General features: G+C 32.9%; 2 protein-coding genes and 1 long non-coding RNA gene across 6 annotated transcripts; 2 read left to right on the top strand and 1 right to left on the bottom strand.

Moving 5' to 3' along the window:
• Positions 1 to 24,138: 24,138 nt before the first annotated feature.
• Positions 24,139 to 29,378, top strand: LOC120087566 (BAG family molecular chaperone regulator 4-like). The gene is made up of 4 exons (XM_039044371.2): positions 24,139 to 24,483; positions 24,563 to 24,816; positions 25,830 to 25,976; positions 28,938 to 29,378. Exons 1-4 carry the CDS (start codon positions 24,273 to 24,275, stop codon positions 29,145 to 29,147), a joined length of 822 nt encoding a protein of 273 aa, XP_038900299.2. The 5' UTR covers positions 24,139 to 24,272; the 3' UTR covers positions 29,148 to 29,378.
• Positions 29,379 to 33,275: 3,897 nt separating this feature from the next.
• On the top strand, positions 33,276 to 35,172 carry LOC150033135 (uncharacterized). The gene is made up of 2 exons (XR_016524014.1): positions 33,276 to 34,714; positions 34,873 to 35,172. It is a non-coding gene; the product is annotated as an uncharacterized LOC150033135 (long non-coding RNA).
• Positions 35,173 to 44,984: 9,812 nt separating this feature from the next.
• LOC120087749 (uncharacterized) lies at positions 44,985 to 67,627 on the bottom strand. 4 transcript variants are annotated; one of them, XM_090305536.1, is made up of 5 exons: positions 67,435 to 67,627; positions 48,317 to 48,599; positions 45,760 to 46,239; positions 45,326 to 45,651; positions 44,985 to 45,221 (listed from the first exon to the last, which is right to left on the bottom strand). In XM_090305536.1, the coding sequence occupies exons 3-4, from the start codon at positions 45,958 to 45,960 to the stop codon at positions 45,343 to 45,345; spliced, it is 510 nt and encodes a 169-aa protein (XP_090161662.1). In that variant the 5' UTR covers positions 45,961 to 46,239; positions 48,317 to 48,599; positions 67,435 to 67,627; the 3' UTR covers positions 44,985 to 45,221; positions 45,326 to 45,342. The 4 variants fall into 4 exon arrangements, 3 of the variants coding, with proteins under 3 accessions (XP_090161662.1, XP_090161663.1, XP_090161661.1); XM_090305537.1 differs by having other exon boundaries at positions 48,317 to 48,414; XM_090305535.1 differs by lacking the exon at positions 67,435 to 67,627 and having other exon boundaries at positions 48,317 to 51,505.
• Positions 67,628 to 72,089: the final 4,462 nt, after the last annotated feature.

Raw genomic sequence — 72,089 nt, 5'->3', positions numbered from 1 at the left:
AAACTTCAAACCACCACAAAGATCTTCTCTACTAATCTCTAGCAAGGATTGTGTGGTGGAATCACTAAATTGAGTTGATTTAGAAGGACTTGAGAAAGATGTTGGGGTTGATGCCCTAAACTCTTGTCGGGTCCTGTAGTTTGTAAACACATGTATTGAACAAACGCTTGTAATGTAATAATATGAGATATTTTCTTCACTGTTATCTATGAAACATGAGATGTTTTATTTGCTTTACCACAAACCAATAAACTAAGATCCCTGGTTGTCGTTGTAACGTAAGCATGTATGGGAAGACATACAAGTGGATCATGCCTTAAGTGATAACTAAAATGGTCTGTAGTATATGGATATAGGAGGGAAACCTTATCTTGGTGAAACTACGGATGCAACCCACTTTGTAGATAATTATAAATGTTATGACGTTCTACAGATGGTCTGATCTTGATCATTTATATGGAGACATGCGAGTGGAGGTGTCCTATACAAAGGAGTTTGTATAAGACTGAACCACGAAGTGTATAGTCTTGTTATATAACGTCGTTCATGACAGAGACTTCACTTCACTAAGATGATCATAGGTAACATGACCTTAATCCTGAGTGAATTGGGAACTCCTACCTTTGAGGACAGTTCTTTGATTTGCATGGGTGCGAGTGGCCAGATTGCCAACTCAAACCTACCACTTTGGAGATTGTCTGATTGAGGAGTTGGGAACTCAACTATACAAGATGGAATTCACTCCTTCCCCAAAGCAGGGGTAAGTAGATAGATTGCTTCCTTAAGGACTGATTCCGAGGCTTGAACGATACGGCGCCATACACCTTCTCATGGCTCGAGAGGTGTCTATTCATAGTAGGACTATGATATATTCTTCATTAGAAGGATCAGTGGAACTTAAGGAGTTAGATGTAACTATAGGGGCAAAATGGTAAATTGGCCCAGTTGTACTTATGAGCATCTGTGATACGTTATCGTACTGTTGACTGGTTATATCCGATGGACACAGAAATATATCTATAGTGAGAAGAGTGCAACTGTCAGTCATTAGTGAAGTGCCTGACAGTTAACGGATGGTGGATCTCGTGGCTAAAGAGTTTAGTCAGCTATTCCCGTACCGTTGAAGCTTTGAGCTACAGGTCCATAAGATTCCCTTGGTAGCTCAATGGATTCAAGTTGAGAATTAGTTTTTGAATCAGTTTAAAGTGTTCAAATTGACAAGAGGGAGTTTGATTATATATGATATGATTAAACCGGTTCAATTATATATGATATAGTTGACATGATGTATGAGATACATTAATTGGAGAAAAATGATATAAATGTGATTTATATCAAGTAAAGGAGAAAAGAACTATGGTTTCAAACTATAGGTTATAAATATAATATGATAAGTTAGTTATTATATTTATTTATAATTAAACAATTATGAGATAATTGTTGGTGGTTTTCTCCATAACCGTGCGTGAAAGTAGGAGGTTGTATTCAATTATCATAACTGAAAGGATAAAATGAAAATTGTTTTCATTTTTGAAGAGTCGTAGTATCGCTTCATTGGTTGTACACTGCCTCGTTTAGCTCACGAGAACCTACACTATAGCTTCAAGTGTTAACTAAACAATCGTGTACACACACATTTGTCTAAACGGTCGTATAGCTTTTACTAAGCGATTGTGCGCCTGAGCGAGATCACTAAACGATCAACTTGATTTACTAAACGATTGTATACCTTTTTCTAAACGATCAAGCATAAGTCTATACGATAGACACAAACCTCTCCCATTTGCTTGGTCGTTAAGTGCGATCGTTCTTTCCTTCTTCCCTCTACAAAATCCAACAGAGCCCACACCTCCTAGATTCTTACTCTGAGAATAGGAAGGTCATTGAATGGTGGTGTCCCAGTTGCTGCCAGTTCGTGGATAAGACTGTTCGTTTGTTAGGCGACAGCTAAAGATTTGGGTTGACAATTGCAGCGATAGCGAGAGGTGCTGGTCCCAGTTCTTGACGAGAGCGAGAGAAAGAAAGAAAGAAGAAGAGTTCTTCAAAGGTGAGCCTCTCGTTCCTTTGTATTTATTTGTTGAAAACATGTCATAATTTGTTCTGAAATGCATAACTTGTTTGTATGTTTGTGAATACTTGTTTTCTATTACAATGAATTTGGAACGATCTTGCTTTTACTCATAGGTCGTCTTTGATAAGAGTTCCTTCATAAGGTATTTTGAGGGCATCTAATTCTGTAGAGTTTTGGAAAGAACTCTGAATGCATGGCCCATAATTTAGCCTAAACCTTCAATTTATAAAGCCTTTATCATGCAACCAATATGCTTGCATGAAGGTCACTCCTACTTCATGAAATTAATGAAGATTGAGTGGAATTAGGTGATTAAGGTGCTTTACACCTTAGTAGAATTTTCCAACATTTGGAAATTCCTTTTTATTTTCTAATTCAATTCAAAAATTGATTTCAAAAATCAATAATCTGAATAAACTAAATTATTTGTTTATTAGTTTTTTTTACAAAAATTAATTCAATCAATTAATTTTTAGATAAAACTAATATATATTAGTTAATTAAACTATTTAATTAATTTTTTAATTTAATATATAATATTAAATTAATAAAAAACCAATTTCACTACAATGAATTTAATTTCATGTAATTAATATTTAAATCACAATTTAAACATTAATTGATTCTCTAATTTTGTTTAATTTCGATAAAATTAAACATTTCAATTGTATCGAATATAATTAATAGAAACCCTAATTGAATTTGAACATTTCAAATTCTAAACCATAATTTCAAATCTCATCAAAATTACTCAATTTACTAATCCAATTTACGAGCTAGTAGAGGGACCTTATGAACCTACAGGTCATGAGCTCCAACGATTTATAATTAATCGGTTAAACTATTTAAGCTGAATTAATCATTATTCGTTAACTATCAAGACATACCACTATAGCTCGATAGTTGCACTCTCCTCACTATAGATGTATTTCTGTCCATTTTAATCATAATCGGTAAGTCGATCCTGTTGGGGATGATGCTTAAAGTCCCGTGTCCTGTAGTTTGTAAACACAGTTTGTACGAACGCTTGTGATGTATAATATAACGCTTGTGATGTATAATATATGATATTTTCTTCACTATTTGATTTTGCACATTGGATGTTTTAATTGCTTTACCACAAACCAATAAACTAAAATCCCTGATTGTCATTATGTAACTTAAGCATGTATATGGTGATATACAAGTGGATCATGTCTTAAGTGACAACCAAAATGGTTTGTAGTATATGGATATAGGAGGGAAACCTTATCCTGGTAACACTACGGATGCGGTCCGCTTTGTGGAATAGTTACAAGTGTTGTGACTTGCTACAGATGGTCTAATCCTGATCATTCGTGTGGGGACATGTGAGGGGGAGCGTCCTATACAAAAAGTTTGTATAAGACCTGACCACGAACTGTTAACGTCTTGTTATATAACATCGTTCATGATAGAGACTTCATTTCACTAGGATGACCATAGGTAACATGACCTCAATCTTGAGTAAGTTGGGAACTCCTGCCATTAAGGGCGGTTCTTTGATTTGCATGGGTGCAAGTGGCCAGGTCGCTGACTCAAACCTACCACTTTGGGGATTCGTCTGATTTGGGAGCTAGGAACTCAGCTACACAAACTGAAACTCACTTCTTCCTTGAAGTAGGGGTAAGTAGACATATTGCTCCCTTAAGGGCTGATCCCGGAGCTTGAACGATGTGGGCCACACACCTTCTCATGGCCTGAGTGGTGTCCACACATAGTAGGACTATGTTTTATTATTCATTAGAGGAATCAATGGTACTTAAGGAGTTAGATGTAACTATAGAGGAAAAAGGATAAATTGGCCCAGCTGTACTTACGTATCTAGGAAGGGTTATCGTACTGATGATTGGTTATATCCGATGGACATAGAAATAAATATGTGGTAAGAAGAGTTTAGTTGTCGGTCTTTAGTGGAATGTCTGGTAATTAACGGATGGTGGATCTCTTGGCTAAAGAGTTTAGTCAGCTATTCACGTACCGTTGGAGCTTCGAGCCATAGGTCCATAAGGTCCCTTTGGTAGCTTAGATTCAAGTTGAGAATTAGTTTTTGGGTTAGTTTGAAATGTTCAATTGACAAGAGGGAGTTCGATTATATATGATATGATTGAACAGGTTAATTATACATGATATGATTAACTTTATGTATGAGATGTATTGATTGGAGGAAATTGGATATAAATATTATTTATATCTATTAGAAGAGAAAATACTATGGCTAATATATGATATTAAACTATAGGTTAATGAATATAATATGATTATATTTATTAATTATTAATTGGACAGTTATAGGATAATTGGCCGCCGTTTTCTCCGAAACCATGCGTTAGTGGGAAGTTCCATTCGGTTTTCGTAACTGAAGAATAAAATGAAAATTGTTTTCATTTTGCAAAGAACACGGTTATTAGCTCACGAAGTATTTGCATCCTATTGCTTAGTGAATTGAGAGCCTATACGACAACTCGAGTTTACTAGACGATCACTTACACGTGCACGTTGCTTTCAAAACGATCACCCACATTTTACTAAACGATCGCTTAGCGTCGAGCTTTTACTAAACGATCGTATAGACAATCGTTTACCTTTTCCTACACGATTGTATACCTCACCTAAACGATCAAGCATCTTGTCTATATGATGCACTCGCTTTTCTCCCACTTGTTTGATCGTTGTATACGATCTCTTTTCCTCCTCCCCTCTACCAAATCCGAACAAAGCCCACTCTTTGGATTCTCACTCCGAGAATACTAAGGGTTCAAAGTAGTGGTGTCATCCCCATTCTTCGTCTGTTCGTGTGGAGTCCGTCGTGGTAGACGATCGAGTGTTGCTGAATGAAAGCTTGCTGTTCTAGCGAGAGCACAAGGAGTCTGTTCACTTGGAGAGAACGAGCTTTGCCGAGAAGAAAGTCTTCAACTGGTAAGTTTCCTTGTTCTCATGTTTATTTGTTTCTTAGCATGCCGATAATTTAGCAGTTTGATGCATATCTGTATGTGTGAATGTAAATGTGGTAATTCTGTCACAATGCTTTTGGAAAGATCCACTTCCGCTTAGAGGTACTATTGTATAAGAGTTCCTTCAGATCCTTCACAAGTCGTTCGTATTTATAGCTTGGTGTCAAAATTACTGTTTTACCCTTATAAATACATCTTGCTCCTTAAGCTCCCACTGATCTTCTATTGAACAATTGATTTATAGTACATCTTATAAATCATGACTCTCTCAACCATGAGAGAGCGGAGCTATTGTTCAAGACTAGGCATCAGCGCTTAAGAGAACAACCTATCTCTTGACCCTAAGTCGGGTAGGAGTGAATTCCATCTTGCAAAGCTATATCCCCAACTATCTATATGGTCTTATCCCCAAAATGGGAAGTTTATTGAGTAGTGTTGTTGGACTACGCTCACCTCATCAGATCAAAGGATAGTCCCGAATAAATAGGAGTTCATAGTTAGCTCAAGATTAAGATCGAGTTACCCTAGGTCATTAAATTTGAAAAAGTAAGTTTTAACAGTAAACGGTTGTTATAAAGAAAAGTGACTATTTCGAGGTCTGATCTTATGCAAACTCATTGCATAGGATGCCCCCACTCACATGTCTCTACATGAATAATTTTTGGATCACATCATTTGTATTAGGATACAAAATAGGCCGCATCCAATAGTGTCACCAGGATGAGATACACAATCTCATCCATATACTTATAGGCCATTTTGGCTATATACTATAACTTGATCCTATTTCACGTTACCACATAAGGTTAAAGTATTCATATTATAGTCATGGATTTTTTTATTGGATTTTCATAATAGAGTACAATATCAACAACTTATTGAATAAAATATTTCAATAATACTTTTATTGATAAATAAAATATGTTAACATTATTTACAAACTGTGAGTTTAGGACATTCCCAACAATCTCCCACTAGGACTAATACTCTAGTAAGAATAAACAGATAAATGTATATAATGTTTACAATGTTGAGAAATATAAAGGAAAAATACAATAAATCAGGGCATCTAAAATACCATTTGACATTCTTCCACTTGCCCTAGATTATGATGCTCGTAGTCCTAGTCTGACCAGGTGGCCATCAAACACTTTAGCCAAGAGGGCATTAGTAAAAGGATTAGCTTGGTTGTCTTCTGAGGCAATCATCGTGACTATCATGTCTTCTTGGTGTACGATCTCCCTGATGAGATGGAACTTTCTTTCGATACGTTTTCCACATTTGTGATTTCTAGGTTTCTTGGAGTTGGCAACTGCACCACTATTGTCGCAATACAAAGTAATGGGTAGGTGCATATTTAGAACCACTTCCAAATATGCTAGGAAATTGTGCAACCACACTGCTTCTTTAGCTGCTTCACATGCAATTACGTATTTTGCTTCCATCATGGAGTCAGCTATACAACTTTGTTTAATGCTTCTCCAAACTATAGCTCCTCCGTTAAGAGTGAAAACTAATCCCGAAGTAGATTTTCTAGAATCTACGTCAGTCTGAAAATCAGAATCAATGTATCCTATAAGGATCAAATCCTTATGTCCATACACAAGCGTATAGTCCCTCGTTCTCCTGAGATACTTGAGAATATTTTTTACAGTTGTCTGATGACTGTGTCCTGGGTTAGATTGGAACCTGTTGACGATTCCGATTGCAAAGCATATGTCAGGACGTGTACACAACATAGCGTACATCAGACTCCCAACAACCGATGCATATGAAATTTTTTTCATTTCCTCAATTTCTTGAGGCGTTTTAGGAAATTGTTCATTCGAAAAATGAATTCCATGTCAAAAGGCAACACACCGTTTTTGGAATTTTACGTATTATATCTCGACAACATTTTGTCAATATAAGATGCTTGAGATAGTGCTAGGGTTCTGTTCTTTCGATTTTGAAAAATTTGAATTCCTAGAACATAGAGCAACTCTCAAATCTTTCATTTGAAACTATGATGCTAACGATCTCTTTACGTCAGCAAATAAACTTGTCTCATTCCCAATAAGCAAGATATCATCAACATAAAGTACTAAGAATGATATAGTTTTGTTGACTATTTTCTTGTATACACAAGGTTTGTCAACATTTTATTCAAAGCCATAAGATTTGATCGTAGTGTCAATCTTATATTCTAGGATCTAGAAGCTTGCTTCAACTTGTAAATGGATCTTTTAAGCTTATAAACCTTTTGTTTTTTACCCTGTTCAATGAACCCTTCTAGTTGAGACATAAAAATACTTTCATCAAAATGGCCCTTCAAGAAAGTCGTCTTGACATCCATTTGCCATATTTCATATCCATAATATGCGGCAATGAATAGAAGTATTCTTATTGATTTTATCATGGCAATAGGGGAGAAAATTTCTTCATAGTCAATCCCCTCTCTTTGGGTAAAACCTTTTACCACGAGTCTGCCTTTATAGGTTTGCACCTTGCCAGTTTGGTCTTTTTTTCTCTTGTAGATCCATTTACAACCTATAAGTTTAACCCCATGTGGTTGATCTACAAGTTCCCAGACAGAATTAAAGTATATTCTACTTGACATTTTGCCTATAAACAGTGGCATTTGGTGAATCTCAAAATAACACACATTGGACAAATTCCATACAAATTGGAGAAAGTGGAGAAATTTGAGAATTTTCTCATTTCTTTTTTTTAATTTAATTAATTTAATTTATTATTATATTATATTTATTTTAATATTATATTTTATACTATCCGTGTTCCCATTGTGCTTCTCAAATTCACAATAATAATGGTATTTTTTAATTAAAAAATAAGGTCCATGGATATATTTTTTTTATGATTGATCATTTTAATTATACTAGTCAATAAACATGTGTATACATAAGGTTGGGAAAAATCCCCGCGGAGTCGGGTCCCCAAGAGTACCGGCCTCGATCGGGGCAAAGAATCCCCGGTTTGACCAGAGACGAGGTCAAACCGAGGACCTAAAATGGGTCCTCGAACCGGAGACGGGGCGAGGACGGGGAGTATATCCCCGACCCCAACCCCGCCCTTAATATATATATAGTAGCTTTAAGTTTAAGCTATTGTTTTTATTATTTATTATTTTTTTAATTTTATTTCATGATATTGTGTTATATATATATAGATATATATAAAACAGTAGCTTTAAGCGTTATTTTTTAAAAAAAATTTCATAATATAATTAACTTTAACTTTTTATTAAATTTTAAAATAAACAAATGTTAAAATATTTTTATTATTAAATTAAATAAATAAAACAATAATAATACTAACTTGTTACCTAACAAGTGTATCATTTCAATAGAAATACAAAAAATTATTGATTTTAAATTTAAAAAAAATGAAAAGAAAAACTAATAGCCGGGGAATTTTTCTCCACGAGAATTCCCCGACCCCGACTCCTCAAAATGGGGAATGGGACGGGGACGAGGATTAAAAATCTCTGTGGGGATAGAGATGGGGAGTATATCCCCAGTTGTATCCCGTCCCATTGCCAATCCTATATATACAATTTTACGTATAGTTTAAATAAAAGAAAATAAATTATAGTGATTTTTAGCTTGTAATAAATAAAATATCATACAGTTTTCTTTTAATTACCACACACTTTTAAAAGTCTTGACAAAATCAAATGTATATGATAAATATTTGACATTAAAAAATATAGATATATTTTAAGCTGGTATAAACGATTTGTCCAACTTTTTTGATCTAATAATATATCTATAGGATAAACTATAAATGAAATAATGTGCCCATATTATTATATAAGAGTTTTTTAAGTCAATATACATTTCTCAAATTATGTTAATTGACATTCATCAGAGGTTCAACAAACCATTTAGGACTAAAAATATAAAGATAATTGTTTTAAATGGTAAAATTTCAATGTCTATCTACGATAGATGTCTATCGCAGTCTATCGTGATATATCATCGATAGATAGTGACATTTTACTATATTTATAAATAAGTTGGTTCATTTTTCTTTATTTGAAAACATCCTAAAATATAATGATTAAATGTGGAGATAATTGAAGTAGTACTTTTCAAATATTTTTTAGATTCTGTATCAAATTATGCAAAATTTTAATTTCTTGAAAAAAGATATAAATATTCAAATCTTTATTTTCGTAAAAATATATTATACTATAATTTAAAATTTAAAATTGTAAAATAGATATTTTACATACAATTTTTTTAGTTAAAAAAACAAAAATTAATTTGTCTTCTCTATAGTTATGAAATCTTGAATTTATAAATTTATGCCAATATCTATTTTTTCTAAAAAGTGCGATTCTTTTTTAGTAAACCTTTCCTGAATTAGATTTTGAAATAAAGTTTTGGCTATGGTGTAAATCTAAAAATAAATTGAAGGAATTTATTTGTTAAAAGAAGCTTCAAATAAATCAACTACTTAAAATATTATGTTTTTTTCAAACATGTTTTACTATTTATCTTTAACTTTTTTTAACTTAAACTAGGAAGAATATATATATAATTGTAGACTAAATACGTAGACAATCGAAGAATTATGTGGATATTACATAAAAGATTTTCTTAATAAAAAAAAAAAGGAATGTAACAATAGAATATAAGTATTACATTAAGGATAATTGAAATGATTAGTTGATTCTTAACTAAATTTTAGATTCTTAAAAAAATATAGGTATTATCATATATCAATCATATCTTTTTGAAATAGTTAAATTTCTTTCCAAATGTTGTTTAGATTTTCCGTTTAAAATTTTGTAAAGTTACTTCTCTTTAATGAAAAAATAAGGATATTATTATGAATATTATAGTAATAAATAGATGTCTATTACTTAGTGTCCCAAAGCCATGTGTCACCCTTCATGTTATGCATGTGCCTCGTAGTAATTCATGCTTGGTGTGTATATAAGTCCACATCCTCCTTACCACTTTGTTTATAAATAGTGGCATTTGGTAGATGTTAAAATCATACATACATTAGTGAGAATTCCACTTCCACTAATTTTCATATTATCTAATTTTATAATTTTTGTTATTTTATTTTATATTATATATATTTAATATTATTATATTATATTTTCTCCATATCTATGTTCCCATTGTGCTCATCAAATTTACAACAGGTTATTAGCACGAGCTCTTGTCGTTTTTCCCACTAAAGGTAGGTCCTAAAGTTATGTCGATTTTTCCTCTTCGTAATAATTAATAAATTTAATGTTATTTTGCATATTCAATATCTATTAAATTTCAAACATAAGTACAATATTTTATGATAGTGTTACATGAAAAATCTCACAAAATCATAAATTTCCACCCTAGATATTAACGACAATAATTATTTGTCATGGGTACTTGATGCCGAAATCTACCTAGATGCTATGAATCTTGAGGAGACTAATAAAGGAAATACGGCATCCAGTCAAGACAAAGCAAAAGTTATGATTTTCCTTCGTCATCATCTCCACGAGGTATGAAAATGGAGTAATTTACAATAAAAGATCCCCGTATCTTGTGGAAAAATTTAAAAGAGAGGTATGATCATAAAAAAAAAAAAAAAAAAAAAACAGTTATTTTTCCTAAAGCTTGTTATGAGTGGATGTATTTGAGGCTACAAGATTTCAAATTAGTAAGTGATTACAACTCCACATTATTCAAAATCAGTTCGAAATTTTCACTATGCGGAGAGAAAATTATTGATGCCGATATGTTAGAGAAGACGTTTACTACATTTCATGTCTCAAATATACTATTGCAGCAGCAATATCGAGAAAAAGGTTTTAAATAGTATTCTAAATTAATTTCATATCTTCTCATAGTCGAACAAAATAACGAGTTATTGATGAAAAATCATGAAACTTGACCCATCGAAACGACATCATTCCCGGAAGTGAATGCTGTGAATTTTAATAATAATCGTGGTCGAGGTCGTGGAACGACACCATTTCCTGAAGTGAATGCTGTGAATTTTAATAATAATCGTGGTCGAGGTCGAGGTCGTGATCATGGCAGAGAAAGAAATAATTATTATTTTCGTGGTGATCGTTTTAATCATTCAAATTTCAAAGGACCACATAAAATGATGATCACAAAGGAAAAACTCTACAAGATCAGAGTTCAAAAGGTATTGAAAATAAATAATGCTTCCGATGTGGAATGACTGGGCATTGGTCATGTACTTGTCGTACGTCAAAACACTTAGTTGACCTCTATCAAGCCTCCCTGAAGAAAAAAAAAAAACTGTGAAAATAAATTTTGTAAACCATGATAATGATATATTTGACTCATTCCATATGACATATTTGGATGTGGCAGACTTCTTTGAATCTCCTGAAGAGAAGATTGGTGCAGTTGATGGAACATCAAGTGTTTCTTTTGATTTTGAGAATATCTAGACTTAATATTATTGTTTTCTTTTATCTATCATCATTTTTTTTAGTAACTTTTGTATATTTTAAGTTTTTTTTTTCTTATTTTAATTATTTTCTTTTAATGAAGAAACATGGATCATTTTCATATGTTGAGTGTTTCAAAAACGAGCAAAAAAAAATTTATGTCTAGCAGATAGTGTAACTATACACACAATACTTACAAATAAAAAATATCTTTCCAAATTGATAATGCTGAAAGAAAAAGTAAATACAATATCAGGTTTCTGCAAACTTGATCGAAGGTTTTAGAAAAGAAAATATTATTTTGCTTAGAGGAACTACAATTGACAATGCATTGTTCCCTAGTCAATCAAAGAGAAATCTTCTTAGTTTTAAAAATATATGTTGCAATGGTTATCATATTGAGACTAGTAGTAAGAATAATGTGGAATATCTATATATCATAGTCACAATCTCAAATGAAAAATGTATATTGGAAGAGTTTCTTGCTTTATCTTTGGATTGTATTATACTCATATACGAGTAATTGAAATGTATGCAACAATAAACCTGAAGTTCATGAATCCAGACATATTTACAATTTGGCATGACCGATTGGGTCATCCAAGATCTATAATGATGAGAAGAATTATTGAGAATTCAAATGGACACCCATTGAAGAACCAGAAGATTCTTCAATCTAATCAATTATCATGTGATGCTTGCTCTCAAAGAAAATTGATAATTAGACCATCACCAGCTAAAGTGGGGATTGTATCACCTGCATTTTTAGAACGAATTCATAGTGATATATGTGGACCCATTAACCCACCAAGTGGACCATTTAGATATTTTACGGTAGTAATAGATGCATCCAGCAAAAGGTCACATGTGTGCTTATTATCAAGTCGAAATCTTGCATTTGCAAGATTACTTGCTCTAATAATTAAGTTAAGAGCACAGTTTCTTGATTATACAATTAAGATCGTTCGTCTTGATAATACTGGTGAATTTACATCCCAAGCTTTTGATAATTATTGTATGTCAATTGGAATAAGTGTTGAACATCTTGTAGCTCATGTTCATACACAAAATGGTTTAGCAGAATCATTTATAAAACGTTTTCAATTAATTGCAAAACCATTACTTATGAGAGCTAAGCTTCCTTCATCTGTAAGGGGGCATGCTATTTTGCATGTAATATCACTTGTACGCATTAGAGTAGTAGCTTATCATAAGTACTTGTCATTACAATTATGGCCATGAGCCAAATATTCTCCATTTGAGAAATTTTTTTTATGTACAATATATGTTCCAATTGCTCCATCATAACACACTAAGATAGGTCCTCAAAGAAGGTTAGGAATCTATGTTAGATATGATTCCCTATCAATTATTAAATATCTTGAGCCTCTGACGGGTGATGTATTTATTATAAGATTCGCTGATTGTCATTTTAATGAGACAAATTTTTCAACATTATGGGGAGGAATTAAGAATTTGGAAAAAGAAATTACATAGAATTCATCGTTATTGTCTCATTTACATCATCGTGAAGATCATTGTGAACTTAAAGTTCAGAAAATAATTCATTTGCAAAATATAGCAAATCAATTGCCAGATGCATTGATAGATGCAAAAAAAAAAGTAACTAAGCCACATATACCAGCTGCAAATGTTCCATAAAAAATTAATATCCCAACAAAACAAGTTGTCACTAATGAGTCTGGAACACGCCAGAAGCGTGGTAAACCAGTGGGTTCCAAAGATTAAAATCCTCAAAAAAGAAAAATAATTAATATTGAAAAAGACTTGGTTGAGGATGAAAATACCTATGAAGAAATCTTCGACATGACTAGTGAGGAAGGTAAAATGCCTAAAGATAATAATGAGATTTCAATAAACTATGTCATGTCAAGAAAAAGATGGAATCGAATTAATGTAATTGTTGACAATATTTTTGTGTATAATGTTGCTCTTGATATTATATCTGAAAATGAGGATTTTGTACCAAAATCTGTTGAAGAATGTCGACATAGAAAAGATTGGCTTCAGTGAAAAGAAGCAATCGATGTGGAATTAAACTCATTTTCAAAACGATAGGTTTTTAGACTAGTAGTCCGAACACCAAAAGGTGTTAAATCTGTGGGATACAAATGGGTATTTGTGAGGAAAAGAAATGAAAATAATGAAGTCACAAGATATAAAGCAAGACTAGTTGCAAAAGGTTTTTCACAAAGACCTGGTATTGATTTTGAGGAAACATATTCTTTGGCAGTGGATGCAATTACATTAAGATATTTAATTGGCTTGACTATGTATGAAAGTCTGGATATGCATCTTATGGATGTGGTCACGACATATTTATATAGATCTCTTGTGCTATTTATATGAGAATCTCATAAGAATTTAAGGTACCTGAAAAACATATACATCAAATTCCCGGGAATTTTATTCAATAAAGTTACAGAGATCACTATATGGACTAAAACAATCAGGACGGATGTGGTACAATCACCTGAGTGGATATTTAGTGAAAGAAGGATATAAAAATAATCCAATATATTCATGTGTTTGTATAAAGAAATCACAATCAGGATTTACTATTATAACTGTATGACTTGAATATAATTGGAACTCCTGAAGAGCTTTCAAAGACAATACAATATCTTAAGAAAGAATTTGAGATGAAAAAACTCGGAAAAACAAAATTTTGCCTTTGTTTTCAAATTAAGCATTTAGTAGATGGAATATTTATTCATCAGTCAACTTGTACAGGAAAAATTTTGAAAAAATTTTATATGGACAAAGCACATCCATTAAATATTCCAATGAAAGTCTGTTAATTGGATGTAAAAAAAGATATATATCGACCTTAAGAAGATAACGAAGAATTTCTTGATCCCGAAGTACCATATCTTAGTGCAATTGGTGCATTTATGAAACTTGCTAATAATACAAGACCAGATATTGTATTTCAGTAAATTTATTAAAAAGATATAATACTTTTCTAACAAAAAGACATTAAAATGAAATTAAGCATATACTCCGTTATCTCCGAGGAACAATCGATATGAGTTTGTTTTATTCAAATAAATCAAATTTTGATTTAGTTGATTATGCAAATTCTGGATATTTATCTGATCAACACAAAGCTACGACCACTTCCTCAAATCATGCTGAAAATTTTGCAATTCACGAGGCTAGTCGAGAATATGTATGACTAAGGTCAATGACTTAACACATTCGTGAAACTGTAGCTTGTCTTTTAATAAAAATCTTCCAACAATATTATACGAAGACAACACAACTTGCATAACCAAATCAAAAGAGGATATATTAAAGGAGATAAAACAAAGCATATTTCACCAAAGCTTTTCTACACTCATGATCTTGAAGAAAATAACGACATCACTGTACAAAAAACTTGTTCGAATGATAACTTGGCAGACTTATTTACAAAGCCATTACCAACAACAACTTTTGAAAAATTGGTGCACAACATTGGAATGCGGCAACTCAGAGATCTTAAGTAATGTTTTCGTGAGGTTGAGTAAATCTATTATATTCTTTTAGGAGTATGTATTATATGAAATATGTATTTTTTTTTTCCTTCACTAGGGTTTTTTCCATTGGATTTTTCCTAGTAAAGCTTTAACGAGACATATTTCTGTGGGGAATGTCCTAAAACTCGCATTTCGTAAATTTCGTGTTAAACATTCAATTTATCAATAAAATATTATTGAGTATTTTATTCAATAAAGTTGTTGATATTGCATTCTATTATGCAAATCCAATAAACAAATCCATGGTTATAGTATGAATACTTTAACTTTATGTAGTGACATAAACAGGATCAAGTTATAGTATATAGCCTAAATGGTCTACAAGTATATGGATGAAGTTGGGTATCTCATCTTGGTAACACTATTGGATGCGGCACATTTTGTATACTGATACAATGATGTGATCCACAAATCATTCATATAGAGACATGTGAAGGGGGGCATCCTATGCAATGAGTTTGCATAAGAATGGACTTCAAAATAGTCACTTTTCTTATAACAACCGTTTACTGTTAAAACTGACTATTTCAAACTAAAATGACCTAGGGTAACTCGATCTTAGTCCTGAACTAACTATGAACTGTTGGGATTGGTGTCCTAATTCTCCTGATGGTCTCATAGTTTGTAAACATTTTGTACACACATTGTTATTAATAAAATAAATGTTATTTTATATGCATTTACTCAAATCCAATAAAGTGAGATCCGTAGTTATTTTATGTAATTTAAGCATGTATGTGAGACATACAAGTTGATCATGCCTTAAGTAATAACCTAAATGGCCTTTAGTAGATGGATAAAGAAGGGATACCTTATCCTTTTGACACTATGGATATGGCCCACTTTGTAGATATTTACAAGTGTTGTAAAGTGCTACAAATTGTTTGATCCTGACCATTCATGTAGGGACATACGAGCGGGGGTGTCCTATACAAAGAGTTTGTATAAGATCGGACTACGAGATGATTAGTCTCTTTATATAGTGCGTTGATAATTGAGACTTAAATTTCACTAAAATGACCATAGGTGACATGACCTTAATCCTGAGTGAGTTGGGAACTCCTGCCTATGACGGCGGTCCTTTGATTTGTATGGGTGAAAGTGGCCAGATTGCCAACTCAACAAGCCTACCATTTTGGGGATTCGTCTTATTGGGGAGTTGGGAACTCAGCTACACAAGATGAAATTCATTCCTTCCCCAAAGTAGGGGTAAGTAGATAAATTGCTCCCTTAAAGGCTGCTTCCAGATCTTGAACAAAGTGGCCACACCCTCTCTTTAGAATAGAGGAGTCAGTCATAGTAGGACTATGACTTATTGTTCATTAGAGGAATCGATGGTACTTAAGGAGTTAGATGTAACTACACAAAATGATGAATTGGCCCGATTGTAATTACGAGCGATTTGTGAAGGGTCGTCGCACTATTGATTGGTCACACTATAATGTGAAGAGTGCAACTGTCGGTCTTTAGTAGAGTGACCAATAGTTAAAGGATGGTGGATCTCATGATTAAAGAGTTTAATAAGTTATTCACGTACCGTTGGAGTTTCAAGCTATAGTCCATGAGGTCCCCTTGGTAACTCAATGGGTTCAAGTTGAGAATCAGATTTTGGGTCAATTTGAAGTGTTCAAATTAAAAAAAGGAAATTCAATTATATGTGATATAATTGATATGATGTATTAGATACATTAATTGGAGCAATTATAAGTAGATAAATTGCTCCATTAAGGGCTGCTTCCAGGTCTTGAACATAGTGGCCACACCCTCTTTTTGGAATAGAGGAGTCAGTCATAGTAGGACTATGACTCATTGTTCATTAGAGGAATCAGTGGTACTTAAGGAGTTAGATGTAACTACACAGGGCAAAACAATGAATTGACCCGGTTGTACTTACGAGCGATTTGTGAAGGGTCGTCGCACTTTGATTGGTCATATGAACACAGAAATATATCTATAGTGTGAAGAGTGCAACTGTCGGTCTTTAGTGGAGTGACCAATAGTTAACGGATGGTGGATCTCATGATTAAAGAGTTTAATAAGTTATTCACGTACCGTTGGAGTTTCAAGCTACAGGTCCATGAGGTCCCCTTGGTAGCTCAATGGGTTCAAGTTGAGAATTAGATTTTGGGTCAATTTGAAGTATTCAAATTTAAAAAAAAAAAAAAAAGAAATTCAATTCTATGTGATATAATTGATATGATGTATTAGATAAATTAATTGGAGGATTTAATATAAATATAATTTGTATTAAATACCATAAAGTAGAAAAAGAACTATGGTTTATATGTGTCATATGCTGTAATATTAAAACTATAGGTTATAACTATAATATGATGTGTTGGTTATTATATTTATTTATAACATACTAATTATATGGTAATTAATTATTCTTTTTCTCTAATAACCGAATTGAGTGGGAGGTTATTGGAAGTTTTATGGTAACCGTGAGATAAAAGAAAAATGGTTTTCCAAAATTAAGATAATGATACGTTCGGAATTAATCTTACGAAAAAGGTTATCAAATAAAAAGATTTTACTAAGCGATAACATAGAGAATATACAGATCAAGCTGACTATACGATAGTTACTTGCTTAATCATTGCTACACAATCGAATAGCAAAGTCGATTCGATAGGCTTCCGTTTTCTAAATGATCGAGTATGTCGTCTATACGATAGATGGCTTCATCTCCTACTTACTCGATCGTATACCTTCTGCTTTCCTCAATCCAAAATCATACAGAGCCCATAACTTTTAGATTCTCAAACCAAGAATACCAAGGTAACCATTGTGGTAGTGTTCTAATTTTATTCGAGAATCTAGTTGGACTCGATTGGGTTCGAGGTGCATCAAGTAGTTCGTGCTGATTAAACGATTTGTTGAACGATCGAGGGATACTTGAAGAAGAATTCTTCAAAGGTTCGCATACTCTATCCCTTGTATCTTCTTGTAGCATGCTGTAATTTCAGATTATGCATAATCTGTTTGTTTCCGTTTACACTATAATTGTTGTGTTCATTCTGAATGGGATTTGGAACGATCCACTTTCCCTACTCACAGGATCTCTATGTTTAGATTTCCTTCACTCCTGTTTATTTCGGCATTATCCTTGATCTGCATAGGTGAAACTAGTCTAGCAGCGCTGCTCAATTGAGGATAAGACTAGATAGATAGCTGGGGACATAGCTATGCAAGATGGAATTCACTCCTACCCGTCTTAGGGTTAGCAGATAGGTTATTCTCTCAAGTGTTGATGTCTGGTCTTGAACAATGGGGCCCCGCCCTCACTTGATAAAGAGGGACATGATTTATAAGTGGTATTATAAACCAGTTGTTCAATAGAGGATCAGTGAGAGTTTAAGATACAAAATGTATTTACAGGGGTAAAACGGTAATTTGACCCAACTGTAAATACGAACGACCTGTGAAGGATCGACTTACTGATTATGGTCAAAATGGACAGAAGTACATCTACAGTGAGAAGAGTGTAATTATTGAGTTATAATGGTGTGCCTTGATAGTTTACGAATAATAATTAATTCAGTTTAAAGAGTTTAACCAATTAATTACAATTCGTTGGAGCTCATGATCTTTAGGTCCATTAGGTCCCTCTATTAGCTCATAAATTAGATTAATAAATTGAGTATTGTTGGATGAAATTTGAAATTAGGGTTATGAATTTGAAATATTCAAATTCAATTTTAGGGTTTCAATTAATTGTATACGATACAATTAAAACGTTTTACTTAATCAAAATTAAACGAAACTGGAGAATCTATTAATATTTAAATTATGATTTAAATATTATTCACATGAAATTGAATCACATTAGTGGAATTGGTGTTTTATTAATTTAATATTAAGATATTAAATTAATAATTTAATTAAAATTAGTTTTATTTGAATAAATTTTATAAAACTAAATATTTAAATAAAATAGTATATTTAAATATATATATATATATATTTACATTTTGATTTTAAAAAAATGATTAAATGAGTTTTAGTGGATTTTTCAAAATTTGGAAAAATCCTATATCTCATTTGAGTTGTTAATCACTAAAATCCATTTTCAGTTCTTGGTGAAGCTGGAGCTGATCTCCATGCAAACACCATATCCATGTATCATTTCAGCTTATAAATTAAAGCTTAAGACTGAGAATTGAGGCATGCGTACTGTGTTTTGAACCAGACCTCTATTGAAGTAAAAAAACCCTATTCCCTCACTCAAATTCATCCAAATTCAGCTCAATTTGAATGTTTGCACCACACAATCCTCCTTAAGATTAGAGAGAAGACCTTGGTGGTAGTCTACTTGAAGATTCAAGCTCAAATTTCTAGATTACTCGCTGAATTCGTGGAGTTTTCTTCAAAGATAAAGTGTAGCTCAAACCCTCTTGTGAACTTCATATAACTCTTTCAATTTCATATATATATACATATATATATATATATACATATATATATATATATATAGGCATTTAAGGGAGAGTATTATGAATATTATAATAATAAATAGATGCCCTTTACTTAGTATCCCAAAGTCATGTGTCACCCTTCATGTTGTCCATATGTCTTATGATTATTCATGTTTGGTGTCCATGTAAGTCCACATTTTACTTGCCACCTTGCCTATAAATAATGTCATTTAGTGGATCTTAAATCATACATATATTGGTGAGAATTTCACTTCCACTAATTTTCATATTATCCAATTTTATAATTTTAGTTATTTTATTTTATATTATATTATATATATTAAATATTATTATATAAATATAATATTATATTATATTTTTTCTATATCCGTGTTCTCATTGTGCTCCTCAAATTTACAACAGATATTATCATATATTTTTTTAATGAATGTGATCTAATTGTAGTTATTTTTTTTTCAAATATTTTTTTGGAGTTTCCATATTAATTAATTTTTATAAAAAAAAATACTATCACACAAAATGATTAGATTTAGAACTCAAATATTGACACAAAAAGCCATCACGAAATCACTAATTTGCAAAATTTCATTGTTATTAACATTTTGTTGAGAAGTTACCTTCTTATCCCAAATTTTATTCGAAGAGAAATTCAAACCAAAATAAAATAACGAAGAAAAAACTTGAAATTGTTCTTTGGAATTCAACATTTTCTTAAAACGTAATTAATAATTATAATTATTCAAAAAAAAATTAAGAAGATAGTTTTGTAACCATTGAACTTATTTAAGTGATCATTGACAAATATCCGCAACATATTTTCCTTCAAAACTTCTTCTAGTCACAAAGAGTAACAACAAATCAGGACCCTTAAAATTTACTTTTTATAAAAAGATCTAAAAATATGAATCTCAACAAATAAATGAAGATATTTGTTGACATAAAGCCTTAGGATTGCCAAAAAAAAAAATTATCTGACTATATTTGTTTTTTTGTTTTTCTACAAAGAAAATTTGTAACGAGATGAAAGTTGCTAAACTAAAAACACATAACTACGCATCTAAGAAAAGAAACAACACACTTTATAAAACGTTAACAATCTCAAAGATCCATCACTTCCCAACATCCGCCAAACGTTAAGTCATTAAGATTCGTCTAATTAACCAAAGTAAAAATCCCACTACCATTAACATTTTCTCCAAAAAAGTAATTTGAAGAAAAATATCTTTTTTAAAAAAAAAAAAAAGAGAAAAAAACATGAAATTTTCGGTTGAGAATTCAACCTTAATTTTTCATTTTGAAATTTGCTACTTCGTGACATAGATTCTAGAATTCTATGCACTCCGATTCGATTTCAATCTATGATATTTTAGAAATGATTGTTTATGAACAACTCCCAAAAAAAAAATCCTCCAAGGACTTGAATAAGAGAAGAAAAAAATTAGGCTAGATGGTTGTCGTAGAAGGATTTTGATGAAAGACAAGGTTTCAATGGATGATGATAGAATTCAATTGACGAGGTGTTTGTTAAGAAAATTGTCAAAAAGATATATAGAGATAAATTAGAAACCGTATAAAATTGTAAGGGCAAAAAGGGATGAAGAAAATTTTCCCTTAACAAGTTACTGCCCCATGGTCTTGATGATTGATTATTAATTTGCATAAGGGAAATTGGAGCGTATGATAAATTTTAGGGTTTGGTTTTGAAAAATAGTAAAACCTAAGGTTTATGACAATTCATATGACATGCACATGGCCACAAATTTTCAAATATTTGTGCCTTAGTGATCCACTTTCCGTCTAATTGATTCATTTGAAAAACTAAAAATAACTGCCTTTCTTGATTTTCCTCACCTAGTTAACATTTCAATGCAGATTTTGTTATTAAATTAGATTCTGTTTAACCCCTTCTCAAATTAATCTCACTTGAACTAAATATCTAAATTTTTCTACCAATTTTATATTTTAAGTATCTATATATTATTAAATTTCATTTTATCTAATCAAATTTTAAATTTATTCAAATGTTTGAATTTTTTTCATTATTTTATATATATTCTTAATAAATTAATCGGATTTTTTTTTCATATTTTTTAATATTTAAATTGTTTTTGTATATGTTATTAGTTTCAATTGTATATATTTCATGTTTAGTCACTATTTTATTTAAAGTTTTACCGTATTATAGTATTTTAATGATTTGAAAAAAAAAATAGCCATCACTATCTTAAGATGATTTTTGTTATTGACACAAAGTGACTATCCATTTTTTGTTTGTTTTTTGTTTTCTTTTCAAGCTATTGTTTTTGTTATGGTTCTACAATGAATTAGACTTCTATTTGACGGTTTTCAAGCTCTTGAGGTGCATATTCCATCAAATTCATCGTTCCAACCATTTGTTGAATATATCTAAGGTAAATTTTTCCCCTCCGATGAGTTAACTTATTGAATATATCCAAGGTAAGCTTTTCTCCTTGGGTGAGTTAACTATATCTTGTTTGACAATGTACCAAGTTGGTTCCACCAATTCAAATCTTATTAGGATTGTTGAAGATAAAATATTTTGTGGTCGATGACAGTTTTATCATAGTCCCCCCAAATTGATTTATGTGTAGTGGTTTACCACCTCTCATTTGTTGCCCTGAACAAAATAATTGTATTTGAATAATGAATTAGTAGGAATTGATCCTTCTTCCCAACCTAATGAGTGCAACACTAAAATCAATAATTTTCAAGATTTTGAGTCATTTCAATTTGGTATTCTCATTAAAGTAGGTTCACTTTTTAGGAGCAAGTCTATATTGAAGAAAGCCGGTTTATTTGCTTGCTCTTAGAAACAATTTTGAACTAATACTACTAAGCCAAATAAAACTTCATTTGAAATTCATTGCAAGGATCTGACTTGTTTGACTCTCCATTAGATTGTTTTGCCATGATTTTGCGATTTTTTTTTCTTCATTATCTTTCCTTTCATCTTGCACGTTTTCATATGTCTCTTCAAGGTTCTCTTCTTCCTCTTCATACTCATTACTGTCTTGAAATCCCTAATTTGATTTTGTTGGCAATAGATTTAGTTGTGTTTTTAGTTTAAATGAATGTCTTGTTTAGGGTGCTAATACTTTGTTGTAAGTGTAGATTAGATACTTATCAAAATGCATTATTTATCATGATAATTGTTTAGCTAGAGTGTATTGTTGTTTTAAAATGGTTTTGAAAACCCTGACTTTAAAATTTATGCATGTGGGTTGGCTTGGTAGTAATTTTGACAATTACTAATTATTATTTTTAACATTTAATCCGTTTTGCCATTTTTACTATTTTGAGAATTTTTTACTAATTTTTCAGATAAAGATTTAAACTTTGCTATTTGTCTGGTCAATCCTAAATTAAATTAATAATATACGATCAAATTACTAAGATCAACAGCCAAACACCAAAATCCATGGGCTTGGGCCCAATAACATCATTGCACAAAGCATAACCCATGTTCATCACATGGGTTAAGCCCACCAAGAGCTTTATATCACATCAAGATCAAGCCATGGTCAGAGGCCTCACGAAGCCCACGGTACATGTGGGCCTTGAGAGCCCAAAAATGTGGGCCAATGGCCCAATTAAAGAAATTGTCGTACGAGGGGGACAGTTGGACAGGTATCGTCCTCTTTTTTTATCACAAACATTAAAGTTGTAACCGACCAACCGCTGTTTGTAATGACTGTTTGGAGGTCCCTTTCATCAACCCACTTGACACTTGAAACATTATTTAACCTTGGTGTGCTATCTCATAATAATTTAACCTAAATTTTATTTTAGACCAAATTATAAGTTTCTTTAACTTTCAAATTTACATCTATTTAATTCTTACACTTTTAGTTACGTGTTCAATTTAAATAGGTATCTCACATCAGTTAAATTATTAAACTTCTAATTTCGTATCAATTAAGTTTTAAATATTAAATTTTACTTGATAGATTTTTAAACTTTTTAATTTTGTGCACAATAGATCTCTAAAGTTTTGTTCGATAACCATTTTTTTACGGTTCTACTTCTAAATTTCTTGTTTTGTTAGTTACTTTTTTCCCAATATTTTAAAAAATCAAGCCAAATTTTAAAACCTACAAAAAGTGAGTTTTAGAAATTTGTTTTTAGTTTTCAAATTCAATTAAGAATTCAACTCTTACACTTGAGAAAGATGCAAACCGTTGTAAGAAATTGAGAAGAAATCATTTTAATTTTTAGAAATCAAATAGTTACCAAACAAAACTTAAGTTTTTTAAATTGATATATCTACTTAACATAAAGTTGAACTTTTAGAATTTTCAATACCTTAAATTCAAATCTATATCAAATAGATCAATCACCAATTAATTAATACATCATATACCTATTACATTCAAAATTATAAGTCGAAAAACTTAATAAACACAAAATTTAAAATTGATTTTTGACCTAATTGAAAAATCAATAAACAACCAACAATGATAGTTTTTCCATGTAATAAATACACTTTTCTTAATGTTGGATTCAATAAATGACATTATGAAAACCTATTTTCCTAAAAAAAAATTTATAAATTTATTAGATACTTTTAAAAGTTTAGATACCAAATAAACATAAAATTAGAAAAAAAAAACCAACATAATTGTCAGCCACATAGAAACGACCTGATAGAATAATTCCTCAGTGACCACTCTCTCTTTTCCTTCGTTGCCCCTCTTCTTTTGTTATAATTTCGCTTTCATTTCACTCACGCTCTCACATCTTCCAACCAATTTGTGAAAGAAAAAAAGAAAAAGAAAAACTTGGTTTGGTGAGAAAGAGATGAAAAAATGGAGTTCAAAAGGAAGCCAAATTAGCAGCGAAGAGTATGGAAGAGGAGACGTAGATTGGGAGCTCCGACCAGGTGGAATGATTGTTCAGAAACGACATGTTGGTTCGGGTTCCGATTCGAATTCGGAGCGTTTCATTACAATCAAAGTCTCTCATGGCTCTTACCGTCATCAAATCACCGTCGATTCTCATTCAACATTTGGTATACTATCATTTGAATTTGGGTTTTTTTTGGGTTTTTCCTTTGAAGGCTGAATTGTTAATTTTTGTTATTGGGAAAGGGGATTTGAAGACGGTTTTACGACGACAGACAGGGTTGGAGCCGAGGGAACAGAGATTGTTGTTTAAAGGGAAGGAGAAGGAGAACGACGAGTGGTTGCATATGGCAGGTGTGAACGACATGTCGAAACTTATACTCATGGAAGATCCTGCTACTAAAGAGAGGAAGCTTGAAGAGATGAAGAAGAAGAATACCCTTGCCGCCGGTGAAGCACTGGCGGAGATCAGAGCAGAGGTCGACAAACTCTCCGAAAAGGTTCGTTAAATCACAAATTTAGTCTAAAAAGATATTTTTTTTTTATTTGTTTGTATTATGTACTTAGAAACATATCATTTTTAACTTTATACTTTGAAGTTCTTTTCAATTATTTTAATTTATGTACTTTGAATAAGATTTAAATTTAGCCTCTTATTTGACTAATTTCGATAAAAAAAATAACTTTCAATGATTAAATTTAAGCTTTATTAAAAATATAAGGGTATTTTCAATAGTTTTTATCAAAAGGTTTAAATAAAAATTATTACTATTTTCTTTTTAAAAAAACACTTTTTTCTCAAATCCATTTTAAATTGATCTTAAAATTAGATTATTGAAAAAGATTACAAATGGAACAAACTTCAAATTCTATGATTAAAATGATATTTTAATCTTTTTAATATTTTGTGTTTATAATAAATCATTAATTTCTTTGATAAATTTTGGAGTTCGCACTCTACTATACACAATATTTTATAATTCCACTAGACATAAAAGTTCAATTTTATAACTAATAATTCAATTAAATTTTAAGGCTTTAATCTCTAACAATTTTGTTTAGTTTTTTGGTTTTTGTTTGAAGTTTATATTTATTTATTTATTATGATATTCACATTTACATTTGAATTCTCGGTCTTTTTTTTTTTTAAAAAAAAAAACCAGTTTAAGTTTTTGAAAATTGATAGTAAAAATCTCGTTTTCTAAAAGAAGTTTTGATAAGAATTCTATTTCCTTAACAAAGGTGGAAAAATTTGTGGGAAAAAAAGGGAGAAAATAAACATAAATTTAAAAAATTAAATAAGACTTTAATAAATTTGAATATATTAAAGATTTATTATATATATTGCAAGCTTAAGATCTAATAGACGTGTATAAAATTTAAGGACCTATTTGAGATAGAATTAAAAATTCAATATATAATTCATTGAATTACTTTTTGAAAATTTAGAGGCTAAATAAATACATAAAAAAATAAATGTGAGGAGTGAATAAATTGAGGTTCTTAAATACAGGTTGCGGCGGTGGAAGGTGGGGTTAGTGGCGGAAAGAGGGTGGAGGAGAAGGAAGTAAATTTATTGACAGAGTTGTTGATGATGCAATTGTTGAAATTGGATGCAATCGAGACTGATACCGATTCCAAACTTCAGAGAAGAACTCAGGTAATTATTGAATCGTATATCAATTATCACTAACTAAGTTAAACTCACCTTAACATATCAGTTTATAATATATAATTAAGGTAAACAAATTTAAGGTGATTTAACCCATTTTGTTTCCTACATCTAACCATGCTAAGCTCACAATATCAACCTTCAAATAACTTTTCTTACATTTATGTTATTATGTCTACCATTGCTAAAGTGTTTTTGTTCAATTTAATTTCTTCCATTTAATAATTTGGTTAAATTATAAAAAAAATATCTCTAAATTTTGTCATTTATTTAAAAAGTATCTCTTATTCTTTCAAAAGTTACAATATTATCTTTGACATTTCATAGATGTTTTCAAAACTACCATTGAAGTAGACATTCCTTAGAAACTAGATTGGAATTGAAACGACTTGAAATTATGTGACAGTGACTTAGAATAAAAATTTGAATCATTACACTATTCTAGATCTCCAAACACATTTTCAAGTTTATATTTTTATCTGGTAATTTAATGAATTTTTACTTGGTTTTAAAACCTTACAAAAATATCCAAGACCATAATATTTAAACTTTTTTTGGGGGAAAAAAGAGCATCTTTCAAAATAAAAGTTACAATTTAGAGATAATTTTTATAATTTAGTCTAATAATTTTTAAATTGTATCTTTGATAATAAACTTACTTTAGTCATATTTAATTTAACATCCATTAAATTTAACAGTAAGGATATAAAATTGAAATTTCAAAATGATTAAACTGAAACTTCTGAAACAATAATAACTAACATATATCTACATTTTTTTTGGAAAAAAACATTTAAAAGATATATAAATGATTATTTAGATCTTCAATTATTCATATAATGATCGGATAAGGTATTTATTCATGGCTTTAATTTGAAGATAAATATCAATTTATACCCTTAAATCTTGGAAGTTGTTTCAATTTAAACCTTAAATATCAATTCAAACTCTAAATTTTGAGGGTTGTATTAATTTAACCCTTGAACGTTTAAAGTTGTATCGATTTAAATCCCAAATTAATAATTATATCAATTTGAACCTGAACTTTCATAAGTGTATCAATTTAAACCTTGAACTTTCATAAATATATCAATTTAAACCCTGAACTTTCATGAGTGTATCCAAATAAAACATAATAAAAGGTTTAAGTTGATACAATTATGAAAGTTTAGGGTTCACATTGAAACACTTATAATATTTCGTGGTTTAAATTGATATAATTATTGGTTTGAGATTTAAATGGATACAACTCCAAAGTTCATGGTTTAAATTAATATAATTATTAATTTATGATTTAATTTGATACAACACTCAAAAGTTTAAGGATATAAATTGATATTTGCTCTTGATTTTAGGATTAAAAAACATTGACATTATAGAATTGACCACTCATTATATTTTGATAAAATAAATATTAATCTTATGTCATTTTCTTTTTTATTTATTTTTTAAAACATTATTTTAGTTCATATACTCTAAAATGTGTTTAATTTTAGTTTATATACTTTAAAATGTATAATTGTAGTCTATGTACTATATAAAAAATCTTAAATTTAGCTCTACTTGTTTATTATTTTTTTTCAAAATAATTTTGTTATTTATTAGCATTTTCACCTTAAAATTTGAAAACATATTCATCCTATTATAATTCTTTAAATGTAAATTATTGTTATTATTTAGTCAATTTAACCCACTAAACTAAACTTAAGATTTATTAAAAATACATAAATTAGAACTAGACATTAATATAGGAACTAAAATTGAATAAATACTGTAACTTTTTTCTTTTCCAATTTTGGTATTTATAATAAAAAAAAATGATAGTTTAATCATTAATGGGTTAGGTAGCTGGTGCTCCCCTAGGGCTATCAAACTTGAAATAATTAAAAATAATGAAAGTCTCTTAAAATTGTATGAAATTCAATGAATATAAATTGTAAATAGATGAATGAAGGTGTAATTATAGGGTCTATGAGTTCAACAAAATTGAAATGTACTTTAAAATGATAATTAATAATTTATCAATTATGCTCAAAATTTTCAAAAATAATAAAATATAAAAAAAATTGCAGAAATAGAACAAAGTATTTTAATTCTTTCCCTTGATGTGACAATTTTATGTGGGACATTCTCTATTCAATATAAATAAATAATAGATTAAAGAAGGAAATTCCATTTATGCCCCAAAATTCTGTATCAAACTTCTATTTAGCCACTGATCATGAATAAGATGAAATAGAAATAATAGAAATGTTGATGTGGCATGTACACCAGATATATTTTTAAGTTTAAATATTACTTTGGTTTATGTATTTTTTTTATTGTTGCTTTATTTTACTTCTCATATTTTTAACTTTAGTTTAATTGTAAATTTAATCTCTATAATTTGGATAAAGTTAATATTTGATCCATATGGTTTATAATTAGATTTTAGTCTATGTAGTTTGATAAAACCATCATAGATGTTATTTATGAGGTTTTATCAAACTATAGGGACTAAATTTTAATTTTCTCCAAACTATAAAAATCAAATTTATAATTTAACTTTTACCTTTAGTTATTTTGGTCTACGTGCTTTCAAAATATCCATTTTAGCTTTAGTACTTTTAGAAAGTCTCCATTTTGGTCCCCTTGACAATTAACAAAAATGAAGAGATAAAAATGACCAAAATAGTCCATTTTTAAAATTACAAGACTAAAATAGTATTTAAACCTTAGTTTTAGTTAAATAAATCAAATATAAACCTAATTCAAAGTTAAGAATCAACGATAAAAAAAATTTACAATATAATTTATTTTAGTACAACTAGTAGAGAATAGAAATCCGAACCTCTAACTTTAAGAAAAAAAATATATATCAATTATTGTTGAGCTATAATTCACTTTTCCAGAGTAACATTTGTAATATTCTGCGAGAGGAAATGACCAGTAATTTTTGTAACAAAACAGGTTGTTAGGGTACAGAAATTAGTGGACACACTTGACAACTTGAAGGCTAGAATCTCAAATCCTTTGAACCAAACAACAAAGAAAATAGTTTCAAGTGCAACAGCTAAATGGGAGGCATTTGATTCTGGATTTGGTAGCCTTATTCCTCCAACTTCAAAACTCACCATCAGCTCTACAAAAATAACTCATGATTGGGAGCTCTTTGATTAATTGCTTCTCTTTCTCCCATTTTTGTCCAATTTTTGTCTAAATCTTAATGAAACTAAACCGAATCGAATCGAATTGAATTGAGACATTTGTGTACATATGGCTTCATTTGGGCTGGAATAATGGGCTGCAATGTGATATTGGGCCCAAATGGGCTCTGTATAAGCCCAATACGAACGTGTAGTGTGATGTTTGGTTTAGTGGAATATTATTATTCTTATTATTTTGACAAAATTCCTTCACTTACTTTTATGTTTTCTTAATATTGTCCTTGCATAAAGAAGTAATAATTTAATCTCTCACATTTATAAATCATGTACTTTTATCTTTACAATAATTTAGCTCGTTTGAAAATTATTAAATTTTTTATTTTTAATTTTTGAAAATTATGCTTATAAATATCTCTTCTATCTAAATTTTTAGTTTTATTATCTTTTATTTTTAATCAATGTTTTCAAAAATCAAATTAATTTTTAAAACTTAAAAAGTAATCTTTAAAACTTGTTTTTGTTTGTGAAATTTAGCTACAAATTCAACTCTTTACTTAAGAAATATGAAAATTATTGTAACAAATAAGAGTGTTCAAAAAACACGATAACTCGAAAAACTCGATAAACCCAACCCAACTCACATGGTTTGAGTTGAGTTATCAACTCATTTAAGTTGGGCTGGGTTCAAATATAAAAATTGTATGAATTGGGTAAGTTCATGGGTTCAACTAAAATAATCCAAATCAACCCGAACATTTTATGAATTTTCAAAAGTATGTTCTTTTTACTTATGATATAACTATATATACATATATTTATTTTATTTACTTTCATGATTTTTTTGGATAATTTATTCTCTTAGCACTTTGAAAAGAAAATTTTCATAATATAAATTAAAATTGAATAGTTAATCTTAATTCAATATATAGAAATACTTAAATAAAATTTTTATATTTTAACATTTTACTTATATTTTGAACAAAGTTTTAAATAGATGATTCGGATAATCCGAGCCAACTCAATCTAAATGTTCCATGATAATTGGGTTGAGTTGAGCTCATTATTTAATAAAGGTTATTTAGGCTGATGATGTTGAGGTTGATGCCCTAAAGTCTCGTGTCCTGTAGTTTGTAAATAGTATATACGAACACTTGTGATTGTTAATATATGATATTTACTTCACATCTTGTTATTTTGCTCATTTACTTGTTTTATTTGTTTTACCACAAATCAATAAACATAAAATCCCTGGTTATCTGTATGTGACTCAAGCATGTATGTGGTAACAAACAAGTGGATCATGTATTGAGTGATAACCAAAATGGTCTGTAGTATATGGATATAGGAGGGAAACCTTATCCTAGTGATGCTACAGACGCGGCCCGCTTTATGGAATGGTCACAAGTGTTGTGATTTGCCACAGATGATCTAATCCTGATCATTCGTGTTGGGGACATGCAAGCGGGGGCGTCCTATACAAAGAGTTAAGACCTGACCACGAAGTGTTATGTCTCGTTATATAACATCGTCCATGACAGAGACTTCACTTCACTAGGATGACCATAGGTAACATGACATAAATCCTGAGTGAGTTGGGAACTTTTACCATTGAGGGCGGTCATTTGATTTGTATAGGTGCGAGTGGCCAAGTCGCCGATTCAAACCTACCATTTTGGGGATTTGTCTGATTTGGGAGCTGGGAACTCAACTACACAAGACGGAATTCACTCCTTCCCTGAGGCAGGGGCAAGTCGATAGATGGCTCCCTTAAGGGCTGATTCCGGGGCTTGAACGATGTGGTGCCACACACATTCTCTTAGCCCGAGAGGTGTTCACACATAGTTGGACTATGTTGTATTGTTCGTTATAGTAAGCTAGCTTTGGTTGCTAAGCAAGCGCTTCGGGCACTACTGTGGTACTTAAGGAGTGAGATGTAACTACAGGGATAAAACAGTAAATTGGCCCAATTGTACTTACGAGTATCTGTGAAGGGTCATTGTACTCATTATTGGTTATATCCAATGGACACATAAATATATCTGTGGTAAGAAGAGTTCAGCTGTTGGTCTTTAGTAGAATCATTGACAGTTAACGGATGGTGAATCTCGTGGCTAAAGAGTTTAGTCTGCTATTCACGTACCGTTGGAGCTTCGAGTCATAGGTCCATTAGGTCACCTTGGTAGCTTAAATAAAGTTGAGAACCAATGTTTGGGTTAATTTGAAATGTTCAAATTGACAAGAGGAAGTTCAATTATATATGATATAATTGGACTGGTTAATTATATATGATATAATTGGCTAAATATATGAGATATATTATTTTAGAGGAAATTAGATATAAATATAATTTATATCACGTAGAGGAAAAATACTATAGTAGATATATGATATCAAACTATAGGATATAAATATAATATGATTATATTTATTAATTAAATTAATTGATTAATTATTTAATAATTAACCAATTAATTCACGTTTGAACGTGGGAAGATGGGGCCGTGAAGGTTATGGTAACCGGCGGGGTTAAAGTTTGAAAATCATTTTCATTTTGCGGAATTAATTCAGTCATGCATTTTTAATATCCTGCACCCAAAAAGAAACCGTGAAAGAGCGATCGCGAGAGCCTATACGATAGAATCTCATTCGTCTAAACGATCGTCTAGTTCACGCGTTCTTTAAACGATCGTATATCACTTTCCTAAACGATCATCTAGTTTTTCCTAAACAATCGTATAGTTCTACTATATGATAAGCGTCTCCGCTATACGATAGCAGAGTTCTTCTCGCCCGCGCTTATCGTCTACAGGAAGTCTTCTCCTCCGTCCTTTACTAAACTCACCAGAGCCCACTCTTTGGGTTTTTGACGCCGAGGATACTCGGGTTTTCCTTGTGGTGGTATTGTCCCCGCGATCTTATTCGTGTACGTTCGGATCGTGTAGTAACAGTCGACAGACTCGTTAGGTGCTGGTAGATTGGTAGAAGTTTTCCGCTGCTGTGGGTTCAACATACAAAGACAGTCTTCCTCTGGTATGAACCCCTTTTCTCTGTGTTTTATTGTACTCTGAGCATGTCGTTGATGGATTTAATATGCATAACTGTTAGTATGGAATGTATATTGTTTATGTTTTGGTCACTATGAAATCGGAGCGATCTAAGCCCACTCATGGATCTCTCGGTATGAGATCCTTCAGACGAAACTTACAATTTGAACAATTTGGTTGGACAACCCAACCCACAAACACCCCTGCTAAATATTTGAAAGGAAACAAGCTTAATTTTTTTTTTTTTTTTAAATCAAATGGTTACCAAACGTCTCTCTATGTTCATTTTTTGTGCAATTCCATCTCTAACCTTTATTATGTAACTTTTAAATTTTTAGTTTTTAAACTTTAAATTTTGAAACAAGTTATTATTTATTGGCCATGTTTACCTCCTTGTTCATGTAATCCATCAATGATAATTTGAAAGATGTATTCCATTTGATTACATTTGTTGTTGTTTATAGTTCTATAATCGTAATTATGTGGAACCTACACCCACTACTATAAAATCTAGATTACTTGACACATGTAGTTTTTAATTACTTGACGTTTCTGTGGAAAAAAAGATCAAGTAATATGATTTTGAATAAAAAAATGTCAAGTAAAAGGATTAAAAAAGCGGAGATTGACGGAATATTTCGGGTATTTTCAAGCGAACCTTTACTTGACACGATTTTTGTGTCAAGTAATATAAGGTCTTACTTGACACATTTCACGTGTCAAGTATAAGAAGCTCTTACTTGACATTCTTTTCGTGTCAAGTAAAAGGGTTAAAAAAGCGAAGATTGACGGAATATTTCGGATATTTTCATGCAAACCTTTACTTGACACGATTTTCGTATCAAGTAATATAAGGTCTTACTTGACACATTTCACGTGTCAAGTATAAGAAGCTCTTACTTGACATTTTTTTCGTATCAAGTAAAAGGGTTAAAAAAGCAGAGATTGACGAAATATTTCAGATATTTGATAGGCCTCCAATTATATGCCGCTCATCGTCTACTTCTACTAAGCGATCGTGTAGCATTTGGTAAGCAATCGTATAGCATTTGGTAGGCGATCATATAGAAACTGGTAAGCGATCGTGTAATGTGCGATCGTGTAGTTCTGGGTAAGTGATCGCGGGGTATTTGTGGGCGATTGTCTAGTGTTATTAAGTAATCGTGTAGCTTTTGGTATGCGATCGTATAGCCTTTGGTAGGCGATCGTATAGAAAATGGTAAGCGATCATGTAATGTTTTGTAAGCGATCGTGTAGTTCCGAGTAAGTGATCTCGGAGTGTTTGTGGGCGATCGTCTAGTGTTACTCAGCGATCGTGTAGTATTTGGTAGGCAATCGTATAGAAACTAGTAAACAATCGTGTTATGTTTTGTAAACGATCGTGTAGTTCCAGGTAAGCAATCGCGGGGTGTTTGTGGGCGATCGTCTAGTGTTACTCAGCGATCGTGTAGCTTTTGGTAGTTGATCGTATAACATTTAGTAAGCGATCATGTAATGTTTTGTAAGTGATCGTGTAGTTCTGGGTAAGCGATCGCGGGGTGTTTGTGGACGATCGTCTAATGTTACTTAGCGATCGTGTAGCATTTGATAGGCGATTGTATAACATTTGGTAGGCGATCGTATAGAAACTAGTAAGTGATCGTGTAGTTCTGTGTAAGCGATTACGGGGTACTTGTGGGCGATCATCTAGTGTTACTCAGCGATCGTGTAGAGACTTACTATTCTCATTTCCCTCTCAAATTAAAAACTCTTTCTCTCCTCATTTACTTTACTTAGCGATCGTGTAGAGACTTTATTTTTTGTTTCCCTCCCTCTCCCATTTTCATTTTCCTCTCAAATTTGGTTTTCCTCCTACCAAAATGATCAAATAAAATAATATTTCCCTCTCCTATTTTCATTTTCCTCTCAAATTAAAATTCTTTCTCTCCTACTTCACCATCTCACTCATGACCTTCCCCTTCCCCCCAATTTTTTTTCTTCTTCCGTGAGCCCGAGAGCCCAAGCTGTCATCAGCCTTCATTCTCTCCCTGCTTCCGTTCGCGCTGCTGTTATTGAGTTTTTCATTCTGTCATCTGCTCAGCCGCGCCAACCCTCTCCCTTGTCGTCTGCTCAGTCGTGCCCAAATATGTAGCCGAACGCTTCCGTCGCTTCAGCCCCACCCAGATTTGTAGCCGAACGCTCCCAGCCCCGCCCAGATCTGTAGTCGAGCACCTCCAATCCTTGTTTTGGGTAAGGTTTGGTAATCTTGATTATTGTTTGATTTTGGGTTAGTTCTGATAAAAACCCATCATAAATTCAAGTTGTAGCAGTGTTTGAAGATTGGAAGCGTGTAGTGCGGGGTTGCAAGGTTTTGACTTTGGAAAATTTGGTAACTTTTAGTAACTTGTTATTAAACTTTGGTTTGATGTATATTCAGACTGGACAAATAAATCAGTGTATGAGTGTTCTTGTTCCTCTTTTGTTTTCTTTTCAGGAAAGTTGGTCGAGGCTCGAGTTAATATCCAACAAAGTTAACGGTGTTTGGACGTTTTGATAGGTATTGAGGCCTTGAAACTCTTTTGGAATTGTTACATAGTTGCTGGAATTTGCGTTTTGTAACCATTATTATTTAACTTTTTGTAGGTTGGATTACGTTGTTTATTTTAATACTTATTTATATATTTTGAAATTTGATGTTATCGCTCTTTATTCTAGTTTGTAGGTTGACTTGCTTAAACATGGCTTGCCTGACCCTTAGTTCTCGATCTTTAGACTTCAAAGGTCAATGTAAAGATTAAATAATGTACTTTGTTGAGAGGTTATTTATTAAACAATTGTTGAAAGTTGAGTTTTGTATACAAAAGCAATAGTTGAGATTTTATTTTGTGCATGTACATGTGAAAGAGAAATATTGTTGTAATTTGTGAGGAGTGTTCATAGTTGAACATATGAATTTTTAGTGAATATATTGAGTTGATAGATCTTAAATATATAATGTTTATTTATTTGATGTAATTTTATTGTTGGAATACAAGGCAGAAAATGAGAATATCGATTGGAGCATTTAATTTGAAAACAAAAAGAGATATACTTGACACATAAAAAACGTCAAAGGGTATCACACTATACTTGACACTCGAATAAACTTGACATACCACCAATGTCAAGTATATTATCTTTCTTGACATTTCTTGACATGAAAATTGTATCAAGAAACATTTGTCTTGACTTTTTTTCGGAGTCAAGTTATCACACTATACTTGACACTCGAATAGTTGATACTTTTATAAGTATCAAGTATACCCTTTATCTGACATTGAAAAAACGTCAAGTAATCCAATTTCTGTAGTAGTGACCATCTTTTTTTTTACTAATTTTTCATCATTTCCCCTTTTCATTTAGTTTCCTTATGAAAATAAACAACAATGAATGTTTTAAATTCCTTTTGCGATTGAGGCTTATTACAATATAAACCCATTACGATCGTAAAATTTTTAATTATGAATTAGTAAACATGACCTAAATTTAAATGAGATTTCTTACCTGTTTAGATAAATAAACTAATTAGAAACTAAATGTATTTATAAATTAAAAAAAAAAAAAAAAACTAGATTGTCGCAAAATAAAATTTAATAGATTTTTTTTTTTTTATCATAATATGAACTTAAGTTGTTACAAAATTAAAAATACATCAATTAAATTGTTATATATTAAAAATTTAATGACACATCAGACACAATTAATCATGGTTTGTGTTTAATATTTTCTCCCATACATAGAAAGTTGGCTCATACATTACCTTTCTCAAACATGTTATTTATGGCAACTTGTTAGTTTACCCTTTTTCTCTCTGTTTCTTTGCCTTTCCTCTACCATTAAGACCACTATTTAATTTTTAAAGAACAAGTCGTTTCAATGATTATCTAACTAATACAGTACCGTTTTCGTTCTATTGATTTCGTAGTTTTATAAGAAGAATCTCAATCAACCCAACTATATATTCGTTAAAAATCTACCTATTCATCCTGTTAATAATCGAACAACTTCGAAATAATTATGAAGTTTATTATAAGTTAATTGAGATATGTTTTAAATATAAGAAGAGTCCTCCTTTATATGGTATCAACTTTAAGTCTCATGCAAATATTGCAACTGATGGGTGTACAAAGATAGATAAACAAGAATTTAATTAAAAAAAACAAAGTTCATTTTTTTAATTTTCATAATCATAGGGCTTTATAAAAGGGCTACATTGTCCCTACCATTTTTCCTTACACATTTCATTCATTATTTCTTCCCTTGGTAAGGTACGTACATTTATTTAACTATATAAAATGATTTTTCTTTAAACTATGATACATTTTGTTTTCTAGGCATCTAATCAATCTCATGGAAGAAAGCTACAAAATGAGGATGAGCCAAGGCGGAGGAATTCCGATGATGACGGCGGCGTTGCCACCCTTGCCACCGTCTTGTTTAGGAAAAATGACAACCATCCGTGATCAGAAAAAGTTACCATTCATTCAATACAACATGAACTTAAACCTATATGAAAAGGGCAAAAGTATCCTTTCTGAAGGAGAAGCTACTACAACACTGCTACCGAAGCAAAACCAACCACAACTCTCCGACTCCAATAAAGACCTCACCGCTGAAGCCAAGCGACTAAAAAGGTTCTTTACTAAACAATCTTGACATTTTTTTATCCATGTAGATACATTTTTTTTTACTGAGGGGTTAATTTGTCTTTTTACTAGGGTGATGCAAAGTAGACAATACTCTCAAAAGTATCGACTCAAACAACTTCATTATATTACTCAGCTTGAATCAGAACTCAAAGCCCTTCAAGTAATTACATAAATCAATAAATAATATCAACTAATTAATTTAATTAACTCATTGATCTTTTTTTTAACGAATAAAATAGGCAGAAGTAACAATTACCTCACCGAGGTTAAAATTCATGGACCGTCAAAATTCACTGCTCCGAGCCGAAAATTACTCTATCAAAGAGAAATTATCTGCATACACAGGAGAACTTCTATTCAAAGAAGGTAAATTTTATTAAATTAAAATTAATTAAGAGAAATTTTCACATATAGATGAAATGTCAACCTATTTATAAAAATGATAAAAAAAAATTATAATAGAAATCTATCATGCTTCTATAATTTTGCTCTTTCATGTAAATAATTTACTCCTTTTTTTTTCTTTTTTACTTTTTGAAAATCTCTCTTAAATTAAATTATTATTATACTTTTTTTTAATTTTAATAATGATTTTTGGGGCAGCCCAATATGAAGAATTGAAAAGAGAAAGAAATATGCTGAAGGAGATTTACGAAGCATATCAGTTAAAATTGCTGGAGACTTCGAAAAGCAGTAACAACAACAACACAACTGCTGCCAGTGGAAGCACTTTTCAATTGGTTGAAAATTGCCCACAAATTGCTACCAAATCAAACCCATTTACTATGCTCGAAAATTAAATCAAAATTTCTCTTATTATATCTTATAATAAGAAAATTTTGAAATTTGTAATAATTAATCAAATTAGACCACCCTATAATGGATCTAGTTGTTGTTCCTTTTAATATATATTTTGTGTGTATGTTTGAACTATGTACTTTGTAGGGATGAATTTGAAGAGAACTTTTTTTTTAAAAAAAAAAAAAAAAATTTAATTTCTGATTTTTCTTTCTATATTAAATTATGTCATATTTTAATGTTTAGGGCTGGCATGAGATGATGAAAGGCTATATGTGCATGTATATGTATTTTAAAACATTTTTAGGAATTTTTGTGAATGGGATCCAAAGGGCATAATTGTGATTCATTATATTTATGGTTTGATGTGTGTAAAATTATTTCCTTAAAAAAATTGTTGATATTGGACATTGGATAAGAGTTGGCACTCTCATATGATTCAATCAATATTTCTACCTATATGATTGGATATCAATCATAATATTCTCAAAGAATTATATCTAAGAAGTACTTATTTATTAATTTAAGCCATTTGTTAAAAGCTTATTTAAGTGTTTGGTGTTCTCGCATCTTCTCTTGATCGTGGAGTCAGATGCTTTTGAAGTTGTTTTACTATTAAACATAATGTGTCAACTAATTTTATGAGAGATTTCGAACGTAGTTGATGAAATAAGAAGATTCACACAAGAGTGAGAGTCATTTCATTATCCATTTGTCCTAAGCACCATCTGGTATGACCTTTGTTAACCAAAATCGCTTTATCTCTTTGAAGAAATTCATGTCGTTGGGATCTGATTTTCCTTTGCATAATGTTGTTAATTCTGATGTGTAAATTATTTGTGAAACTTATTTTAGCTTATTATTATGTTGTATTTGGTCAAAGATTTTGTCATGAATTTTTGAATTTTAAAATAGAAATAAGTTGAAAATCACGAAGAATTTTTATGAAAGTAACCATTAGTCATTGAATTTTAATTTGTAAAGTAGTCCATGTATTTTTTCTTTTGGGTAAATTATAAAAAATGTCTTCATCCTTGCACTTTTTGTGTCAAAAATTCCATAATTTTCAAAAATTTCAAAAATATCTTTATTTTTTTAAAAAATTCAAAAGTACCCTTACCGTTAGTGCTAAATGGAAATTGTTAGTGTGTCATCTCAAAAATATCCCTAAAAGAACCAATTTTTTAAAAAATAATATAGATATTTTCATCTTTTTCCTATAAATAGTTTCACTTTTTTCATATTTGTCCAATATTTACACCAATTTTCTCAACAACCAAAATAAAAACCAAAACTTTAAGTTAAAATATAAAATGACACAAAATTACAAAATTCTAAAATCAAAATATTCCTTTAAAATATACAAAACAATTAATAGCCAAATACAAAAAAAAAAAAAAGTATTTGGCTTTAACATATTCAACTATTAATGTACAATTTTGTTAAAACATTTAAGTCAAGGTTGTCCCTTGGTACTTCCATTGTTCTTTTTCTTCTTGTTATTATTTATATATCTTAACTGAAGTCGACAATTTTATTTATTTATTAGTTTCTAAGATAAAAAATGTGAAATATTTAAAAAAAAAAAAACAAAAAAAACAAACAAACAAAGAGGGGTGGAAACTAGAAAGGTATAGGTACCAAAGAAGAGGGGAGAAAAAAGAGGAAAAATAAAGAAGTAAGAGGGTATTAATGATTTCTATTTATATACTAACAATAAAAACAATATGAATATTTTTTAACTTTTAGGGTATTTTTGAAACTTTTGAGGTATTTTTGGTACAAAATATTAAAAGTTTCAATTCAAAACTAACAAGGATATTTTTTAACTCTTTTTCAAAGTTTAAGGTTGAAACTTTTGAAAGTCTACGGATATTTTTGACACAAAATATAAAATTTATGGATATTTTGTATAATTCAGCCTTTACTTTTTTAATAATTTAATAATGAATTTTAGTATGTAACAAGTTAGTTAATGTACTTTAAAATTCATAACAATTTAATTAGTTCTTATCGTGATATTTTTCTTTCTAAATTTGATCAATTTTCTTACCTAGATAGTTGAATCAACAAAAGGACTTTTTTTTGTTTTTTGTTTTTTTTTTTAAATTACAAAGTTTAAATCATAGATAATAAAAAGAAAAAAATCAACGTTTAATTTGGATAATCAAATGGCAGTGGAGCTACCAACCACTTAACCTCTGATCTTGCAAATCTGTCTGTCAATTTTGAATATGGAGATAATCAAATGATTATTGTTGGAAATGGAAATCAACTGCCTATTCACTTTACTGGTAATTCTTATATTAAAGGAAATATTAAGGACTTATTCTACAGGGGTTATTACATGTTTCTTTAATTAGTAAAAACTTGATTAGTATTTCTCGTTTTGAAGGAACTCTTATTCAAGAGAACCAGTGAGCGGAAACAAGATCTTTCTAAGATTATTGTGAAAAAATAAATGCATTAACAAACATACACGAACAATTATGCATTATAGAGAAAATTACAACATGCTTTCTTACTAAAACAAAAGGAATTGAGTGACATACTTTTGAAGAACTCTTCTTCTGGAAACCTCTCGCTCTCGTGAGCAATCGTCTAGCAACCTCTCACTTTAGCCACAATCACAAACTGTCTGATCCTCGAACAGCAACCCCTCGACACTACCACTCGGCAACCTTGGTATTCTCAGAGTGAGAATCTAGGAGGTGTGGGCTCTATGAGAATTTGGTAGAGGGAAGGAAGAAGTATACGATTGAGCTACATGATCAAATAAGTGGGAGAAAGGTTTTGTCTATCGTATAGACAGTGGGTACTTGATTGTCTAGCAATCTCTCGCTCTCGTGAGCAATCGTCTAGTAATCTCTCGCTCGATCGTTTAGTCTCTCGTGAGGACTATCATATAGTCTCTCGTGAGAGATCAGTTATGCCAATAATGAAGCGATCATCCAATAAAATGAAAGCCATTTTCATTTTATTCTTCAGTTATTAAAAACTGAAATTAACCTCCCACTTGCACGGAAAATGAAGAAAATAAATAACCAACTAAACAATTATCTCATAATTGTTTTTATTATAAATAAATATAATAACTAACTTATCATATTATATTTAAAATCTATAATTTTAATATCACATCGTTTGTAATATTTAAACCATAGTTTTCTTCTCCATTATTTAATAAAAATCATATTTATATCAATTCCTCCAATTAATGTATCTAATACATCAAATCAATTATATCACATATAATTGAACCAATTTAATTATATCATATATAATCAAATTCCCTCTTATTAATTTGAACACTTCAAACTAACCCAAAAACTAATTCTCAACTTGAATCCATTGAGTTACCAAGGGGACCTTATGGACCTGTAGCTTGAAGCTCCAACGATACGTGAATAACTGACTAAACTCTTTAATCACGATATCCACTATCCGTTAACTGTCGGACACTCCACTAAAGACTGACAGCTGCACTCTTCTCACTATAGATATATTTCTATGTCCATTGGATATAACCAACCAATAGTACGATAACCCTACACAGATCGCTCGTAAATACAGTTGGGCCAATTTACCATTTTGCCCCTGTAATTACATCTAACTCTTTAAGTACCACTGATTCCTCTAACGAATAATACATCATAGTTCTACTATGAGCGAACACTTCTTGGGCCATGAGAAAATGTGTGGCGCCACATTGTTCAGGCTCCGGAATCAACCCTTAAGGGAACAATCTATCTACTTACTCCTACTTGGGGGAAGGAGTGAATTCCATCTTCTGTAGTTGAGTTCCCAACTCCCCAATCAGACGAATCCCCAAAGTGGTAGGTTTGAGTAGGCAATCTGACCATTTGCACCCATGCAAATCAAAGGACCGTCCTCATAGGAATGATTTGGGATTAAGGTCATGTTACCTATGGTCATCCTAGTGAAATGAAAGTCTCTGTCATGAATGGCGTTATATAACAAGACTAAACATTTTGTAGTCCGGTCTTATAAAAACTTCTTTGTATAGGATACCCCCGCTCGCATGTTTCCACATGAATGATCAGGATTAGACCATATGTAGTACTTTACAACACTTGTAACATTTACAAAGCGGGCCGTATCCGTACTGTCACCACGATAAGGTTTCCCTCCTTTATCCATATACTACAGACCATTTATGTTATCACTTAAGGCATGATCCACTTATATGTCTCCACATACATGCTTAAGTTACAACGATAACCAGGGATCTTAGTTGATTGGTTTGTGGTTAATGCAACTAAAATATCCCATATTTCATAGACAACAGTTAAGAAAATATCTCATATTATTACATCACAAATGTTTGTTCATACACGTGTTTACAAACTACAGGACCCTATGAGATTTAGGGAATCAACCTCAACAATCTCCCACTTGTCCTAAAGCGAGTGGATGTACAAGATAAATACAAGTACAAAACAATAAACTAGGGCACTAAGGCCTAGTACAAAATCTCCCACTTGCCCTAGTCTAGTCGCGGACGGTTCCGTAGACCCATGCTCTATAGGTGACCCTAAAAAACTATAGTCGTGAGAGCCTTTGTAAACGGGTCAGCAATGTTGTGCTCCGAAGCGATCTTCATGATGATCACATCCCCTCGATGCACTATCTCGCAGATGAGATGATACTTCTCTTTATATGTTTGTCGTGCTTGTGACTTCTAGGCTCCCTAGAGTTCGCCATAGCACCACTATTATCACAATAAAAGGGTGATAGGCCTAGACATATCTGAAACAACTTCAAGATCAGTCAGGAACTTCCTGAGCCAAACGACCTCCTTAGCAGCTTCACAAGTTGCTGCATACTCAGCCTCTATCGTGGAGTTAGCGATGCACCCCTGCTTAGTGTTTCGCCATACTACAACCCCTCCGTTAAGAGTGAACACTGATCCTGAAGTGAATTTCTGAGAATCCTTATCAGTCTGAAAATCAGAGTTCGTGTATCCAATAAGGATCAAATCCTTAGATCCATACACGAGCATGTAGTACCTCATTCTCTGAAGATACTTGAGGATGTTCTTGACTGTAGTCCAATGACCCTGTCTTGGATTAGACTGATATCTACTGACTATCCTCACAACGTAGCAGATGTCAGGTCTAGTACATAACATCGCATACATCAAACTGTCAACAGTAGATGCATAGGGACCCGTCTCATTTCCTCAACCTCTTGAGGTGTCTTAGGACACTGTTCCTTAGACAATGTAACTCCATGCCGAAAAGGAAGTAGGTCCCTTTTGGAGTTTTACATCGAGTACTTGAACAACATCTTGTCAATGTACGATGCCTGAGACAGCGCTAGCACTTTGTTCTTTCGATCCCAAAAGATTTGAATACTAAGAACAAACTGTGCCTCTCCCAAATCTTTCATTTGGAATTGGGTCGCTAGCCAGTTCTTAATTGAAGTCAGTAAACCTCCCAATGAGTAGGATATCGTCTACATATAACACTAGGAAAACTATTGAACTGTTGATGATTTTCTTGTAGACATAAAGCTCATCAACGTTTTGGTCAAAGTCGTAAGATTTGATCACTGTATCAAACCTTATGTTCCAAGATCGAGACACCTATTTCAGCCCATAAATGGACCAATTCAGTTTGAAAACCTTTTGTTCTTGACCTTGGGCTATGAATCCCTCGGGCTGCACCATATAAATGGCCTCCTCAAGATTATCATTCAAAAAGGAAATCTTAACATCCATTTGCCATATCTCATAGTCATAATATGAGGTAATGGATAGGAAGATGCGGATAGACTTCAATATGGCAACAGGCAAGAAAGTCTCCTCATAGTCAATTCCCTCCACCTGGGTATAACCCTTTGCCATAAGTCTAGCCTTAAAGGTTTGCACCTTCCCATCAGCACCCCGTTTCCTCTTGTAGATCCATTTACAAACTATAGGTGTAACTTCATCAGGTTGATCTACAAGATCCCATACTGAGTTGAAGTATATAGACTCCATCTCGAGATCCATGGCTTTGACCCATTCATCTCGATCAACATCCTCCATGGCCTTCTTATAAGACAACGAATCCTCAATCTCACCATCGGCTACCATAGCCAGGATTTCAGTGAAACCCATATAGCGAACAGGTGGGTTCGTAACCCTCCCACTACGTCGAGGTTCCCTCAACTCTTGAGGTGGATTTGACCTACTAGATGAACTTCCATCAACAACTCTTGTTAATGTAGTAGGCCCTTCAATAACTCTTGTTGAAGCTTCAGCAGTTTTGTTCGAAAATTCACACAACACGATTTTACTACATGGACTGTGTTCCCTCATATGATCCTTCTTAAGGAAGGTAGCGTTTGTCGACAAAAACACCTTGTTTTCCTTAGAATCATAAAAGTACCCCTCCCCTCCCCCTCCCCCGGTGTCCCTTTTGAGGTAGCCTACAAATAGGCACAACCTCGAACGTGGTTCCAGTTTCTTAGGATTAGCCTCAAGCACATGTGCTGGACAACCCCAGATGTGGAAGTGATGCAAACTAGCTTTACGCCTATTCCACAACTCTAAAGGTGCTCTGGAAATACTCTTGGAAGGAACACAATTGAGGATATAAGTTGTAGTCTCCACTGCAAAACCCCAAAACGCGTTCGGTAAGGAAGCGTAACTCATCATCAATCGAACCATGTCCAACAAGGTTTTGTTTCTTCTCTCCGATACATCATTCTGCTGAGGTGTACCAGGCGCTGAGAGTTGGGAAATGATTCCAGGTCTTATCATATAGTTCTAGAACTCAGAATCCAAAAACTTTCCACCCCGATCTGATCGAAGTGTTTTTTAATCCGTTTATCCAATGCGTTTTCAACTTCATCCTTGAACTCTTTGAACTTTTCAAAATATTTTGACTTTCATTGCATCAAATAAACATTCCCATGCCGAGAGTAATCATCAGTAAAAGTGATGAAATACTCGTAGACTCCCCTGACTCGCACATTTATTGGACCACAAAGGTCTGAATACACTAACTCTATAGGCTCTTTCGCTTGATAACCTTTTCCATTAAAAGGTCTTTTAGACATCTTTCCTTCAAGGCATGACTCGCACACAGGTAAAAAAATTTTCTCTAACTCGCTTAGAAGTCCATTCTTCACCAACCTCTCATTCCTATTGAGATTGATGTGCCCTAATCGAAAGTGCCAAAGTTGGGCATTTTCCTTAGAAGAAACCTTAAGTCTTTTATTTTGAGTTACGATAGTTTTAAACATCTTTATATTATGGAGGGAATTTTTTGCTCACGGCCTTAGCACATACAAATTATTTTCCAATTTTGCTGAACAAATCTCAACACCATCTTTCAGAGTAAACACTTTATTCACCAAAAAGTTGAGAGTATATTCACATTCAATTAGACACTTTATAGAAATTAGGTTCCGCTTTAACTCGGGAACAATATAGACATCACTCAAAATGATAAATTTATTCTGTAAAGTCAACTGGAGCCCTCCCACTGCCACAACTGAAACAATGTGCCCAGTGCCTACTCGCATCGTCATCTCACCAGCCTCAAGCTGCCACCAGAATCTAATCCCCTGAAAAGAAGAACAAACATGATTAGTGGCTCTAAAGTCTATAATCCAGGTAGAATCATTATTCTCCACTAAATAAGTTTCCAAAACTAGTAAATCAAATTTACCTTGTTCTGCCTTGGCTTTAGCTTTCTTCTTCTCCTTCAATCAGCGAGGAAAGTTCCGCTTCCAGTGCCCATCCTGGTTGCAATGGAAACATTTTCTTTTTTTCAACCGGCGTTGGTCGCCTACCCCGTTGTGTGGCAGGTTGTGGATTAGCAGGTGTCTTCCCTTTCCCATTACCACCCTTATTCTTCTTCCACTTGGTAGTGTTAGAAGTAGAAGATGCAGACTTAGTTCTTGAGGTCGAACCTCGATGGAACTTCTTAGATGATGAATCAACATTTTCCTCATCAATCTTCTTCTCCTTGCTTTTCAGCAAGGATTGGAATGTCTGCAACTCATTGAGGGGAATTGTAAAGGAATGATCAACTTTATTCAGCACAACATTGCTGACAAAGTGCAGAAAGCTTTATGGCAACGTGTGCAAAATTATGCTGACCTGGTTGCTCTTATTGATATGGGACTCATTCATCTCCGCCACATTGAAGTAGACCATCATGTTCAGAACATGTTCTCGAACAGATGTACCCTCCTCCATTTTAGAGTTGAAGATACATTTCAAAGCTTCGTGCTTGAGCTGTCCAGACGGTTGTCCGAACATTCCTTGCAGGGACTCCATGATCTCATGTGCAGAGACCATAAGCTCATGCTTCTTGGCCCAAACGTCGTTCAGACTGAACAAGATACAAGCTTGGGCCTTCTCGTTCGCTTGTGTCTATCTTTCATATGCCTCCCGAACATTTCGAGCGACAGTTTGAGTCGGAATAGGAGGACACTCCTCTGTAAGGACGAATCTTAGGTCATCGATGATAAGAATGGTATTTATCGTGTTTTTCCAACTAACGTAGTTTTTGCCAGTCAGTTTGTCGGCACTTAATAGAGCTAACATGGTTGTTTCCATTTTAAAGTTGCTAAATTCCTGAAAAACATGAACAAACTTAATGAGTCTATGCATTACCCCTTTTAATACCAAGTTTAGTTTTAGCAAAATAGTTCGATTGTACTCTAAATGAAAAGATATCTATTTTACAATGATGCCCCAGCGAGGTAGGACAAAAGTCACTGATGGGGTGATCAAGTGCCCCTTCACTAGGATGAGACATTCTCAACTATTAGACAGAAAAAACACTTGTAACTGACTCTAACAGTCACCATTTTCCGGTCCAGAACTGTTAATCTTTAACAATTCCGCGTAAGTGTAACCCTTATTCCAGGCTTAGAGTCCTGCCCTAATGCGCCCACCATAGGAAAAAAGCAGATTAGGACAAGAGATTAAAGCGACTTTATCCTATATAGGAGATCAAATAAAGAGTCATGCAAAACTTCCATCCTTTAGGGGTACACTCCCAGGGTGCCTCGAGGCGATGCACAAAACGTTATCCAACCTAATGAGAGAGACCGTAGGATATGTTGTCACACGTCCCGCTCCCACTTACTATGAACATTCTCTCCATTCACCTTGGTATTGACCTACCCAAACATCATCCTTTAGGGGGATACTCCCAGGGTGCCTCGAGGCCGAGGATAGATCTCACGGTGTGAACATTAGGAAGAAACGTAAAGAGGTTTAAGTGAAGTATCATATACCCCAAGTACCTCCCACTGAATGTTCTACCTAGGATTCATTAACTTAGACAATTCGGCTACTGATTTTATCTAAGTGTAAGTTTAATTTGCTAGAAAACAACTCTTGCTTTTGATAATTAAACAAGTTCGAATCAAGTCCCACAGAACACTTTAACAGACTATCATCAAATTTTTCATGCATGCATCAAATTTATCTAATTCACCTTTCTAGGTAGGTTCCCAATTAGGGGTGTTCCGTTTCTGTCAGCTTAAGTACCACAGCCTAGACAGAACCCATCTTAGATAAAAGGTCCCTTATAGATAGATTTGGTACATCTTTAATCTTTTATTAGTCAATTTTAATCCTATTAAACTGATTAAAAGATTAACTTAGGTTTCTAATCTCAATAGAACTGTGATCTTAGGTCTATCTCCATCAAATTTTAAAACTCTTTTAAAAAAATGATTCAAGCCTAAGTTTGCATGCATGTCTTTCTTATTGTTTTTAGTTTTAATTTCTATTATAACTCTTATAAAAGAAACAACCAAAATCATCCACATTGCTAAGCTAGACTAGGTATTTATAACTCTAATAAATTTGACCTATGTGTCATGCTTCATGCAATGTCCATTCATTACTATATATAACTCTTATATAAAAAGTAATGAACTAAGCATACATGCTTCCATACACCTTTATATTATAACATTTATAATATAAAGATGATGTATGAATATGCTTAATGCATGCATAAATATATTCATGCATAAATATAACTCTTATATTATATGATGCATGAGCATGCTCTTAAAGTAATATAATCATGCAAGCTACTATATCATAACTCTTACAATGTAGAGATGATGCATGACAAATGCATAATCTATGGTGGGATTTAAAACTATATGGCATACTATATGACATATAATTAAAACATACTATCATGTACATTCACCAAAATTAATGGACTGGGATGATTAGCCTAAAAAAATGGAAAGGAAAACTATCTATTACATAGACCATCGAGTAAACCGGTTCAAACAGGCAAACTGGGTCTTGAACCGCCTGGGCGAAGCCTCGCTTCCTGATCGTATAGCTTTTCCTTGTGATCGTCTAGTAAAGTTGGTTGAGTAACCACAATCGTATAGCAACAATCAAGTACCTTTGACTATGCAATGAAGCATGAAGGCCACTCGATCGTGCAGTGCACCATATTTAAACACAAACCTAAACGATCAAGTAGACGACAACTATGCGATGAAGCGTGACCGTCTAGACGATCGAAGAGCAAGCACTGAGTAACATGAAGGAATGATAAAACATAAAACAAAAAGACTTCAGAATCAATAAGCACTTAAACTACATTTAATTTGAGTTTTAAGCATGTTGTTCATATGATATTCAAAAGAGGGTTAGAAACAGATATTACCTTTGAAGATTTCCTCCACGAATTCAGCTGAAATTCACCAAGATAGAGCTTGAATCTTCAAGAGGACTACCACCGAGATCTTCTCTACTATGCTCAAGCTGGAACATGTGGTGGAAACACTTAAATCAAGTTGAATTGATGAAGAACAAATGAGGGATGTGTAGGGTTCTCAGGTATTCACTTCAGTAAGTAAAACTTAGAATCCTTACTGATCTTCATGCATAGAGCTATTATATATAGGTAGAAATAATGCAAAATCAATAGGCTGCATGGAGGGCACCACCTGCTTGGTGATCATATCAATTTATTATTGGATTTTGGTGACAATCCATCAAAATATGGTTAGTGGATTTTTTCCAAAAAATGGAAAAATCCACTAATTTAAAGTGATTTCAAAAAATCATTTTTATTTTTATTTTTAAATTAGTTTTATAAAATTAATTCAAAAATACTTAATTTAAATAAAACTAATTTTAATTTATTTGTAATTAAACTTTTTAATTAAAATAATATTAATTTAATATCTAAATATTAAATTAATAAAATATCAATATCACCAAAAGATCAATTTTATATTTAAATCATAATCTAAATATTAATTGATTTTCCAATTTCGTTTAATTTCAATTAAATTAACGTTTATAATTGTATCATATACAATCAATAGAAAATCCCTAAAATTTGAATTTGAACATTTTAAATTTATAACCCTTATTTTATACATCAATACTTAATTTGTTATTCCAATTTAATGAGCTAGTAGAGGGACCTAATGGACCTACAGATCATGAGCTCCAACGATCTGCAATTAATTTGTTAAAACTCTTTAATCGAATTAATTACTGTTCGTTAACTATCAAGACACACCACTATAGCTCGATAGTTACACTCTCCTCACTATAGATATATTTCTGTCCATATAAACAATAGTCAGTAAGTCGGTCCTTCATAGGTCGTTCGTAATTACAGTTGGGTCAAAATTATCGTTTTACCCCTGTAAATGCATCTCGTTCCTTAAGTTCCCACTGACCCTCCAATGAACAATTTGATTCATAATACTACTTATGAATCATGTCCTTCTATGATGAGAAGGCAGGGCCCTGATTGTTCAAGACCTGAAATCAATACTTAAGAGAACAACCTATCTATTAATCCTAAAATAGGTAGGAGTGAATTCTATCTTGCAGGGGTATATCCCCAGCTATCCATCCGCTCTTATCCCCAAAATGGAAGGCTTATTGAGTAGTGTTGTTGAACTACTCTCACCCATGCAGATCAAAGGATAATCCCGAATAAACAGAAGTTCATAGCTAGCTCAGGATTAAGATCGAGTTATCCTAGGTTACTTAGTATGAAATAGTCAGTTTTAACAGTAAACGGTCATTATAAAGAAAAGTGACTATTTCGTGGTCCAGTCTCTATGCAAACTCATTGCATAGAATGTCCCCACTCATATGTTTCTACATGAATGATCTGTGGATCACATCATCTGTATTACTTATACAAAATGGGTTACATCCAATAGTGTTACCAGGATGAGATACCCAATTTCATCCATATACTTATAGACCATTTAGGCTATATACTATTAATTTGATCCTGTTTATGTCACCACATGAAGTTAAAGTTTTCATACTATAGCCATTAGATTTTCATAATAGAATGCAAAGCAACAACTTTATTGAATAAGGTACTCAATAATATTTTATTGATAAATAGAATGTTTAATATAAAATTTACGAACTGCGAGTTCTAGGACATTCCCAACAATAACACTTACCGAGTGATCATGTAGCCAGTGACTATGTGATGAAGCATGCTGGCCTACACGATCGTTTAATGCGTGCACATACCATGCAACGAGTATCCCATACTCAACGATTGTTTACCCTCATCGTTTACACGATCGAGTAGCCAACGCAAACCACTTGAGTAAACACTTCATCGTTCGTTTAGCATCAGCCATACGATTGTTTAGTAAATGTTACACGATCGAGTTAGAACTTTTCTACCCGATCATTTAGGCAAATCTAAACGATCTTTTAGCCTGGCCTACACAATCTGACCAATTCTTGGTCTTTTTCTTCCTTGAAGTAAACAACATCTCCATGACTTGAAGCTTCATCATAAGCGACTCTTACAGACTCAAACTCTTTGAATTACAGACTCGATAGCAAGTTAATATACCCAAAAATACAGGGGTCCTTATAATTAACTTTAAAATGTAAAAAAAGCAATAACCAGAGCCAATCATCCCAGAAACTCCATTAATCCACATCCATAAATATACACTTAAACATAATGTAGACATGCTTTAAAACTCACCAAGAATGTAAATGCAATTCAATACATCAATAGATTTGGAATATCAGAAACACCTGGCTCTAATACCAATTGAAAAAACTCTTATTCAAGAGAACCAGTGAGCAGAAGTAAGATCTTTTCAAGCCTATTGTGAAAGAATAAATGCAATCACAAACATACACGAACAGTTATGCATTATAAAGAAAATTACAGTATGCTTTCTTACTAAAACAAAAGGAATTGAGAGACATACCTTTGAAGAACTCTTCTTCTAGAAATATCTCGCTCTCGTGAGCAACCGTCTAGCAACCTCTCGCACTAGTCACAATCACAAACTGTCTAATCCTCGACAACCCCTAGACACTACCACTCGACAACCTTGGTATTCTCGCAGTGAGAATCCAGGAGGTGTGGGCTCTATGAGAATTTGTTAGAGGGAAGGAGGAAGGATACGATCGAGCTATACGATCAAGTAAGTGGGAGAAAGGTTTGATCTATTGTATAGACAGTGGATACTTAATCGTCTAGCAATCTCACACTCTCGTAAGCAATTGTCTAGCCAATCATCTAGTAATCTCTCACTTGATCATTTAGTCTCTCGCTCGATCATTTAATCTCTTGTGAGGGCTATTGTATAATCTCTCGTGAGCGATCGATTAGTAATGCCAATAATGAAACGATCATCCAACAAAATGAAGACCCTTTTCATTTTAATCTTCAAGTATTAAAAACTAAAACTAACCTCCCACTTACATGGTTAATGGAGAAAATAAATAACCAACTAAATAATTATCTCATAATTGTTTTTATTATAAATAAATATAATAACTAACTTATCATATTATATTTATAACCTATAGTTTTAATATCACATTATATGTAATATTTAAACCATAGTTTTTTTCTTCTTTATTTAATATAAATCATATTTATATCAATTCCTCCAATTAATGTATCTAATACATCAAATCAATTATATCACATATAATTGAACCAATTTAATTATAGCACATATAATCAAATTCCCTCTTGTTAATTTGAACACTTCAAACTAACCCAAAAACTGATTTTCAACTTGAATCTATTGAGCTACCAAGGGATGGACCTGTAGCTTGAAGCTCCAACGGTATGTGAATAACTGACTAAATTATTTAATCACGATATCCACCATTCGTTAACTGTCGAGCACTCAACTAAAGACCGATAACTGCACTCTTCTTATTATAGATATATTTCGTCTCCATTGGCTATAACCAATCAACAGCGCGATAATCCTTTATAAATCACTCATAAGTGCAGTTGAGCCAATTTACCGTTTTGTCCCTGTAGTTACATCTAACTCCTTAAGTACCACTGATTCCTCTAATGAAAAATACATCATAGTCGTACTATGAGTGAACACTTCTCGGGTCATGAGAAAGTGTATGGCAACACATTGTTCAAGCCCTGGAATCAGCCCTTAAGGGAGCAATCTATCTACTTACCTCTACTTCGGGGAATGAGTGAATTCCATCTTGTGTAGCTGAGTGCCTAGGCCCCCAATCAGACGAATCCTCAGAGTGGTAGGTTTAAGTAGGCAATTTGGTCACTCGCACCCATGCAAATCAAAGGGTTGCCCTCATAGGCAAGAAGTTCCCAACTTACTCAGGATTAAGGTCATGTTACCTATGGTCATCCTAGTTAAATGAAAGTCTCAGTCATGAACAATGTTATATAATGAGACTACACATTTTGTGGTTCAGTCTTATACAAACTCCTTTGTATAGGATACCCCCACTCGCATGTTTCCACATGAATGATTAGGATCAGACCATCTGTAGCACTTTACAACACAAGTGGGTCGTATCCGTAGTGTCACTAGGATAAGGTTTCCCTCCTTTATCCATATACTACAGACCATTTAGGTTATTACTTAAGGCATGATCCACTTGTATGTCTCCACATACATACTTAAGTTACAACAATAACCAGGGATATTAGTTTATTGGTTTGTGGTTAATGCAACTAAAATATCCCATATTTCATAGACAATAGTTAAGAAAATATCTTATATTATTACATCACAAATGTTTGTTCATACACGTGTTTACAAACTGCAGAATCCTACGAGATTTAGGGCATCAACCCCAACACGTTTAACAATGGATAACTCTATGATTGTTGAATTCTATGATTCCTTTTGTGCCATTAAGGACAAGGAAACGGGGAAGACTCTTCTTGAAGAAACAATTAAAGGTGGTCTTTATCAACTCAGTGGTGTCAAAGTAGTCTTATCTAATGTTAAACAAGAAGCTTGTAGTCCAACTTTCTCTTTTGTTGTTTTTATCTCCTGTTTGTCTAAAGATAAGAATGGGAAGAAGCCTATGTTAGTTCTCCAGGTAATCATCATGTTTTGTATTGCTCTAAAGATGTTTGGCATAGTAGATTGGGCCACCCATCTATTAGAGTTCTAGACTGAATATTATCTTCTTGTAATGTTAAAGTAAGGATGAATAAAAAAGTTATTTTTATGAGGCTTGTCATTACAGAAAATTGCATAGATTATCCTTCTCTCATTCTCTATCTTATGCATCTCAATCTTTGGAATTAATACATACAAACTGATGGGGTCCAACTCCCTTGAATTCTATCAATGGTCATTCCTATTATATCAGTTTTATGGACGACTTCAATCGAAATACATGGATTTACCCCTTGAAGTTCAAAAGTGATGCTATTATAGTCTTTAGACAACACAAACAGCAAGTCGAAAACTTATACGATACAAAAATCAAAGAAATCCAATATGATGAAGGTGGTGAGTTTAAGCCCTTGATACAGTTAGACTTAGAATCTAGCATTACAATGCAACTTTTGTGTCCTTATACCTCTACCTAAAATGGTAGAGTTAAACGAAAGCACCGACATATTGTGGAAACCAGTCTATCTCTTCTTACCCATGCCAAAATGCCACTTGTTGGGATTGATGTCCTAATTCTCCTGAAGTCTCATAGTTTGTAAACTATACACATTGTTATGAATAAAATAAGAGTTATTTTATTTTGCATTTACTCATATCCAATAAACAAAGCTCCATGGTTATTGTATGAAAATTTAAGCATGTATATAAGATATACAAGTAGATCATGCCTTAAGTGATAACCTAAAAAGGTCTGTAGTATAAAGATTAAGGAGGGATACCTGATCCTGGTGACACTACGGATACGACCTGCTTTGTAGAGGTTTAAAGTGTTGTGAACTACTACAGATGGTAGATCCCTACCATTCATATGGAGACATGTGAACGGGGGTGTCCTATACAAAGAGTTTGTATAAGACCAGACAACGAGATGAATAGTCTCTTTATATAACACCATTGATACTTGAGACTTACATCTCACCTAAACGACCATAGGTGACATGATCTCAATCCTGAGTGTTCTGATAACTTCTACCTTTGAGGACGGTTCTTTGATTAGTATGGGTGAGAGTGGCCAGATTGCCAACTCAACAAGACTACCTTTTTGGGGATTTGTCTGATTTTGGAGCTGAGAACTTAGTTACACAAGATGGAATTCACTCCTTCCCCGAAGTAGGGGTAAGTAAATAAATTGCTCCCTTAAGGGCTGATTCCGGGTCTTAAACATAGTGGCCACAGTTTCTCTTTGGAAGAGAGGACTCAACCATAGTAGGATTATGACTTATGTTCATTAGAGGGATCAGTGGTACTTAAGGAGTTAGATGTAGCTACAGGGGCATAACGGTAAATTGGCCCAACTGTACTTACGGGGGATCTGTGAAGGGTTATCGCACTATTGATTGGTTGATATGGACACAAAATATATCTGTAGTAAGAAGAGTGCAGCTGTCGATCTTTAGTGGAGTGTCCGATAGTTAACGGATAGTGGATCCCGTGACTAAGAAGTTTAGTCAGTTATTCACGTACCGTTGGAGCTTCAAGCTACAGGTCCATAAGGTCCCTTTGGTAACTCAATGGATTCAAGTTGAGAATAAGTTCTTGATGTTAGTTTGAAGTGTTCAAATTGACAAGAAGAAACTTAATTATATATGATATAATTAGTGTGATGTATGAGATACATCAAATGGAGGATTAATGTAAATATGATTTACATTAAGTACCATAAAATAGAAAAGGAACTATGGTTTATATGTTTCATGAGATGAAATATTAAAACTATAGGTTATAAATATAATATGGTAAGTTGGTTATCATATAATTATTGGATAATTATCTCTTTTTCTCTAATAACCAATTGAATGGGAGGTTATTGGTGGTTTTGTGGTAACCATGAGATAAAAGGAAAAATGGTTTCCTAAATTTAGAAGAGTTGCTACTTTCGGAAAGAAACTCACGGAAAGACTATCAAGTGAAATTATTTCACTAAATGATAGTTGATAGAGAGACTAAATGATCGTGGAGTGTTACTATACGATAGTTCACTCAGCTAGTCACAGCTTAACGATCGTAGGGCATTATCTATACAATGGGCTACATTCTTCTACACGATTGAGCATTTATCTATATGATAGACACTTCCATCTTCCACTTGCTCAATCGTCTACATGATTGTTGTTTCTTCAGTCTCTTCCTCTAACCAAGTCCATACAGAGTCCACAACTTTTGAATTCTCACACCGAGAATACCAAGGTAATCATTATGGTGGTGTCCGCACTCAACTCGATTGAGTTCGAGGTTTTGGAGGTCGTTCATTGGGTTCGTGATCATTGTGATCGTTGGGTTTGTGTTTGCTGTTAATCGTGCTATGTTGCAGTTGTTGTGTTCGAGCATATGTGTCTGGGAGACTGAACAAGCGTTCGTGATCGAGAGAGTTTGAAAAATGAGTCTTCAAAGGTATGTACATTCTATCCCATGATCTCATTGTAAAGTATACTTTAATTTCGTATTGTGCATGACCTGTTGGTTTCCTTTTTGTGACTATAATTGTTTATGTTCAATTTCGAATGGAATTTGGAACGATCGTTCCACTGCTCATGGAAATTCTCGTGTCTAATTTTCTTCAATTGCAGCTTAAGTACCCCAGCCTAGACAGAACCCGTCTTAGACAAAAGATCTCGTATAGATAGATTTAATATAATTTTAATCTTTTATGCCAATCAATTTAATCCTATTAAACTAATTTAAAAAGATTAAAATAGGTTGCTAATCCCACGAGAACCTTGAACTTAGGTCTATCTCAATTCAATTTTAAAACCCTTTTAAAACATGAGTTCATCTAAGTCCACATGCAACTCTTTCTTATTGATTTTAGTTCTAATTTCCATTATAACGCTTATAACAGAAACAACCAAAACCATCCATAACGCGAAGCAAACAGATACAAGGAATTCATAATGCTTATAAATTAGTCTAAGTGTCATGTTCCATGCATTTTTCATTCATTGTTACTTTTATATAACTCTTATACAAATAAGCAACAAAGCAAAACATGCTTCCATTCACACTTATACTATAACACTTATAATATAAAGATGATGCATGAATATGCTTATTGCATGCATAAATATAACTTTTATATTTCATGATGCATGCGCACGCTTTCCTGTAATTTCATCATGCCATATTATAACACTTATAATACATGATGCATGAATAATTGCATAACCTAAGATGGGTTTCTAATCTAAATGTCATACACTATGGCATATAAATAATTGCACTATCACACCCCGCCTCGAGCCCGAACTCTTGAGCCTGAGGAGAGGCGTGAGGGACCGCAGATACCACCCTTTTGTGATACCTACTGTCCAACTGAACCTCTTACTTTACTCAATAAATTTTAAGTCAATGAGGTAACAACAACTGATTATGTAGGCCCATTTTATTACAACCATGTAATGTTTATACAACTCCAAGACTTAACAACAAAGTTTACAACAACCAATCTTTAAAACCCTTCGAAAGTGTAACTGTTGTGGAAGACCTTGACCTTAGCAGGGAACTCCTCACCTTTCACTACCTTGGTAAGGATAGGAATCTTTCCCTTAGAAGTTCCTTGATCTTCCCGGGCTCCTCTTTTGAACCCTAAATTTCAGATTCAACTTAAGCTCAGATTACTCATAGTTCTAGGCTTTATCTCGAGTTACTTTCTTCTACAAATATGCTCTAAAATGTCTCAAGATCTTACCTCAAAATCTTAGCTCGGAAATTCTCATGGTTTGGTTGGAATATTCAAAAAATCAATACTGGCCCAACTTACCCGATAGCTTGACCCTTCTGTCTTTTCCTCATTCTATAGCCTGATTCCTTAGAGCTTTTTCTCTGGCAACCCTACCCTGAAAGCTAGACTCTCAGAGCTTTCAAGTGGCTTTAGAATCACTCCAAACGTACGAGTATTCTGGGAGATATCCTCGTCCCAAGTTGATGTTACTTCCAGATCTTCATGTCCGACAGCATCTTTCCCTCTTCGAACCTCTTGACCAACGCATAGTGTTACTACCAACCCATGCGTTCTTCCATCAATGCATAGATTCCTCATAATTAGCCTTCATACACTTCCTAATGTCCTTTGAAGAGAAATCGAGTTATCATCTGAAGAGATCCCTGGCTCTATTTATAGCCGTCCAAAATCTCTCTAAGGCCGACACCTCCTACTTGGCCGCATGTCCAAGTATCTTTTCCCCACACTATCAATGCAACCTTCATGCCATTGCAATCTAAGGTGTCTTCCTCTTCCTTAGCCAACACATAATGCTCCCCAACAAGCCACATGTTCGGATGTCAACTTTGAATGTGTCCATCCAATATCATATGCATACATCCAACCTCATATGCGTCCATCTAATCCCCATATGCGTCCATCCAATTGTCGCAACATACCTATGTCCGGACACCACCAGTTGGCACAGGCGTCCATCCAACATCAAAATGCGTTCATTCAATCTTACCTTGTGCATCCAATTGACACAACTTGGTCACATATGCTAGATGCTCGCAAGGCTCCTCTTTGGCCGCATATCCTTCTCTTTCGCATGGCTTACCTTTGACCTATGCACTCAACTAGGATAATGATCAACACTCTTCCAACGCATACTATTAGCCTTGTCCTATGTGCCCACATGCCCTCAGATGTCCAATGCATAACAACCTTATGTACCGCAAGCCTTAGCAATGCAAGACGTTTCACCGTGCATCTACCATGGCTTTGTCTCATCGCCTAGTTCATCGTTTAGTACTGCTGCCGCATAGCACCATTGCATAGCGTTGCCGCATAGCACCAGTCTACCACATAGCTCTTGCTCATCGTGTAGCATTGACGCCTATCATCTAGAGAAGCACGACTATCGTCTAGCGCACACACCCATCGCGTAGCGTCATCGCCCAACGTCATCGTCTAACGCTGATGCCGATCGTGTAGTGCCAACGCCTCATCGTCTAATGTTATCGCCCATCGCATAGCACTATCATTTAGCTCCCCGTATTTGCTATACGATCTTCCAGTGCCTGCCTACACGATCACCTACCTCATCGTGTAGCTCCGCTCACTTACTAAACATCGCATGCCCCGTCGTGTAGCGCTGCTCATTTGCTACACGATTGTATACCTCATCGTGTAGCACTGCTTATTTACCACACGATCAACCAGTGCACGCAACTCCAACGCCCAGCGCCCATGTCCGCGCAGCTTAAGGCTGTCGCATGCTTTGCTAACCTTTCAAGACATTGGTTGCCACATGCTTGTCCCCACATAGCCTTTCCTCTCAGCCACACTTTAGCCTCTTTCAATACCCAAATAACCTCTCAAATTTTAATGGCCAACGCATGGCACAACACCAACGGCCAGCACAAGGCCAACGCATTGTCTAATACTTAGTCATTTCTCTAACTTCCAACGCATAGTTCTTTTTGGCATCATACTTAAACCAAAATTTCACTAGTTAAGGCTTATCTCAAAGCTACTAAACAATCTTATTTAAACACTTAGGATTTTCCTCCTCTTCAATATAGGATTTAACTTATACTTAGTTAATCCCTTTTATTTCCTACTTAAGTAGGAAAAATGAAAAACTGGGTTTCACATGCACTTACTGGTGGGAGGCATTTCACATGACCTTTACCTCATCAATCGAATGCCTATTTCCATTCTCATAGGTCCTTCACTATGCTTCATTACAAACAATTTGATTATCATGATCTTCACATCTTTAGCACTGCCTATTATCCATACCTTAAACTGTATTAGCAATCATAAAGGATATAAATGTCTTAGCTCTTCTAGCTATATCTACACCTCTCGGCATGTTTGTTTCAATAAGGATGACTTTTCATACAACGCCTAAAGGAAATCGGACATGAGGATTTTCATGAGCAGCAGAAAGATCGTTCCAAATTTCAATCGTATATGAACATTAACAATTACAATCACAAACGGAAACAACAAGCTATGTGCAAAACGGAAATTATAGCATGCTTTTCTAAAGATCAAGGGATAGAACAAACATACCTTTGAAGACTCATCTTCAACATCCTTGATAGCAACACGACAACACATGAACGCTCGAACTCTATGATCGCAACACTGCACGATCACATCGAACTCGAACACAGTGATCTCCAAGATCACGAACACCACGAACGTAACGAACGGCCACCACAGAACCTCGACTGATGTCAAGTTTAGTATGACACCACCACAATGGCTACCTTAGTATTCTCGATATGAGAATCTAGAAGTGTGGGATCTTTGTGGACTTGGTTAGAGGAAGAACAATCGTGTAAACGATTGAGCAAGTGGGAGATGGCAGATGTCTATCGTATAGACGATGTCCAATCATTTAACAAACGCTATGCGATTGTTTAAAAAAAGTTGCACTATCATTTAACTAATCGGCCAGCTGAGTGTCTATCATATAAAAACACTCCACGATCGTCCAGACTCTCCAAGCTGTCTTTTAGCAAATCTAATTTACTTGACAGCTGCCGTGAGTAATTTTCGAGAATGGAAATCTTAATTCAACAACTACTAAATTTTAGAAAAACATTTTTTCTTTTATCTCACGGTCCTTAAAGAAGATCATCAAGTCCAAAAGGGAAATTCTCCAAGAAGTTCAACAAGTTCAAAAGGCCGATCATCCAAGAAGATCATCAAGCTTAAGGATTAAAGTTTATTTTTTTTTAGAGAAAGAATCAAAGGATTATGTATTAGAGGTTATGTTCACTATATTAAAATTGATACAAATACAAAATTTGAATTCAACAAATTAAATTTCTCCAAAAATCTCGTCAAACAGAAAGAATTGTAGAATGATAATTGAAGTTTTTGTTATTATAAAGAAAATGTGAATCATGCAAAATGAAGTCTCTAAACTTATTTTCTTTGACGAAATTGTATGATTGTTATCTTTATATTTAAATTTTGATTTATTATTATTCATTGACCGTTATATTTGAAGGGAAAAAAAGACATATATGTATAGTATCTTGAAGTTTGAATTTTGATACAATATTGATTATTAGATTTATTTCCAACATTAATAAATATTTAGATTATTCTCAAATTTAAATTCTGATTCGTAGGAAATTTAATTTGATTTTCTTTACTTTTTTAAATTTCTTTTTTAAGGAGACGAGTGAGTAAATTGCCAGAAGCAAAAATAAAACAAGAATTGGATCGGTAGATAAGAAATAGAAGTGAGTTTGAATGAGAAAAAGGGAAGAAGAACTAATATAAAAAGTAAAGGATATGGTTCAGGAGGGAGTGTTATTAACTATAACGATTATTTTGGATGTTAGATTTTATGTCCTAAAACTTATACTGAAAATTCTAAAGTCGTTATTGAATATATGAATTGCTTATTTCGTTAAACAAAAAGATTCATGACTATTACATGAATACTTGAACTTTATGTGGAGGCATAAAAGTGGATTAGGTTAGAGTAAATAGTCAAAATAGTCCATAGTATATGAAATAAGGTTGTGTGCTTTATTTTGGTAACACTATCAGATGTAGCCCACTCTGTAGTTGTTACAAGGAGTTGTAAAGTGCTACAAACGAAGTGATCCTAATTCGTACATGTGATGACATGAGGAGTAGAGGCGTCCTGTGCAATGAGTTTGCACAAGATCAGACCACAAAATAAGTCACTCTTACTTTATAACGTTGTTTACTACTTAAAACTAACTATTTTACAACGATGACCTAGGTAACTTAACCTGAATCCTGAGCTAACTATTAATTTCTGTTTATTCGAGATAATCCTTAGATTTTCATGGGTGAGGGTTGACTCAACAGCGCCGGCTCAATAAGCCTCTCATTTCAAGGATAAGACTGGGTAGATAGCTGGGGACATAGGGTACAAGAGAGAACTCACTCCTACCCGCTTTCAGGGATAGTAGAGAGGTTGTTCCCTTAAGTGCTGACTCCGGGTCTTGAACAAGGGGCCCCATCCTCTCATTGGCTCGACAGGGACTCGGTTTTATGATCAGATCACAAACCAATTGTTCATAAGAGGATCAATGGGACTTAAGGAACAAGAGGTAATCTCGGGGGTAAAACAACCATTTAACCTAGCTGTTATTACGAACAACCTGTGAAAAGTTAAATTACTAATCATGGTTATATCGAGTAGACACAATATATCTACAATGAGGGAAGTGCAACTCTGGGCTTTAGTAGAGTGACCTAGTAGTTAACGAATGGGGGTTAATTTGGTGTATAGCGTTTAACTGATTAATCTCCTATCGTTGGAGCCCATGAGCTAGTAGAAGCCCATGATCTGTAGGTTCATTAAGTTTCTTACTAGCTCACAAATGGATTAGCGTTAAAGTAGTGTGATAAGTTGATTTGAAACGGTCAAATTAGAATTAAGGGAATTAGTAATTATATGTGATATAATTACACGTTTAATTTTGGAATTAAACGAAATTGGAGAATCAATTAATATTTAAATATGATTTAAATATTAAACTCATGAATAGGGATTCATGGTAATGGAATTGGTGATAAATTAATTTAATATTTGATATTAAATTAATAAAATTAATTGATTTATTAATTTTATTAGAAAATTAATTATTGAATTAATTTTGTAAAATTAATAAGACTTTAATTTTAAATTACAGAATTAAAAATTAAAATGAATTTTTTATTTCAAATCAAAATTTATATAAAATAAAAAAGAAGAAGAGAAAGTGGAAATCCCAAATTTTGGGATTTTTCCACTTTCTTTAAAGTAGCTCACTCACCAAAGCACTTCAATTTCCAGCTCAAATTCAAAGCAGCTACTGTGATTCATACATGGTTGTTAGTTGCATGAATGCCATGCAATATAAAGCTGGAATTTTGAATGGAATGAGCATGCAATTGCTGCTGAATTCTGAGAAATTAAAGGTTGAAGAAAATTGTTCTTCATAGTGAAACCAGAAAACCTTTCTTCTCCATTTCCCCAATTCAAGCTTATTTTGAGTCCCACAACTCAATCTAAAGCATCGAGAGGATAGTAAGGAAGCTTTATGGTAGTTCACATGCAAAGGAATGGAGAATTGTAGTTGGAATTCGTGATTCAAGTGTATCTCCAAAGATTAGTGATGAAGCCTTCTTTTTAGTTTATAAGCATGCTGATTTTGGAGCCAAAATCAATGAATTAAAATGCTTATGATCCTGTTTTTCTTTCGTTGCATGTTTTCTAAGTCTATCATTGGATTCATAAATATAGCAGTTGAATTCAATCAAAGAGGAGTAACACCTTTTAATTTTCAATTTGTAGGAAATTTATATAAAGTGTATTCCTTTTTAACCATAACAATTATTTAGATTTCTATAGTTTCAATTTTATCAGAATCTTAGATATCTTATTTATTTGTTTGAACCAAATTTTTTACCCATTTTTCATGTGTTTTAATTTAACATGTTTATTCATTATGTTAGGAGAACTACCCATGAAAAAACTATCACAATGAGCAACAAGGTCAAATTTGATAGATTCAAAAGATCTAAAACAAAGGTATTAGTAACGTATATATCTCTAACCTTGAATTGCACAAGCATGCCAACAAAACCAATAGTCATCAAAGATATTATTCTTGAGTTAGTTGATAATTTATATTGTTATTCCATCACCTTTTAATTTCATGTAAAAAAAATTACGGTTTATATCACTCTCATCAAAAGTATTGATTCAAAAAATATGTCACAATCAAAATTTATGTTCCAAGTGTCCCAAAGATCCTAAAAAATTTATGTTCCAAGTGTTCCCTATAATTTTGGCTATCAACTATTTTATTATTTTTAACTTTATGTCAGGTATTTATTATTTGAACTTAATAAAATTTATATTAATTTATTATTAAAATTTCACCGACAAAATTCATGTTAAAATCTTTAACCACGTGCATTGCACGTGTTTTATGACTATTGTATATAAAAACACCATGCAAATGAAAGTGGCTTAATTATTTAGCCAAATTAAACATAATCAAAGGATTATGTACAAGTTTTATATCAATTGAGCTATGTCCATTTTGACAAATTCAACTAATCTAAGTATAGTTACATTACAAATATCTTACAAGGGTAAGATTCAACTTCTTACTTCTTTGAAGTAATATAATATAATTCAAGCTCATAAGAAATTTGCTAAGTAATACCAAATAAACCATAATATCTTAGGTTACTTCATCACAATTTGATTTTTAATCTTAGGGTTTTTTTTAGTACAATATTTTCGTTAAATTATTCCCCTAGAAAAATGTTTTTAAGCTTTTTAATAGGAAGTTGACTTATGTCATTATTGTAAATTATTGTTTAATTAAACTTTTTTTTTGGGCAATTTAATTAACATAATTGTAGACAAGGTACTCGGATGCTATTTGACATCTAGGCCATCAATGAAGCCAATATCTTCAAACTGTTATACAGAAGTCAACGTGTAAAATATTTTAATAAAATAAAAATTCAGTGGCAGATCTAACAAATTTGAACAAAAATATTTTTTTAAATTTCTATAAATAACATAACTAAACTTTTTTTTAGACGATTAATTAAACATTTTTACTTTAAAGAAAATTTTATAATTTAATTAAAATGATTTAAGACCAAATTAAGAAGCACCTAAAGACTAAGATGATATAATTAATATAGTTAATTACAACGTTTAGTTTATGAACTTTGTGCTTAATAAGTTGTTGTCTTATAAAATCATGAAAAGTTATGGTCCAATATAAGCATTTTAACTGTAAGTTTATAAACTTTGTTAAATCTTTTAAAACATTATGTCCTTTTAGAATATGCCAATTAATTGAGCACAACTTGAATGATGTCGAGACTTAAACTTGTGATTTAAATTATAGGTTGAAATACCATGTTAATTTATGGTTTTTGCTATGGTCATTACAAGAAATTTGGACTTTAATGTCGGTTGAAGAAACTAAAAATAAATGTATAATGTCGGTTTTAAACTGACATTAAAGATATATTTTAATTAGGCTACAATGTCGGTTTAAAATCGACATTGTAGATGCCCATTTGTTTTTTTTCCTTTAGTAAAAAATATCTTCTCTTTCATTTTTCTATCTTTCTTCTCTCTTCTCCACTTCAATTTGACCAAATCTCACCTCTCCTTTCTAACTTCTTTCCTTTGAACCCTCTTCCATTTGATCAAATCTCACATCTCTCCTTTCTCACTCTGTTCGTTAAAAGGTGTAGATCTCACTATCATCAGCTCTGTTTGTCAACTCCGCTCGTGGAGATGCATCTGCAGTCGTGCAGTCATGCAGTCTCAACTCCATTCGTCGGCGATCGTCAACTCTGAGGTTCACTACCTTCGTTCATGGTCGTCAACTCCGTTCATCTACGGTCGTGTGGTCAGATTTGAGGTTCACCTCATCACTGACGTCAGATCTACGATCTCGTCTCGCTCGTGTGGTTTGATCTGCGGTCAGCTCGTCACCGGCTTTCAGATCTGCAGTCGTGCGGTCAGATCTGAGGTTCACCTTGTCACCAGCGTCAGATCTGCGGTCAACTCATCTTGCTTGTACGATCAGATCTGCGGTCACTGACGCTCATGCAGCTCCGAACATCTCGCTCTTGCAACTAGATCTGAGGTTCACCTCGTCGCCGGTGATAGATCTGCAGATTTGGTCATGGACTTTTCAGATCCAGTCGTCTATTTGCTAAATCTACTCATGGGTCTTCAGATCTAATTGATAACTGGCAGAAATGCCAGTTATTATGAGCCTTTTATTTAGAATTATGAGGGCTAACAAGTAGTAAATGCGGTGATAATACTTAAAATTTGTGAAAATTTGAGTTTTGCGTCGATTAGCACCTAAATCCTCACTGACCCCAATATTATGCGTTACTCCGTGCCAAAGTATCTATTTTTATAGCTACCACAGGAATCAAACGCATGCGCCAAAAATAAGCAATCAAACGCATTCACTGAAGTCAGGCGACCACAAAGACAAACGCATGCGCTGAAAGCCGAGCTATCGCATAGACGAACGCATGTGGTGATCGCATGCGTCCATTGCATGGAATTTACGGTAATCGAATGCGTCCATCACATGAAAGTTGAGGGGATCAAGCGAATGCAGTAATCACTTGGAGATTGCGGCCACAGAGTGATAACCATAATAGAAGGGTGATCGCAGGATGGGTAAAATGCGTTGATACTTCAGTTGAATCAAGCTCGGGTGCACACTTTAGGAGTATCAACAAGATAAGATGATGTGACATTGCCCATACCGCGACAAAGGCAATAGTGAGACATAACGTAATCATGATAGCTGTCGGCGTTTAAACTCTATAAATAGCCCATTGAACCTTCATTTCAAGGCATCCGAACTTCTGCATCAAGGCAGAGGTTTGCGATCACAGATGAGAGCATGAGCGAGATGTTCAGTGAGAATTCTTCATCTCCACAAACCAGACCGAGTGACGACCAGAGCTTTCGCCGGAGATAGAGCTCGATAGAGAAATCTCCACCATGCATCCGTGGCACCACCAGCAACCTTGACGCAGAGTCTTTCATTTCTCTTCTAACCTCTGTATTCTATTACATTTTAGCTTAAGATATTAAGACATTTTGCAATCAATGTATATCTTGATTCCTTCAATGCCATCTTCTTCATCATCTTTATCTTTATCATTGTTTACCTTCATCGTTTATTTATCAAAGGTGATCGCATACTTAATCGTGCAGCCTAGAGATAGGATGCATGTAGCAACCCATTGAGAGGTATGAGTTGTACGAGTATAGTGAGTTAATCCTCTTTGCTTGGTGAAAGGCTATAGCAACGCTTGTCAATGGGTTGTTGCAATGCATGTCTATAAGTTAATTTGCCGCGTCTAACTGCCTGAGAAGGTAAGAGATGGAATGCACTAAAACAAAGTATGCATTGTTCCTAGAGATAGGCACAATCTTATGCTCGACGCAACCATGCACTATAGAGATATAGTCATGCGGCTGACCACCGAAAGGTGTGCGATGCGTTAGTGTGACGAGCTGGGATTACTCGAACGATTTAAGATAATAAACATTATTATGCGTTAATAGTTGTTGTGCATCTACCAATTCTCATTGCAAGTCTTACATTGTTCAATCTGTTTAGTTAAGAGTAGAAGTAGTGTGTAAATCCATTAAACTTCTTCTTTTTACTTTTATTCATCCCCTCAAACGCATTGCTTCACAAGCATTATTGAGTGACAAGTCCCTGTATTCGACCTCGGATTACCCAAGAAACTTACGTTCTCGTTATACTTGGCGCGAATGTAAGAAAACTTGTGATAGGAACGCGTGGTCATTGCATAATTCCATTCCAACCCATGACCTCCGACACATGGGCATAAACGCATAGCTTAAGCCATGTACCACACATGATTGCGTGCACAACCCATCCCATCATTTTTCCTCCAACACTAGCCATGCAAATTCGTTTTTCAGATCTGTTCCAATCTTCGAGCTCCAAGTCAGACCTATTCAAGCTTTTGGGTTGAGTGAAGCTCTTCATAATTTTTGTGTGGGTTGTGTGAGTTGTTTGCTTGCTCCAAAAATAAATTTTTTGTTTTATATTTATTTTCAATTTAGTAATTTAAAGTTATTTCATTCATTTTGTTTTTATTCCAATGATAAAGCTTCTTGAGATTTAAAATGTTGGAATAAAATTGGTTCAAGAATATGTGCTTGTTTAATAGTCTTGTTTGGTGTGGTTCAAGTGTATATTAGGATTTTTTTTTTAAACTATATTTTAGCCTTTAATATTTTATTTGTCCTTTTGAGTTTATCTCAAAATTTTAATATAAACAAATTTAGGTATTTTTATTTGTAGACATCGTTTTAGCCTGCGTTTATTATTATTACTATTATTATGTTTTTTTCCCTCTTTTTCATTTTTTTAAATTTATTTTTAAGTTAATTTTATTTTTATTTTTAAGTTAATTTAATTTATTTTTAGGTGAGTTGTGTGTTTGTTTTTATTCAAATTTATTTTATTTTATTTTATTTATTATTATTATTATTATTATTATTATTATTATTTACTTTATTTCTTTTTCTTCTCTCTTTTAACCATTCTTCAACAACTTCCTCTTCTTCCCTTTTCTCTCCTTTTGAATCTACAAAAAAAAAAAAAAAAAAACTCAACTCCCCCACCTTGCTTCTTCTATAAATTGATCACAGTGTTGGAGGAAAAGAAAGAAAAATATATAGAAGGAAGAAAGGGAAGAAAAAATAGAATAGGAGAAAGGAATAAATTGAAGACAAAGGGAAGAATGAAAGAATCATATTGGGACTAAGTGAGAATAGAGTGAAAAGTATAGAAGATGAGAGAAAAGGAAAAGAAATATTCCGACAAGTACCAATCCGATGAACAGCGACTCCGACGACTAGCGGACCTCCATTCCGACATATTATTGCAAATTCCAGCGAAGATCCACGACGACTATCATCACCTACAAAACAAAGGTAGAAAAGTGAAAGAAGAGAAAAGAAATTTGTGAGGAAGAAGGAAGACGGGGAGAGAATAGAGTATTTAATAAAGGTGTGGACCCTTCTCCTTATTTATTTATTTTTTATATTCAATAAATATAGTGGGCTCTACGTACTTTTATATTATTATTTTATTTAATAAATATAGTGGACCCTACATCTTTCAATATTATTATTTTTAAAATGTGGTGGACCCCTCTTGGCTTTATGTAAATATTTTTTTTTTTCCTTTTCCTATCTTCTCGATTTTCACCTTTCTTTTTCTTTTTCTATTTATATTAATTTTCTTATTTATTTTGCTCATTCTTTCACCTCAATCTCACCCTATTTTTTATTTTTTATTTTTATTTTTATATTTATTATTTATTTTGCTTCTTCTTTCTCCCAATTTCATCCATTTTATATGCTTCTCAAAGATCATTTTTTAAAATTTTCTAAAAGATGTCTCCAAATTTTTTTACTTTAATCTTTTTTTTTTCTTTCTATTGCCAACTTTACTAACCATTAGGTTCTTAATCTCTCAATACAGTGGATTCTTGATTTTGGTTCTTCTATCAAATCTCCATTATATGATTTTAAGTTTTGATGAATTTTAAACTAGTTTTAAATATGAAATTTAGATAGATTGTAGTTTAAAATTTCTTTAAAACATTTAACCAAAACTTTTACTTTAAAGTATGATTCTATTCAATTTTTAGTTTTAGAGATTCTTAATAGTATTCCAAATTGATTGAATTAAAACTTTAAATATGAATTTTAGATAGGTTTTAATTCACATTTTTGCAAAATGAAAATTAATTTTACTTGAACTTATTATTAGACTAGTTTTAAACATGAACTTAAATAGATTGTAGGGTCTTATAGTTTGTAATTGTATTGTACGAACTTATTATTTATTTAATAAAATATATGATGTTTTATTTCAAAATTAGTTGCATTAACCACAAACCAATAAACTAACATCCAAAGTTATCTTATAGCTTAAACATGTATATAGAGACATACGGGTGGATCATGTTTAAGTGATAACCTAAATGATTTGTAGTAGATGGATAAGGCTAGGTACCTTATCCTGGTGACACTACGAGTTTGGCCCGCTTTGTAAGTGTTACAATTGTCCTGATCAGTAGACATGTGAGCAGGGATATTCTATACAAAGGAGTTTATATAAGATCGGACCACGAAATGTTTAGTCTCATTATATAACGTTGTTCATAATAGAGACTTACATTGCCAGATCGCCGACTCAATAAGCATACCATTTTGTGGATTCATCTGATTGGGGAGTTGGGAACACAGCTACATAAGAAGAAATTCACTCCTTCCCCGAGATCGGGGTAAGTAAATAAATTGCTCCCTTAAGGGCTGATTCTGGGGCTTGGACTATGATCTATTATTCATTAAAAGGATTAGTGGTACTTAAGAAGTTAGATGTAACTATAGAGGAAAAACGGTAATTGTGGCCTAGCTGTGAGTAATTTGTGAATAGTCATCGTACTGTTGATTGGTTATATAGCTGTCAGTCTTTACTAGAGTGCCCGACAGTTAACGGATGGTAAATAATTAAAGTTTAATTAATTATTCACGTACCGTTGCTTCAAGCTACAGGTCCATGAGGTTCCCTTGGTAGCTCAATAGGACTAAATGAGAATTAGTATTTGGATTAATTTGAATTGTTCAAATTAATTGAAGAAATTAATTATATATGATATAATTAAGTTATTTTAATTATATGTGATATAATTATTATAATGTATTTGATACATTATATTATTTATGAGAGGAAGCAAATATTTGAATATGATTCAAATGTTGATTATATGAATTGGTTCATAATTGTTAAATTTAATATAAATGTGATTTATATTAAATGTCATATGTGAGAGAAAAGAAACTATAGGTTATATTGTATATGATACAATATTAAAAATATAGGTTATATGTTATATTTGATATCACATATAGTTTGTTATATATATATATATATATTAAATGTTAATTTAAATTAATTAATTATATTAATTTTTATTTTTAAAATTAATTTAAATTAAATAAGAGAGAGAGTTACAACTCTCTCCCCCTGGGTGGTTTTTGGATTTTGATTATCTTTAAAAACAAATGTAGTTTTACGGAGAAAGGTTCTCTGAATTCTTTTCCCTCTCTTCATCTAAAACTCTTATTCTCCTTTCCTTCCCTCAAACCAAATTAGCCAGAGCCCACCACTGTTGGACTCTCTGAGAATACCAAGGTCTTCAATTAATGGTGTCTCAATTGGCTATTTTGGCTTTGTTCATGGTTTGCATATCAAGGGATTTCTTGAATTTCTTGAATTTCTTGAAGAAGGTCTTCAAAGGTAAAGCTTCATGAAATCCTAAACTTTTTGTTGTTGAGCATGTTGTACTTAATTTTATAATTACATAATGTGTTTATTTATTCTGTAAAATTTCTTTCTCTATAAAAATGAGATTTGGGACGTTCCCGCTTCCGCTAAAGGGTTCTTCAATATGGGTTTCTTCACACACCTCAAACCAAGCACCATGATAGTAAGAGCTTTTAATGGAGCACGTAGTGAATCTTGTACTGGGCGTTTTATGCTCTAGTTTATTGTTTTTTGTACTTGTATTTTATTATTTTGTACACCCTACTAGCTTTAAGACAAGTAGAAGATTGTTGGTGTTGATTCCCTTAATCTCATAGGGTCCAATAATTTGTAAGCATTGTATGAACAAACTCTTATATGATTAATAAAATATATGATATTTTATTCACTTTGTCTATAAAATATATGATATTTTAGTTGCATTAACCACAAACTAATAAACTAACATCCAAGGTTATCGTTGTAACTTAAACATGTATGTGGAGACATATAGTGAATCATGTTTAAGTGATAACTTAAATGGTCTGTACTATATGGATAAGGTTGGGTAGCTTATCTTGGTGACACTATGAACATGGCCCACTTTGTAGGTGTTACAATTGTTGTAAAGTGCTACAAATGATCTGATCCTAATCATTCATGTATTAGACATGTGAGCGGGGATATTCTATACAAAGAAGTTTGTATAAGACTGGACCACGAAATGTTTAGTCTCATTATATAACATTGTTCATAATAGAGACTTTCATTTCACCAAGATGACCATAGGTATGATCTGAATCCTGAGTAAGTTGTGAACTCCTACCTATGAGGGTGATCTTTTTATTTGTATGGGTGAGAGTGGTCAGATCGCCGACTCAACAAGCCTACCATTTTGGAGATTCGTCTGATTAGGAAGCTGGAAACACAGCTACACAAGATAAAATTCACTCATTCCCCGAAGTAGGGGTAAGTAGATAAATTGCTCCTTTAAGAGAAGATTCTGTGTATTGAACAATGTGGCGTCACACCCTCTCCTAGCTCGAGAGGGGTTTAGTCATAATGGGACTATGATCTATTGTTCATTAGAGGTATCAATGTGGCGTCACGATCCGCTTTCGCTCAAGGATCTCTATAAAACGAGTTCCTTCAGTGAAGTGGTTAGGGACATAGAAATTCCTATTCAAATACGCCCATGTACCTTTGACACAATTTTTCAAGTCATAAATATCAACTAAGCTCACAGTTTTCTATTAGGGCATCTATGGATTTATCTAGCTGGAGTAGTCCCTTCATTATTGCACCAATGACTTAAATTTGTAATCAATCGCAAGCAGGTGATCATATATGGACAAGAAGATATTTTTGTATCAAGGTTATCCTCAATGCCATACCTAAAAGCAACAAAAGAGGCTTTTGAATCCTCGTTTCAATCTTTTAAGGTTATGAAATACCACCACTTTGTATGGAAGGACAGAGAGAAAGAAGTCGCGATTTGCAAAGTTACCTTTAGAGGGAAATGGCAAGAGTTTAGATGACTTGTTAAGGGTGTGGAAAAACATGAAAAGGTTTGGTATGAGATATAAACCAAGAAAGGAAAAGATGATTAGAACACATAAATGAGAAAGGGAAAATCAAACAGCGAAATTCGAGCGTCACGAGCCTCGAAAGCAGTTAAATAGCATTTCCCACCTTTATCATTCCTTCGAGTTTGCTACCAAAATTCATCCAGAAAGTCAAAGTTTTGAAATGATGGCAGTAATAGAAGATAAAGATGAAGAAGATTCTCTAGTCTACTTATGCCTAAGAACTTTGAACTAAATAATTGGACTGTATTTGAGCTACCATCAATTGTTAACGATTTATCAAAGTAATTATTTGCTTTTGTTATTTGAATGTTTTATATTCTTTATTATTCATTTCTCCTATTAATAAAAGTCGTTATTTCTTTCTCATCTTCTTTTTAGTTATACTTGTTTCTTTATTTTCCTATTCATCACACCAAATAATCATCATTTTGAACAGTGATATTGAAATTGAAAGCGCAAATGATCTTAGATACGAATTCGGTTCTTTTGCACATGATGTTGAATTCAATGAAAGAATAGGTAATGATGAAGAAGATCTTGAACTTTCCCCTGTTATTGAGAATGATTGAAGAATATA

The sequence above is a fragment of the Benincasa hispida genome, chromosome 10 (genome assembly GCF_027475165.1).
Source record: "Benincasa hispida cultivar pf3 chromosome 10, pf3_genome.v1.1, whole genome shotgun sequence".
Taxonomy (NCBI): domain Eukaryota; kingdom Viridiplantae; phylum Streptophyta; class Magnoliopsida; order Cucurbitales; family Cucurbitaceae; genus Benincasa; species Benincasa hispida.
The sequence above is the reverse complement of the archived record's forward strand: the minus strand, read 5'-3'. Positions and strand labels throughout refer to the sequence as shown.

Coding starts and splice junctions, on each gene's coding strand:
- LOC120087566 (XM_039044371.2), top strand. CDS start 24,273: ATGAAAAAATGGAGTTCAAAAGGAAGCCAAATTAGCAGCGAAGAGTAT. Junction 24,484..24,562: donor CGATTCTCATTCAACATTTG/GTATACTATCAT, acceptor TTATTGGGAAAG/GGGATTTGAAGACGGTTTTA. Junction 25,977..28,937: donor AACTTCAGAGAAGAACTCAG/GTAATTATTGAA, acceptor GTAACAAAACAG/GTTGTTAGGGTACAGAAATT.
- LOC120087749 (XM_090305536.1), bottom strand. CDS start 45,960: ATGGTCTCTGCACATGAGATCATGGAGTCCCTGCAAGGAATGTTCGGA. Junction 45,652..45,759: donor ATATCAATAAGAGCAACCAG/GTCAGCATAATT, acceptor AATGAGTTGCAG/ACATTCCAATCCTTGCTGAA.